The sequence below is a fragment of the Kogia breviceps genome, chromosome 12, assembly GCF_026419965.1.
Source record: "Kogia breviceps isolate mKogBre1 chromosome 12, mKogBre1 haplotype 1, whole genome shotgun sequence".
NCBI classification, from domain to species: Eukaryota; Metazoa; Chordata; class Mammalia; order Artiodactyla; family Physeteridae; genus Kogia; species Kogia breviceps.
Window position 1 is genome coordinate 82,728,930 of NC_081321.1, and position 72,089 is coordinate 82,801,018.

The 72,089-nt window shown below is 40.9% G+C and overlaps 1 protein-coding gene across 2 annotated transcripts; it reads left to right on the forward strand.

The window, feature by feature from the left end:
* Window positions 1-9,461: 9,461 nt before the first annotated feature.
* On the forward strand, window positions 9,462-57,553 carry SLC17A8 (solute carrier family 17 member 8). Of its 2 annotated transcripts, XM_059081964.2 has the most exons (12): window positions 9,462-9,562; window positions 27,370-27,622; window positions 34,960-35,078; window positions 36,878-36,992; window positions 38,523-38,610; window positions 43,494-43,580; window positions 43,936-44,075; window positions 44,204-44,353; window positions 45,332-45,464; window positions 52,371-52,481; window positions 55,706-55,833; window positions 57,209-57,553. In XM_059081964.2, exons 1-12 carry the CDS (start codon window positions 9,462-9,464, stop codon window positions 57,551-57,553), a joined length of 1,770 nt encoding a protein of 589 aa, XP_058937947.1. The 2 variants fall into 2 exon arrangements, with proteins under 2 accessions (XP_058937947.1, XP_058937948.1); XM_059081965.2 differs by lacking the exon at window positions 44,204-44,353.
* The last annotated feature ends 14,536 nt before the right edge of the window (window positions 57,554-72,089 follow it).

Here is a 72,089-nt window from a genome sequence, read left to right on the forward strand (position 1 = left end):
AGTTTAATAAACCTACTTTAAAACAGTGGCTGGGGGATTCCCTGGCAGTCCAGTGGTTAGGACTCCGTGCTTTCACTGCCAGGGTTCGGGTTCAATCCATGGTCAGGGAACAAAGATCCCGAAAAATAAAATAAAAACATAAAACAGTGCATGGCTTCTGGGGGGAAAGATGTCTGGCATAAATAAATTTAGTCTATAAACCACCAGAAGATGTCACTATCTCCCAAGTAATAGTCCATTACATTAGCTTCTTTTCATGTACATTTTTGAACACTGACAGACTGTGACAGATTGATGTCTGGCTTGTAATATTGAGTCTATGAGAAGGATAGGACCTCACAGAAAATACTTGTCGAAGGTGTGTAGGTTTGTTCCATCTTGATTCTTGATGCCCTAGATATGTGAACCCTGTTCTCTACTTCATGTGTTGAAATTATCTGGACACTCTGGATTTCATTTGTGCTTTCAAGAAAAATTAAGGTGGTGAAAAATCCTCCAAAATATGCTCTCTGATCTTGACTTTCTCTCACATTTTCAGGTTTCTTTATTATCATCCAACTGCATTTATTAAATGATCAGATTTTCTGTGTTCTATCTTGGATACAATCTAAGATATCCTTGAGTCTTTTCATTTTTAAGTCAACTTTCATGGTGTGTAAAGCAAAACTGGAACATGTTTCCACACGTAATAATACTGGATGAAATGAGCCAGTAGTTCCCCAGTTACTCAGAAGTAAGGATTTCAGACTGTCTGAGCCAATATATAACAGGAAGTAACACGTTAAAGAAAAATAAATTATCTTTATAGCAAGAAAACAGGCTCAAAAATTGATCATCAAGTGTCTTGTGCTAGGGGCTGTGGGAGTGGGACTCTCCAAGATAAAAGGTTAATAATTTGTTAAAGGCAGCCAGTAACAGCCAGCAGATGAGTAGATGGGTATGATTTCTGCTTCGGTTCTGCCCCAAACCTCAAAAGAACTAAATACATCACTTGTCTTCTCCATGCCTGTTGGTTTCAACAATAAAGTGGAATAGTCTGCCCAACCTCGTTCTCTAGGTAGTCATAACCTCAAAGGAGCAGTGAAGAATGAAGTTAAAGTGTTTCATAAATATAAGGAATTCATGTAAATTCTTCTATGAAAAATACAAAATACTCAAATTATTCCATGCTGTGTAAAGACATCCTATATTTCCACATTTTGATTGTTTGACTTTATTTAAAGTTTTCATTAATAAGGAAAATTTGGGAAATGTTTTTCATTGGGAAAAATTTTAATTTTCATTAATTGGGAAAAATATTTAAGCAGTTACATTGATGAACTGAAAATAGAACTTAATATGTTTCTAGGATGTCCACGTAGGCAGCCTTATGTTTGCAAAGAATTATAGAGACATTTATTTAATAATGGTATAAAATTATGTTCCTAAAACTTAGGAACATAGAGCCAAATTAATTGAATTCCAGTACCCAGCTCACAGTGAGCTGAAATGTAATGGGACTAACAATGCTTTATTGTGGGCTGGAAACAGTGCTGTATAATGAAGTGAGCATTTGTAATTAATTGGTTTAAATCCTGGCTCCACCAAAAAACTAGTAACTTTGTAACTATGTAACCAAAAACTATGTGACTATATAACTTTTTGAGTTTGAACCTCAGTTTCCTAATATGTAAAATGGAGATAATATCTGTTTGGTCATTCTACTTTGTCATTTCTAGTTTTTCATTCTCCTTTGTGAGTATGAAATGAGATCAGGAAACTCAAGTCAGCAAGACAGATAAGGAAGCAATGACTGCAGAATGGGATAAATGTTCCCATTACCCTCCCCTTAGAAGGGTGGTCTTATAAGCCTTGGGTGGATGGTGGCAATTTTAATCCAGGGGCTGATACGTCAGTGTTATATGTTAAATTCTCTTTATTTTGCTATTGGTTTGCCCTATTTTTTGGTGGAACTTTTTAGTGAAAGCAAACAGATTAGTATGTAATCTCAAAAACCAGCACCCTGTTTTATTTCTAAAAATGTCACTCTTACTATCACAAGCTTACCTATACAGTCACACCTCTATATCTTTGGGGGGGGTGTTCTAGCCAGCCCCCCACCGGTACTCCCCCACAGGATGCCAAACTCTGGGATGCTCAAGTCCCTTATCGGCTGTCTGTGTCCACAGATGCAGAACCCATAGATATGGAGGGCCGACAGTAATTAGGTGCTCAGTGATGTTTTTAAAGACACAAGGATTCTGAGTACATCTTTCCTGACTTTTTATGTTAAAGGCAGTCTTTAGTACCCACAGTGGGACTTATAGGATCACAATGTACTGTGTATTGTGGTGACACAAGCTCAGGAAATGGGCTTAAGGACCTAGTCCCCAATCTCCAAATTCTACTGGCCAGGCTACCTTGGGCAAAATTAAGTCTTGGTTTCTCTACCTGCTTATTTGTTACACAGGTGGTTGGGAGAATCAAATGAGATACTTAAACGTGATTTGTACGCACATTTGACTATTAATAAAAGAATGTCAAAAATAGAAGTTCAGTGAAAAAAATCAAGTTTTATGTATATTCACATTAGTACTAATGAGAGTTATCAGCAATATACAAATTTTAAAGGATTGGGAGAAATACTGGATAAAATAGAAAGTTTTATGTTGGTATTAGTATGTTATGGGGACAGGGGGAGAGGAGTATAGAATTGGGGTGTAGAATAGGGCCTAGAAAAGCTGCCACAGAATTCAGGAGAGAAGGAGCCTCAGGAAGATTAATTTTCTTCATTACCTGTTTCCTTATGAAGTTTCTTATCCTAAAAGGTGAATAGTTAGGTCATTAGCTTTGAGCCTATTTAAAATTCTCCACCTAACACTTTGATCGGGCTTGATGAAACTATTTTCTTGAATAAATTATATATATATGTTTATATACACACACACACACACACACATATATATATATATATATATTTATTTAGTTTTTTGTCTAGGTAGATTAGAATGACTTGGCTAACAACCAACGTATGAGATCCACTTTTTTCACTGTTGGGAGACAGGAGTCCTACCTAAAATTGAACTGGATGGTCAGGCTTGCCCTCATGGTGTTAGGTACAGGTAGTATTGGCATTTCAGTATTTCAGGACTAAATATCAAATAAATGTTTTTATTTTACTTTAAATTTTGATTAGTATTTTCACTGGGTATATAATTTTAGGTTGACAATTTTTTCCCTAGTTTTTAAAGAGATTATTCCATTGTCTTCTGACTTTCAATATTTCTGATAAGAGGTAAACTGTCATTCTTATCTTTATTTCTTATCTAATAGATCCAGAGCAAAAACCTTTGGGTTTTTTATCTCTTGGGTTTTAAATCATTGATAAAGTCAAGATTCTTTATCAGTGAGGAGCAGGAACTATCTTAGCTAGAGTAAACTAAAAGATTGTCAATTTGTTATAAGGATTGGGTATTTCATGAAACCCAAGGGTGGGACAGCTGGGTCTAGACAAACAGGAATTGGAAGGCCATTAGAAACAGACACCCTCAGCCTGCTAAAGTTTCATTGTGTTTCATTCCTCTTACTCTTTTCCAGACCAGTGTTCTCTCCAACTCCAGTCCATAACGTGAATGTAACCCCCACCCCCACCCAGTTACAGTTCCACGGTTCTGCAAGATTAACTAGCAGTCTTTCAATTCTAAAGTTAAATTACAGGAAAATTTGGCATCTGACTGGCTCAGCACAGTGCAGGTGCCCATCCCTGGTCCATCCAGCAGTGGTCAGAGGAGATGGGAAACATTATAGTATATACAGGACTTTGGGGGGCCTGTCTCCATAAAAGAGGAGGGGGGTGGTAGTGGGAGGGAAGTTCTCTGAGAATGAGGAATTGCTATGTTCTGGGCAATCACCTCTAAAGATGTCCTAGTCAATCTTATTTTCTCTAGGGAAGAGGCTCTTTCTGTACAGGATGATGGGAAGTCATCGAGTACATGCAATGGCTGGATTTTTTTCCTAATGCATATTCAGTCTGCATATCCTAAGCATAGACCAAAGCTTTAGTTTCATGGCCCTCAGGGGTTTCTGTTCTACACATCATTTCATCTATCTTTGCTGTATTTGTTATTTTGAGATGGGGAGCACATATTTTAATGCTCTTCTGTAACCACTAAAGTATATAAAGCTCATGATCATTGTTCCAGTCTTGTGTTCTACCACATGGTAAACTCGCCCAATACTCTGAAACTATGCAGATTTCCCCCAGGCTCCATGCTCTCTCATGCACGTCTTCGCTACCACATTTTTTTTCTTTCATTTGCCTCACTCTTTCATCCCTGAAAGCTTATACTATCATCCCCTCTTCTAGGAAACCCTCTCCCACTCCCTTAGTAAGCTACTTTAGGTGTCCTTATCTGTGCTCCCATTACCACATGTATCACTCACCACACCATATGGACTCATTCATTTTCTGGTTTGTTTCTTTAAGGGAAATATCACAGTTCAGCCTATATCACCAGTGTCTCAAAACAGCCTGCCACATAGTAGGCCCTCATGAGAAGGAACAAATGAATAAAACAAGCCTCGGTTCTGGAAAGTCTGGCTTTATATTTTCTTATCTCTATTATCAACGGGCTCTAGTGTAGAAGTTAGGAGTTCAGGCTCTGATGCCAGACTTCCTGGGTCTGTATCCCTTCTCTGCCTAGTTTCCTAGTTGTGCGAACTTAGGTAAGTTGACTTAAAATCTCTGTGCCTCAGTTTCCTCATCTGTAGATGGTATAAAAACAGTACCTACCTGAGAGAGTCATTGTGGGGATTAAATGAGTTAAGTGCATAAAGCCTGGCACCTAGAGGGTGCTCCATAAGTGTTAGTTATTATTATCATCAAACATCTAAATCACTGCCAAAAAAACCTTTGCAGATTCAGGTGTGTGTCATGAGCAATACATTCTGCAGAAAAGGTTTGTGCTCTTAGCTGTCATTGACCCTTAAAAGAGATTCATGTGGTCTTTGCCTAGTGGTGCTTCCATTATGTGCTCTAAGAGATTAGTAACCTGAAGTTATCTGGGGATTGAGGAATGGGTTAGAAGCTTCACCAGGGGATGTTTTCTATAGCAAGAGAGTGTGTTTATCATATTTTATCTTGATTGTATTTTTTTTTTTTTTTTTTTTTTTTTTTTTTTGTGGTATGCGGGCCTCACTGTTGTGGCCTCTCCCTTGCGGAGCACAGGCTCCGGACGCGCAGGCTCAGCGGCCATGGCTCACGGGCCCAGCCGCTCCGCGGCATGTGGGATCTTCCCAGACCGGGGCACGAACCCGTGTCCCCTGCATCGGCAGGCGGATTCTCAACCACTGCGCCACCAGGGAAGCCCTGTATTTGTTTTTGATGAATGAGTGAGCTTTTTGGAGACAGGTGAAGACATTTTGGTGGAGTGATTAGATATGTGATTTCCTGGAGTCTTAGCATTCTCAGCCTTGAGGAGTTGTGGGTGACAAGGTTGGTGGCCTGAAAATATCCTTTTAAGAGCACAAGGCTGAATAGGAATTTTTTGCAGAAACTGATAAACTGCCTCTGAAATTTGTATGGAAATACAAAAGACTTAGAATAGCCAAAACAATTTTAATAAAAGAACAAAGTTGGAGGACTTTCATTTCCCAATTTCAAAACTTACTCTATAAAGCTACAGTCAACAGAGTGTGATATTGGTAGAAGGATAGACATAAAGATCAATGGAACAGAATTGAGAGTCCAGAAATAAGTTTTTATATTTATGTTCCATTGATTTTCGACAAGGGTGCTAAGGCAATTCATTGGAGAAAGGATAGCTTTTCTAACAAATGGTGCTGGCACAACTGGATATCCACATGGAAAAAAGATGAACTTAGGGCTTCCCTAGTGGCACAGTGGTTAAGAATCCACCTGCCAGGCTTCCCTGGTGGCGCAGTGGTTGAGAGTCTGCCTGCCGATGCAGGGGATACAGGTTCGTGTCCCGGTCCGGGAAGATCCCACATGCCGCGGAGCGGCTGGGCCCGTGAGCCATGGCCGCTGAGCCTGCGCGTCCGGAGCCTGTGCTGCTCTGCAACGGGAGAGGCCACAACAGTAAGAGGCCCACATACTGCAAAAAAAAAAAAGAATCCACCTGCCAATGCAGGGGACACAGGTTCAATCCCTGATCCAGGAAGATCCTACATGCTGCAGAGCAGCTAAGCCCGTGTGCCACAACTACTGAAGCCCACGTGCTCTAGGACCCGAGTGCTGCAACTACTGAAGCCCGTGTGCCTAGAGCCTGTGCTCCACAACAAGAGAAGCCACCACAATGAGAAGCTCATGCAATGCAATGAAGAGTAGCCCCCACTCACCACAACTAGTAAAAGCCTGTGTGCAACAACGAAGATCCAATGCAGCCAAAAAATAAATAAATAAACTTAGACGTTTACCTTATACCATACATAAAAATGGACTCAAAATGGATCATAGACTTAAATGTCAGAGCTAAAACAATTAAACTTTTAGAAAACAAAAAAATTAGAGAAAATCTTCAAGACCTCAGGTTAGGCAAAGATTTCTTACAAGACACAGTCTATGTAAGAACAAAAACTGATACATTGGACCTCACCTCATCAAAATTTAAAATGTTTGCACTTAAAAATATAGCATAAAGAAAATGAAAAGACAAGCAGTAGACTGAGAGACAATATTTGCAAATTGTATTATCTGATAAAGAATTTGTATTGAGAATATACACTCATACACCTCAATAATAAGGCAAAAACCTCATTTTAAAAATGGGCAAAATATTTGAATATAAATATTACCAAAAAAGATACGCCAGTGACAAATAAGCACATGACAACATGGCCAATGCCATTAGTCATCAGAGAAATGCAAATTAAAACCACAATGAGATACCATTTTATACCCACTTGAATGGTTATACAAAAAAAAAAAAAAAAAACAGACAACAAATATTGGTGAGGATGTCAGAAATGGGAGTCCTCATATATGCTACTGGGAATGTAAAATAGTGCTGCCACTTTGGAAAATAATTTGGCCGTTTCTTAAAAGTTTAAACATATACTTGCCATACAATCCACCAATTCCACTCCTAGGTATTTCTCCTAGAGAAATGAAAAGATTTGTCCACAGAAAGATTTGCACACAAATGTTCTTAACAATTTTATTCATAATAGCCAGAGATTGGAAGCAACCTAAATGTCCATCAATGGATAGACACAATGTGGTATGTCCATACAATAAAATATACCACAGAAAGCAGAAAAGGAGGCACAAACTACTGACACGAGTTGTGACATGGACAAACTGAAAATCATCATATTAAATGGAAGAAGCTAGACACAAGAGACAATATATTGAAAGGTATATAGTGTGTTGATTCCATTTATATGAAATGTCTAGTAAAGGCGAATCTATAGAGAGAGAAAGATTGATGGTTGCCTTGGGGCAGTGTGGGGTATGGGAGATGGGGACTAACAGTGAATATGAGGGATATTTTTGGGATGACAGAAATGTTCCACCTGCTTTGTGCTTTATGGTGATGCTTCCACAACATGGTAAATTTACTAAAAATCATTGATTGTCCACTTGAAATGGGTGAAGTGTATGATATGCCAAATATACCTCAGTAAAGTCAGAGGACATAGTATGGGGGGGTGGAAGAAAGGAGGAGGAGAGAGAGAGAGAGACAGAGACAAAGACAGAGACAGAGAATGAGAAGAGGACCGCATGGAGCCAGGCTGTTTGGATCTGAAACCTAGCAAGTCTAACCTCTCTTTGCCTCAGTTTCCTGTCAGTGAAGTTGGGGAAAATAACAATGAACTCTCCACAAAGTAATGTTGGAAAGATTGTGATAACATGTAAACAATGCTTAACACAAAGTTTGGACCATGAAGAGAGCTCTACAAATATTAGCCGTAATAATAATAATTATTATTATTGGTGGTAGTATTTAACCTACTGAGGCTCCAGCTCTGATTTATATCAACTAAATTCAAATCCTGGAGAAGAATTTGGACTACAACTGCAGAGGGCAGTGACTCCTCTTGTGGAAATGACTCTGGGGGAATCTGAGAGTCTAAAGCACAGGATTTGTCAGTCAACTGCAGGCTGGGGGTTGGAGCACTGGAGCCTCACAGATGAAGGCTGTTTCTTCATGGCAGCATCGTTTACGGAGGGGTCATCCTGCCGCCCATTAATGTGGGAGCAACATGTGCTATTTCTACTCCAGCCCAACAATGATTTATGTTATACCACTACATGCCAGATCCTATTGGCTTGGGGGACAGGTGATTTGGGGGCACAAAGGAGGGATACCTAACCTTGTGTATGAGGGTTTCTAGAGGAAGTGATATCCCTGTGAGACTTAAGAATCCCTTGACATTTCCCAGATGAAGGGTGAGGGGAGTTATCCAGACAGAGGCTACAGTCTGAGTAGACCTCAGAGATGATAGGGAGATTGCTGAATTCAGTGAAAAGCTGACATAAAGAGTAGAGTGACAGGAAACAAGGCTGGAGTCCCACAGAGGGCCTTGTGGGCCATGATAAAGAATTTAGACTTATCCTGAGGATAGAGAGCACTAAGCAGGTTCTAGGACCTGCTCAGTCATCTTCAGTTCAGTGGCCCCAGTGGCACTTACACACCACACCTTGAGTGATCCTGCTCTGTTGATCAGGAGCAGATAAATGCCCTCCTAGAGGTTTGTGGCCTGGGTTTTGCATTTAGCCTCCTCAAGTGCAAGTGTTCCTCCAAGGACCACATCCATACTGGTGTCTCACAGAAAAAGTGTTTCACGGCTCCCTCGAGAGGCATAAGAGGCCATAATGTGGTCGCTGAGAGCCTGTCTTAGGGGCCAGACCTCAGAAAAGCAGAGGACTTGTGAATGTTTCACACACTTCGCCCTGAGTGCCTGCTCTGGCTGAGAGCGCATTAAAAGCCCCAGCGACCAAGGGGCAGGTATTGTCCTGGTTACTATGGAATCACCTTGGAAAGGCTCGCTCAGGGAAAGCCACAGCTGAGCCAAGTGAGCCAGGAGGGTAATGTGGTCTGAAGCAGCAGGAGGGGCTGGAGGTAGGCTGCAGATGCTGTCGCTGGTCTCGGGACACCTTGTGGGCTGGAGCCCACTTTAGCTTCTCCAGCTGCAGCCCAGGGCAGGAGCCGGGCTGCGCTCAGCCTGAGAGCGGCTGCCTGAGACAGCACCACAGGCTGCTGCTGAGCTGGGAGCTGAGAGGGGCCGAATTCCCAGTCACACACCACTTGGCCTCTCCTTTTTTTGGCAGGGGGTGTTGTCTCATCTTGAAAGATCTGGGCTGGGTTTCATCTTCTTTTTGATTTTAAGTAGTCACCTGTATGAGAACTGACTTCCAGGTGTTCGTCGAGGAAAGCAGAGTGGTCCCCACGCTGGAAATGAGAAAGGATGACAATTTCCGAGACTGACTGTTGACGGCTTGGAGATACCCCCTTTTCAAAATGCCTTTTAAAGCATTTGATACCTTCAAAGAAAAAATTCTGAAACCTGGAAAGGAAGGAGTGAAAAATGCTGTGGGGGATTCGCTGGGGATTTTACAAAGGTAAAGTCTGAATGCAAACTTTAGGTTTCTTTCTGAGTAGCTTCACATTGCTGGTGTTTGAAAGAGTTTGCCTCATGTTTTTAAAGCCACATTTAAAAAAGGAGCGAGTGGGTCAGATTAAAGGGCTTCTGGAGCCCCTTCTCTCTCCAAAGGACTATGTGCCTAGAGGAAAAGATGCATCAAAACGATAAGGTTGAATTAGGAAAACATCAAGACAAACATTCTGCTTATACAGTAGGATTAGCACTTATTGGAGATGGTAATATTGCATTATTGTGTGTTTGGCATTGAATTAGAAAAGATTTAGGGAGATAATATTTCATGTTAATTCAATACTAATAACAAAATCAGGAACTACTTTATATTGTTATGCTCTGAGCTGAAATAATTTTTAAGAATTTTTCACTTCATTTTTCACTATAAATGAAAATTAGGTATTTGCAAATTGTGTAGCTTGTAATATAAACTATATAAAGTGGTTCTTGATTGGGTAGTTTTCAAAGAGAAAGATAATTACACAATGGTGTGAAAAAGTAACTTTAAAAATTAGTATTTAAAGCAGAAAATCTTACATGATTAAGTGGGAACGTGTTAAGTACTATCATTGAATTGAAAGTTTTTGTCCAAACCAAAAAATAAATCTTTTTTTAAAAAGTAAAATATATTACCATTGGAAGAGAGTTTGCCATAAATGAATGAAATGATGTGATATTTTAATTTGTGATTTTTAAAAGTAGACATAGTAAATGCCTTCCTAGGTCTTATAGATGAATTAATAAGCAGTCCTTATGTGCAAGGTAAAATGACTCCTTTAATCCCTCTGACATAAATAAATGTGAAAATATTCTTGATAAGTTTTTTATAATTATTTCTAATCCTGGTGAGTGAAAAATGCCACCTAGCATCTCCTTTTAACTTTTCTATCTATGTTTTCTCTTAAATTTAAAAACTAGCATTTGAAGGACTATTTCTAGGCACACTGAGATTCATTCCATTTCTTGTATTTTATAACACAGGGGCTCCTGTCAGTGTTAAATTTTCCATTGTATCACTCTTGATGAGCTTAGCAGGAGAACTGGGTTGGGCACCTTATTATTTTGGTAATTAAAAACAAAAAACTTTCCATCAGAACTACACTGAATTATCATGTATAGATGAAAACCTACCTCAGTGACAGCAGGATAAACCAGCCAAACACAGGAAATGATTACAATAACCTATTCTTTTAAGAGTGTTTTATCCTTCCATTGAGCATTCCCAGGTAACATCTTATGGTGGTGTTCATTTGATTAAAAATGCTAAAGGAAGGCACAGTGGCTTAATTGGCATATTCAAGTGATGACAGAGGAATCCGACAAAGTCAGGAATAAAAACCACGACTTTGGACTAGTCACCATTACAATCACCAAACTCTGTGCCTTAGTTTATAAAATACTCAACCAAAAGTACTTAGGAGTGTTGTTTTCCAACTTTGTTTTTTAAAATTTAATCACTTTTTTCAGTAAGGGACTTATCCTAAATGCTGGTTTTACTGTGTTTGATTGTATGATCCAAACTTGAAGATCCTTTTGTTTGCCAGATTGGTTTACTTAGGGATATAACAAAATTAGTAATTTCCAAGTTGTGTGACCTCAACCCCAAGTTAAGTTATGTGTCTAGGACTCGAGTTTCCTCTGAACTGCATCATGGAACAATAAAAAAGCAGCTAACACAGTTCTGGAGATAGAGAATACACTATATGAATGCTAGACACTATCATTGTTGTCATAATTGTAGAATGAATGTTTTTAGAATAAAGCCAAACTTGCACCTCTTCTTTCACTGATCCCTAGAGAGACACGATTGGCAAAGGAAGGGGAAAAAAAGGCATTAATTGACTGTCAGTCTAAGTTGACGGATCCTCAGCTCTAGTGGTCTTTGAGCAGCACTCCAGAATTAGGGCTCCTCCAGCAAAAACAGCTCTGCCATGCACTTGGTGTTAACCTCAAGTCTATAAGATAATTATATATAAAGTGCCTTGCCCAGAGCCTGGCATGTAATGGACATTCCCTCCCCTCATTGATTTTTACATAAAACCAGTTGACAGAATCCAATGTGAAAAAAAAAAAAAAAGACCTTAAAGAACTGTTTTCTGTTTTGTAAGGGGCAGGAAAATTGGGAAGTTAGAAATCCCGACTTTCTAACTTAGCAATCAGTACAAATCATAAATGTCTAATAATGTTTAAGGCTGAGATCATCATCTAGATGGAATTTTTAGATGTTTTTTAATCACGGAGTGTTCCTCTTGGTCAGGGGAGTGGCAAATGCACAGGAAAGCATCTGAAGTTTGCACACGGGGCTGATTAGAGCCAGGCATTATTAATCTTTCTGGAGAACAGTCATTGATAAGAAGCAGCTGAACAATTCATCAGCTAAAGGTACAATAATATTTTTCAAATGTAGGAAGAAAGATGATGCATTCACTTATCGTCCAGTATTGGAACAGATAGACAGCATTACATTTGGAAATTAATGTCCAAAAACTGATATACAGATTTTTTTCAACTTTGATGATGAGTACCCTCTAATTGCTTATGTGTAATAAATGATACTAATAAACACTTAGTATGTTCCAGGTACCATAAAATGATTTAATTCTATTAACAATCCTGTGAGGTAGGGCCAATTATAATCATGGTTTTACAGATGAGAAAACTGAGGCACAGAGAGGTTAAGTAAATTGCCCACAGCTTATAAGTGGCAGAGCTGGGTTTCAGACCAGACATTTCTGCCCACCATTCTTAATCACTACACTGTGCTGCACTCTAATTAACTGTCCACTCTTCCCACGTGATGTCTTGAAATGTAACCACTCACTTAGGCTTAGGGACTTACTTGGGCTGCAAAATAGCCAGCAACCTCTGGATCTTCAGGCAAGCATGGGCTTTTATCCTAATTAGTTATAGTATAGAAGGCTTTCCCCAAGGGAGACTGAGCGAGAGTCTGGTCTCCTTTTAGGTGTTCATATCTCCCCTTTAAAGTGATGGTACCAATCCCTGTATTGTGTTCATCTTCAGCATTCAGCGGTTGTGTACTGAATGTATGTACCAGCCGCGCACTGTCTGCTCCATAGACAAAGGCTAGTCTGTGAGACCAGGCTCTGAGATCAGGTGATCCTGGATTCCAATTGCCGTGGCATCATTTACTTTCTGCCTGCACAACCTCAGGCAACTTGCTCCCATGGTTGCAGTCAGGGTGATTCTATTAAAACAGAATCTCTCCCCTGCTAACCACTAATGCCTCCCCCCCCCACCCAGTTTCCCACCTCACTCAGAGTGAAAGCCAGTGTCCTTTCAATGGCCTTCAAGGTCCTACATGATCTGTAGGACTTTGAGAAATCTGACTTCATCTCTGACCTTCACTGCCTGCCTCACCCCACTCCAGCCACACTCTGCACTCTTACTGGAGCTCCCTGGACCCGTTCCTGTGCCAGCTTTTGTTTTTTCTTTTGAATTAATTTTTACGGGAGTATAGTTGCTTTACAATGTTGTGTTAGTTTATACTATACAGTGAAGTGAATCAGCTATATGTATATATATATATCCCCTCTTTTTTGGATTTCCTTCCCATTTAGGTCACCACATAGCATAGAGTAGAATTCCCTGTGCTTTACAGTAGGTTTTCACTAGTTATCTATTTTATACATAGCATCAATAATGTGTATATGTCAATCCCAATTCATGCCACCTCCCCCTTCCCCCTTGGTATCCATACATTTGTTCTCTACATCTGTGTCTCTATTTCTGCTTTGCAAATAAGATCATCTAGATTGTACATGTATGTGTTAATATACGATATTTGTTTTTCTCCCTATGACTTACTTCACTCGGTATGACAGTCTCTAGGCCCATCCACGTCTCTACAAATGACCCACTTTCGTTCCTTTTCATGGCTGAGTAATATTCCATTGTATATATGTATCACATCTTCTTTATCCATTCCTCTGTTGATGGACATTTAGGTTGCTTCCATGACCTGGCTATTGTAAATAGTGCTGCAGTGAACATCGTGGTGCGTGTGTCTGGATGTGATTTATTGAGGGAGAGCTCTTCCTGGAAAAATTGGAAGAGAGGGAGTAAAGCAGGATAGGAAAGGAGAAAATGAAGCAAAGATGTGATCTCAGGTAACGCACAGGGGCCAGGTCACAGTGGAAAGCTCTGGGGTATAACTGGCACTGGGTTGTCCCTTTGAGCAAAGGGACCAATCTTTTATGTCTCTGCATCAGTCAGTCATTGACTGTGGGTACCCTGGCAGGGATGGAGGTTTATAATGGAGGCCATGTAATGGTGGGCAGTTCTAAGAAGTGAGCAGTTGCAGGCGATTAGCAGCTGTAGAAGTGTGCTGGCTTGAGAAAAGAGACCTGGGCTGTGCACTCATTGCACCATACAGATCCACTTGCTTCTCACATTCAGTTCACTCCATCCAGGTACAGCTTCTCCAAGACCCTGTGAGTTATGGTTGCTGTATTTGAGTTACACTGGATAAGGCAGTATCAGGAGATGTCTTAGTGGATGCCCTGAATGCCAAACATATGTCTTCTTGCTCCTGTGATGAAGCAATGGTCCTAACAGGATCAATCTCCCTTGCTACAATGGTGACCGCGGCCTTCCCCTTTGCTCTTGGTGTGAGGACCCCACCATGACTGGGCAGCAGTCATAGCCATATACTTAATGGGATTTTCATTGTATTCCCAAGCGGAAGAATTCTTCTTCGGGATTAGCACTTCTGGATCCACAGAGCCTAAAGTTGAAGAGATGAGGTAGTCCTCAATTGGGTTACCGGGAATGATGGTGAGTGGGGCCACCCCTGCTTCTAACCCCTTGTTTCTCAGACCCATGTATTCTACCTATTGGGGGCAGAGTGCCATACAATAATTGTTGGTTTATGGAATATACTGCATCCAGAAGGGTAGCACCCTATCCTCCCAGAGATTTATCTCTAAGCTGATGCCTCACCTGCTTCTTTAAGAGGCTTCCTCAGCTCTGGCAGGTGGCCAGCTCCTGGAAGGTGCGGGGTAGGTGGTAGAGCCAGTGGATCCCATTGTCATGTACCTCTGCTATACCTCCTTTGCCATAAATTGGCTTCCTTCCTTCCTTCCTTCTTATTCACAGGGGGAATTCACTCATGGTCAAACCGAAAGGAGGAAGTCACTGATAGTCAAATCTGCTTCAAAGATGTGCTCTGCTCAATTACTGAACCACAAGAAGCTCTCAAGTTATTTAAAAAATCATAGCAGCCCTAATCTCTGACCACAATGCACTGATTACTAGAAATTAATGCACAATTATATTTTTAAAGTCATCAACCTCCTCTTGGCATCTCTACTTGGTCTAAGTTTCTGAGAGCCACACTAAGAGCTCATTAGAATCATTTTCTTGGCCTTTGCCAGTATGTTAAATCCTGTGTCACGGGGGAATGCCCCCTGCATGTTTCCTAGGGCTGCTGTAACAAAACACCACAAACTTGGTGGCTTCAAGTTATTCTCTCACAGTTCTGGAAGCCCAGACTCAAGCTGTCAGCAGGGCCACGCTCTCTCTGAAGCTCTGAAGGAGGATTCATCTTTGCCTCTTCCTCACTTCTGGTGGTTGCTGGTGAATCCTTGGCCTTCCTCGGCGTGTAGACACAACACTCCAGTCTCTGCCTCTGTGGTCAAATGGCCTTCTCCCCCTGGGTTTCTCTGTCTATGTGTTCAAAGCTCCCTCTTTTTATAGGGACACCAGTCATTGGATTAGGGTCTACAGTAATCCAGTGTGACCTTGTCTTAACTTGATTACATCTTCAAAGAACCCATTTCCAAGTAAGGTCAGGATCACAGGTATCAGAAGTTAGGACTTGAACTTATCCTTTGAGGGCAGCAGAATTCAACCTAACCTTCATATTGACAAACTCTCCCTTATCCAATTTTATTATCCCTACATCTCCCTCAGAGCCAGCACGTTCAGAATCCATTCCCAGGCATACTTTCCTGCTTCCTGCTGGTAAATGTTAGTCAGATCCTGCTTGTTTGTTGGTGTATAACCCCTTCCTCCATTGGCAGGCACACCCAATATTTGCCTAATCTTTCCCAGCCTGGGACTCAGTGCTAATTATCAGTCTGGTGGTCAGAAAGGGAGGTGGGAGAAGATCTTGAAGAGCATCAGAGTCATCTCATAAATCACCTGCTCCGTTTGAGGCTAGTTTTCAAGTAAAAGGAGGAGGGATATCTGTCTTCCAAAAAGAAGCATGGCTGCGTCTGCAGGTCCAGAGGGGTCAGAGGAATCTAGGGCTTTAGATGTTCAAGTGCATCTACCCTTTAACCCAGCACTCAGGTATCCTAGCATCCCAAGTTCTTAGGGTCCCATTTCTTATCAGGATCTCAGCTTGGGTGTAAGAGACCTCCCCAGCCTCAGAATTCTACCTTCTCTGGAGTTCTGCTATTTTTTTAAAAACTAAGCTTTTGTTTTAGAATAATTTTAGATTCACAGAAAAGTTGCAAATATAGTACAGAGATTTTCTATTACGCCTTACTTGGTTTCCTCTAATATTAACATCTTACATTATTATGGAACGGTTGTCAAAACTAAGACACCAACATTGGTACATTACTAATTCAACTCCAACACTTCATTAAAATTTCATAAGTTTTTCCATTAATGTCTTTTTTCCTGTTCCAGGATCCAATCCAAGGTACCACATTGCTCTTAGTCATCATGTCTCCTCTGATCTGTGACTCTTTCTCAGCCTTTTCTTGTTTTTCGTGATTTGAATGGTTTTGAGGAATACTGGTTGGGCATTTTGTTGAATGTTCCCCATTTTGAGTTGTCTGATATTTCTCTCATGATTAGACTAGGATTGTGAGTTTTTAGGAAGAACACTACAAAGGTGAAATGCTCTTCTCATCACATCATATGGGGGAGGGGTACGTTGTATCAACATAACTTATCACTAGTGATGCTAACCTTGACTGCTTGGTTAAGGACGTGTTTGCCAGGTTTCTTCTCTTTCCATACTCTATTCTTTGGAAGCAAGTCACTAAGTCCAGCCCACACCCAGAGGGGATTCTGCCATTTTTACAAACGAAGTCTTGTGCCTGATCTTCAGTTATGTCTGCCCTCCAACTGCAGGAGATGAGGGTCTCTTTAAAGGCTGACAAGGAAGTGACAGATGCTCACTTTTTCTTTTAAATTGGTAATTGATTGCCCTAATCCTGTTATTTTCTTTCTTCAGAGCATCAGTGGCATTTAACAATAGCCACTCAACTCTGTGGAGAAATTGCTATTTCTCCTATACCCCCAAAGTAGCAGAGATATTGCATGAACCACTGCATCTCCTTCTACTTGTATCCCAGCCCAGTTCACCACAGCTGAAAGTCTTAGCATTTGCACTGGTACCACATACTGGGAACTATCAACACTCACCTACCATCAGTGTTGGGGTCTTCACTCCCAACCAGTTAGTGAGTTATCAAACTCTAAGATCTTATTCTTAGGGTTTGCTTCCTAGAACGACATTCTCTTAAGGACTCCGCACCTCAGGGGTCTTTCCAAGCAGCAGGGCAGAGGACCCTTCAGCTTTGAGACCCTTCACCTCTGTCTTCTAACCATCTCTTATCTTCTCCTAGTCTGGCAGTAGATTTCCTTATCTAGGGCTTATTTTCTCTTTCCCCAATTTCCCACAAATATCTTTACAATAACCAAGTCCTCTAAGTGCTTCTTCAAGGTTAGTGCTAGGACCATAGACTCAATACCTATAGAGTGAAGCAGGCCACATTGTATTTTATGACAAAGACACATTTTAGATGTCAACACACAGAAATAGTCTCTACTTCCACAAAGAACTATGCAGTATCATTCAAAGTTCTTAGCTGCAGTCAAGAGAATCCACTCTAGCTAAGGTGGAATTTAGTAAAGGAAATTTAGTAAAGCATATTAGTAAGCTTTCAGATTCCTTGGGAGGACCAGATCTGGACACTCTACCTGCAGTAAAAAGGCAACAGAGAACATATTATATCATATCACTAGTATGTTCTAAATAAAATAAAGCCACTACCAATGCTTGTCTCTAGGTACTAATTATTTTCCAGAATTCTGCCCCAGAGTCACAGAGGAACCAGCTAGCTGCCTCCACCATTGCATGTGTCACCATTTGCATTGCCATTTCCCCTGCATACTGCATCCTCCTCTTGCTACTTCCTTTGGCACCTAAATCTCACACACACACTTCTGATTTGGCAGAGTCCATGTCATAGCTAACATCATAGCTACAAGAGAGCATAGGAAAAGTAGTTTTCTCTGCTGGTAAGGCAGAGCTCAAAACATCAAGTGGCAGTTAGACATTGGGTAACCATAAATGATGGTTGTCTACTTCTTATGATTGTTCGCAGTCTAGTTTTTATTTTTCTTCTTCTGATAGAGATATGAGTACAAAACATGTTTTCCTTTCCTCTTAACTTTAAGGAAAGCAACAGTGCTAGTGTAATGTTAAATGGCAACTGAGCTCAGTGTTGAGGTGACAATAGAGAGTGGTGGGGACTGTAGTTAAAAGGAGAGTCAATTATAGCCATGAGAGAATGTGGACCTAATAATTACAGACTTTCAGTTTTCAAAATAAGCCAGAAATCCAAGAGTTTTTGTTTGTTTGTTTTTGGAACAATCCCCTGACTTTTAAACTCTGGCAATTAATCCAAATTCTGGAAAAAAACCCCTAAAACTCTATACATGCATCATACCATACAAAAAACATGTCTATGGGCCAGATGTGGCCATTGGGCTGTTGCTTTATCACTGTAGCTTAGGCTTTAGGAATAAAGAAGCATAGAGTCTAAGTCTTTTTTTCCCTGCTGTCCATTTTCCCACCGGACCTTCAACCAACCAAGAAGACTTGTCTTCCCTGTGTTGGACTCCAGGCCTGGGGCACCCAATATGTTTGCCTGTGTGATCTCCCTTTTCCTCTGAGTCCCCTCCCTGGGTCACAGGTCTTGACTTGATCACTTGTCTTCCCTTCCTGCTCGATCCTATGTGGATCTTTCTTTCAGTCTTGGTTGTATAGGAGTCTTTCTGCCAGTTTCCAGTGAGAATTGTTCCACATATAGATGTATTTTTGATGTGTTCATGGGATAGGGTGGGGGCAGGGGGCGAGTTCCACATCCTCCTGCTCCGCCATCTTTATCCCCTTCTTATCATTCCCTGATTGGATAAGGAGCACTGACTCTCTGCTTTTATGAGGGGACAGGAAAGGGTAAAATTCCAGGAGGAAAACAAAAACAGCGGAGGCTAACACCTCAAAATCTGTGAAACTATGCTGGGTACTAAGGATACTTGGTTCCTGACTTTATGAGTTTATAGTCTACTGGAAGAGGCAAATAATATCTTAAAAAAATACACCAAAACAGGTACTGTGAGAGTATTGGCTGGGTGGGAGTTGACCAGGTGCATTTTCTTGAGATCCTTTGGAATCTGGAGCACTGAAAGCCACACTGATGAGATCCTATTTCAAATCCTAACCTAGCTCTGGGAGTCAGACTTTAAGTTCCTCTTCCTTCCTTTGGAAGTTTCCATTTATTGATTATTTATCAAGTACTTTAAACTTTATCTTATTTAGTGCTCACAAGAGTTCTATCCTCCATTTATGGAACTGAGGCTCAGTTAGGTTAAGTAACTTGCTCAAGGTTACACAGCTAATAAATACCAGACTCAGCATTGGACCAGGACTGCCTGACTACAGAGCATGTTCTGTCTCTTTTTTTTAATTGATTTTTTTAAATTAAATGAAAGATTCTTTAAATTCTACGGTGCTTTATAATTTTCAAAAGTTTCACACACATGATTTCATATAATCCCATAATATCCCTTCTTTCTCTCTAACCCTATATTTCCCCTCCCCCTTTCCCTCTCCCCACTGGAACTACTAGTTCGTTCTCTATATCCACGAGTCTGCTTCTTTTTTGTTTTATTCACTAGTTTGTTGTATTTTTTAGATTCCACATGTAAGTGATATCATACAGTATTTCTCTTAATCCTTCTTCAGTATTGCTTCTCTAGAAAGAACCTTTAAAAAATATCTATTTAGGTGAGGCACTTAATATTTTTAAGGTGATTTCTGATTAGTTCCTATGTAGGAGCAGGCTTGATATCAAATCTGGATTATGTTTTCACCTCACCCACTGCAAGTCGGTGACTCCTGGGCAAGGTTTTTTGTTTGTTTTTTGAGTTTTGGTCTTCTGAGCTGTAAGATGCGGATAAATCCTAGTTCTCAAGATTGTTTTGAAGATCTCTCCCTCTCTCTCTCTTATAGGGTGCCTGCAGTGTAGAAGGTAGTCAATATCCTTCAACTTCCTTCCTTCTTCCAGTAGAGTAGCGACTCGATGATTATGTGAAAAACAATCTGATGTAAATGTGAGCGTTGGAAGGCAAATTAGAATACTGTTTTAGTCTGCTCTGGTTGCCAAAACAAAGTACCACAGACTGGGTAGAAACTTATTTTCTCACAGTTTTGGAAGCTGGAACTCCAAAATCAAGATGTTAGCAGGCTTGGTTTCCTCTGAGGCCTCTCCTCTTGGCTTGTAGATGGCTGCCTTCTTTCTGTGTCCTCACAGGACCTTTACTCTGGTGATGTGCTCTCCTGGTGTCTCTTTGTGTGTCCAGGTTTCCTCCTCTTGTAATGACACAAGTCATACTGGATTAGGGCCCACCCATATGGGCCCTTAGTTAATGTTAATTACCTCTTTGAAGGCCCTTTCTCCAAATACAGTCACATTCTGAGGTGCTGGGGGTTAGGATTTAAGTAAATAAAGGGACTTCCCTAGTGGTCCAGTGGTTGAGACTTCACCTTCCAAGGCAGGGGGTCAGGGTTTGATTCCTTGTCAGGGAGCTAATATCCCACATGCCTTGTGGCCAAAAAACCAAAACATAAAACAGAAGCAATATTGTAACAAATGTAATAAAGACTTTAAAAATGGTTCACATCAAAAAAAAAATCTTAAAAAAAAAGAGTAAGTAAATAAACTTTTTAAAGCCATAAAATGATCTTTAGTTCTACTCAATTTGTGCTCCATATATAGAACTCATTACCTGCAAAACAAAACCAAAGCTCCATGATTACTGGAATATTTGAATTGGAAGTATAGTTCTGCAGGTACTTAAAGGCCAGTTAGCATATCTTAAGCAATTATAATCCTGGGGTTTGATTGTTTACTGGACAGTTGTTTTTGTGAATCGTGGGCCTATACTTGTCTAATATATAAAGAGCTAGCAGTCCAGCCCACAGACTGCAGCTATCTGTATTTGGATAAACAGCAACGATGAATGTCACCCTAGAAAGAATGAAGGTTCTCTGATCTAAAGGACCAGCTGCAGGCAAACATCAATAGAAAACCAAATATGATAAGCAGCACTTATGGGTGATTGAAGTCCTCTACTTCATAAGAAGGGAGTTCCTTTTTCTCATTTATTCTTTTAACCCCAAACCCCTTAAAAAAAAAATAACTTGTCACTGGGCAGGGATGAATAGATGCTTACCTCTGTCTGTAAAAGCTGTATGTCAGGAGTGATGCCCAAAATTGACCCCTCAGTTCCATTCAGTTGACTAGGGATTCATGAGTCCAGGCACCATGATGAGCCCTAGGAATAAAGGTGAGGAAGAAATGGCTCCTGCCCTCAACAGGCTCACAATCTATTGGAGAGAACTTCATTCATTCATGTTCTCAAATCAACACATATTTACTCCACACCTACTGTGCTGATGACAAGAAATAACTAACTCCATGTGATAAGCGCACTAATAGAGGAAAGTATAAAACACTTAGGCAGGATCAGGGATGGTACAGTCCCTAACACTGAAGCAATACCTACTCGTTTACTGGTGGTAATATTTTCCTCTTGGTAGTGTCGGCTCATTTAATCTTCACAACAGCTCTGTGAGATAAACATTATATTCCTTTTACAGATGAGGAAATGTGAGATTCAGAAAGGCCAAGCTACTTGCCCGAAGTCACACAGCTAGCATATATGTGGCAGAGCTGGCGATCAACCCTGGGTTAGCTGACTGCCACAAAGCCTGGTTTGTTCTAGTAAGCAGGGTGAGGTAGTTCGGAATCTTCCTCCCTGAGCAACTTGGCTGTACCAAGCAATGTCTCACCATTTTTCTGTTTTTAAAACAAATCAAATCTAACCCTGGTGGAAGTGAAGTTTCAGCTGATATAGGGGTGCCGCTCCTGCCACACCCAGGATGTGCAAAGGAGTCACAAACAACTCTGGAACTTCCTCTAGTTGTTGACCCATGCTCACGCCTCGTCCCATGGTCACCTGAAGCCTGGTGACTCAGCTGCCACTTCAGGCAAGAGAAACTGAAACTGAAGGAAATCTACTCCCATGCTGTTGTGTCCTCCCTCTGGAAGCTCTTAGGACATCCCAGGTGGCACCATGCCCTCAGAGGGTGTTTGTGTTGGTTCAGGTCCTCTAAGAGGCAGATGCTGAAACTGGAATAGATGCACAAGAGATTGATTGAGGGAAAAGGGGAAGGAGCTATGGGAGCCTGGGAGAGCATTCGGACCACCATGCTATCCGCATAAGAGAGAGGGAAAGAAGAGAGTTTAGGTGGGAAGGGTCTCAGACTCCACCATGGTACTAGCAAGTTTTGGCAAGGCCACTGGGGAGTCCTGCCTCTTGCAGGAAAGGGTGTGCCTTAAATCACTGCTGTGCTCCGTGCTTGCTGGAGAGCGGCCCGTGACAGTGTGGTCCTCGAGCCAAAGCCCTGCTGCACTCAGGGCACAGCAGCTGGGTCTGTCTTCAATTAAGCTCCTCAAGACCCCACAGTGCCTGAGAATGTTAGTCTGTATTACTTTTCATCCAAAGCATCTGCATGGGGCTTCCCTGGTGGCGCAGTGGTTGAGAATCCGCCTGCCGATGCAGGGGACACGGATTCGGGCCCTGGTCTGGGAAGATCCCACATGCCACGGAGCGGCTGGGCCCGTGAGCCATGGCCGCTGAGCCTGCGCGTCCGGAGCCTGTGCTCCGCAACGGGAGAGGCCACAGCAGTGAGAGGCCCGCGTACCGCAAAAAAAAAAAAAAAAAAAAAAAAAAAAAAAAAAAAAAAAGCATCTGCATGTATATAGAGAGATGCTAAGCTTGTGAATGGTAACAATTTTGTTAATAGCAATAATAATACTACTCACCATGTATTAATAGAAAGCTCTTTTATGTACCAGGCACTGCACTAAATAATTTACATGCATCATATCATTTAATCATTAAAACAACCTTATGAGATAGCTATGATCATTAGCCCATTTTAGAGATGGCGATTATTATGAACTGAATTGTGTCCCCCCCACATTTGTATGTTGAAGTCCTAATTCCTGGTACATTTTGTGTGTGTGTGTGTGTTGGAAAACAGTTTATTTTTAATAAAGATAGGAAGGAATTACACTGAAGTATTGATACTTATCTCCATGTTATGCAATTATAGGCAGTTTTTCTGCTTCTTACTTTCAGAGAAAACACAAAAGTATAAACTTATTTTTATAACCTGATAATTATTATTATTTTTTTAAAAAATTTTTTGCGGAACGCGGGCCACTCACTGTTGTGGCCTTTCCCATTGCAGGGCACAGGCTCCGGACGCGCAGGCTCAGCGGCCATGGCTCACGGGCCCAGCCGCTCCGCGGCATGTGGGTCTTCCCGGACCGGGGCACCAACCCGTGTCCCCCGCATCGGCAGGCAGACTCTCAACCACTGTGCCACCAGGGAAGCCCAACCTGATAATTATTATAAAAAAGGAAAAAGTGAACACGTTGAATAGTCAGCTTCTAAAGGAGGAACTAGCTCATAAAACTTAAATGTTTAAACACACTACACAGTAAATAAGTTCTTACCATATATATAAAAACATCAGCAGATGAAATCTGTAGTATCCCAATAATTGCAGCACCCAGCCTTCATCTAATCCCTGGTGAGGAATATGTATTTGGAGATAAGGTCTTTAAAGAGGCAATTACATTAAAATGAGATAATTAGTTTGGACCTTAATCCATGTGACTGGTGTCCTTATAAGAAGAGGAAATTTGGACACAGAGGGACACAGATATACACAGAGGGAAGAAGATGTGAAGATACAAGGAGAAGACAGACATCTACAAGCCAAGGAATGGAGCTTCAGAAGGAAGCTTGGCAATACCTTAATGTTGGACTTCTGGCCTCCAGAACAGTGAGAAAATAAAGTTTTGTTGTTTAAACCACTCAGTCTGTGGTACTTTGATATGGCAGCTCTGGCAAACTAATACCAGAATATTGTGGCTTCAAGTGGTCAAGTAACTTAGAGCCAAAGTCACAAAACTGGCACATGGGTGAAATAGCATTCAGCTTCTCTCATTCCAGAGCCCTTTCTCTTAAATATTCTCCTCTACTGGGTCATCCATGGTGACTGGGCTACAAAGTAAGAGATGACAAGGTGACTCAGGAAGATCACTGAGACAGAACACAGCCTGGTGAGCTGAAAGGGAACTTGGCTGGACGGGCCGGAGAAAGGCTTCACATCTTGCCCCTACGCTTTACTGGCTCTGTGGTCTTGGCCAATCCACTCTTGCTTTCTGAACTACAGTTATAATTTGTGTCAAATGGAAGCATTAGATTTCCTGTCTCACTGAGCTGTTCTAACCATAGAATAAGATCATTATATGAAAGTGTAGGGAGAGAAAAGGGCAAAGGGAAAGAACTGAATTTGCGTCATACAAATATTAGTGTAGTTGTTATATATTATCCATGTCTTAGTGAATATTAATATTATTATAATAATGTATCAACATTAGATCATCAGTTTTCCATACTATTCAAATTATATATGTTCTGATGCCAGAAATTCATGATGACCCCTGGGGCTGCACATTATAAGCAGTTTTATGATCCAAATAACTCTTAGACATCAATATAAATGGCATTAATGCTCAGCCCAGCAGAATGGACTCATTGAATGGTTATGAGGATTAATGTAATAAAAATAGCTGGCATATATTGAGTTTTCACATGTGTCAAGTTCTGTTCTAGATGATCAAATATAATAATTCACATATGGCAATCCTAAGAACAATCCCATGAAGAAGAAACTATTATTATAATTCTCGGGTTACAGATGAGAAAACTGAAGCCCAGAGAGGTTAACTAGGCCAAAGTCACACAGCTAAGTAAAAAGAAGAGTAAAAATTAAAACTAAGGGACACTGGTTCCTAGACTGGACGTAGATTGGAGAAGAAATGCATCCAGGATGTCACCAAGTTTTTTGCCTCAGCAACCAAAGGAACAAACTTGTCTTTACTTGGGATGGGAAAGACTTCAGGAATTATTTTCTTTTAGGGGAACTCAGTTTGGATATGTTAAGTTTGAGATGCTGATCATGTGTCCAAGAAGATGTCAAATAAGTCTAGATATGAAAATTGGGATCTGTCAGCATATGCATGGTATCTGTAGCCCAGAGGCAGAGTGAGGTCACCCAGAAAGTATGGATAGAAAACAAAAGAGAAGTGTCCATCAACAGATGAATGGATAAAGAAGATGTGGCACATATATACAATGGAATATTACTCCGCCATAAAAAGAAATGAAACTGAGTTATTTGTAATGAGGTGGATAGACCTGGAGTCTGTCATACAGAGTGAAGTAAGTCAGAAGGAGAAAAACAAATACCATATGCTAACACATATATATGGACTCTGAGAAAAAAAAATGTCATGAAGAGATTAGTGGTAGGACTGGAATAAAACACAGACCTACTAGAACATGGACTTGAGGATATGGGGAGGGGAAGGGTAAGCTGTGATGAAGTGAGAGAGTGGCAGGGACATATATACACTACCAAATGTAAATTAGATAGCTAGTGGGAAGCTGCCGCATAGCACAGGGAGATCACCTCTGTGCTTTGTGACCACCTAGAGGGGTGGGATAGGGAGGGTGGGAGGGAGGTAGATGGAAGAGGGGAGAGATATGGGAACATATGTATAACTGATTCACTTTGTTGTAGAGGAGAAACTAACACATTATTGTAAAACAGTTATACTCCAATAAAGATGTTTAAAAAAAAAAAGAAAAAGAAAACAAAGAGATCTATGAAGTGAGTCCTGGGTATCCAAGTGTTTACAGGTTGAGGAAGTAGGGAATCAGCTTAAGGGATAAAACAGAAGGAGTGGTCAGGGAATTAGGAGAGGAACACCAAGTGAGTGTGGTTTCTGTGAAGGAAACAAAGTAGTCAAGGAAGAAAGAGTAATCAGTAGTGTCAAGTGATGCTGATAGGTTGAATAGATGAGGACTGAAAATAGCCTTTGGGTTGAGCCACGTAGAGGGCATTGATGACCTTAAGAAGAACAGTTTTGGTGGACAGGTTGGGGGATACCTGGTTGGAGTGGGTTCCCTAACACTCAGCACAGTGCCTGACACACAGTAGGCACTCAATAAATATTTGATGAACTGAATTAAATCCAGTACATTTGCTTCTCTCTACATGTGCTTTAACTTTATTTGCTTGAGTCATAAAAAACTACCAAGATTATCTCTTCTGTGAATTGGTGGGCAAATTATTTGTGTTTCAGTCTGGTCTGTATTAGCTATTAGTGAATATGATACTCAGGAAAACGTATAAGCTTTGCTTACTTTTACAGAGACTTAGAACTTAATTGGGCATCCTCAGGAGGGTTACAATATGTGAGAGGATGCATACAGCTCCTTTTATAATTGACAGATTGTGTTCAGTTTGCCCAATTAATTACTCTTTTCTTTAAAGAAGAGAGTAAATTTACTGTAATAGACATACCATAATCTGAATTTATAGAACTCAGTGAGAAATCCTACCATCTGGTTAAAAATTGTCAGAGAATCACCTCCTTAGAAGAACCACCTAAGGAAGAAAGGATACACAACCAGTTGGTTGTGTGCTGTGATAGAAAATGTGTCTCCCTACCTCCATCTAGTATTTTATTAAAACTTAGAAAAAGAGGAAGAAAGAAAAACATCTGCATTAATTTTCTACTGTATATCTTTTTAGCAAGCTTCAAGTGACATTAAAATTAGGTCAAACATAATAGTTAGCTGGGTCATGCAATGTGGATAAAGTCTATGGATACTCTTTCAGCAGGAAGTTCAGTAAAGCATATATATTTTTAAAAATAAATTTTATTTATTTATTTTTGGCTGGGTTGGGTCTTCGTTGCTGTGCATGGGCTTTCTCTAGTTGTGGTGAGGGTTACTCTTCACTGTGGTGCGCGGGCTTCTCAATGTGTTGGCTTCTCTTTGTTGACAAGCACAGGCTCTAGGTGCACAGGTTTCTGTAGTTGTGGCATGCAGGCCCAGTAGTTGTGGCACATGGGCTTAGTTGCTCTGAGGCATGTGGGATCTTCCCTGTCCAGGGCTCGAACCCATGTCTACTGAATTGGCAGATCACTGCGTCACCAGGGAAGTCCCAAGCATATTGTTGAGGACACAAACTCTGGACTTGGGCTTGCATCCCACCATAGATGACTTAGCTTCCTCATGTATAAAAGGACAAGATAACACGATCTACCTCATGTGCTTGTTATGAGATTAAAACAACTTAATGCCTATAAGGGTGCAATATGATATCCAGAATATCAGTAATTTTAGCCATTATAATTTATTTTAGTAATGATGATGGTGTTAAAAAATGCAGGCTGCATCCTACTCTGGGTTTCCTTTTTTCTTTCTTGGTACACTTTTTCTTTTTTTGTAGTACACTTTGATTTTTTCTGTAATCCTGGTCTTTTTTCTCTGCCCATTCTTTTTCCACTGTAGGAAAATCGATGGGACCAGTGAGGAAGAAGGTAACATTGAGCTGAATGAAGAAGGAAGGCCAGTGCAGACGTCCAGGCAGAGCCCCCCACTCTGTGACTGCCACTGCTGTGGCCTCCCCAAGCGCTACATCATTGCCATCATGAGTGGGCTGGGATTCTGCATTTCCTTTGGGATTCGGTGCAACCTTGGAGTTGCCATTGTGGAAATGGTCAACAACAACACTATATATGTTGATGGAAAACCGGAAATTCAGGTCAGTGTCTGTCTATGGTGGGAGTTCTTTCAGCCATGGCTGTATTAATGTTTTAAATTCTTAAAATAATACACATAGGATTATAAAGGAAACCCATCATTTTAAAATACAGATATCGGTCTTCCCTGGTGGCCCAGTGGTTAAGAATCTGCCTGCCAATGCAGGGGACATGGGTTCGAGCCCTGGTCCGGGAAGATCCCACATGCCATGGAGCAACTAAGCCAGTGAGCCACAACTACTGAGCCCGCATGTCGCAACTACTGAAGCCCGTTCACCTAGAGCCCGTGCTGTGCAACAAGAGAAGCCACCACAATGAGAAGCCCGCACACCACAATGAAGAGTAGCCCACACTCGCCACAACTAGAGAAAAGCCTGCACGCAGCAACGAAGAACCAATGCAGCCAAAAATAAAATAAATAAATAAATAAAAATAAAGCAAAAAAATAAAATACAGATACAAAAATATTTAAAAACTGAATTTGTGATATAGAAACTTATGGGCTTCTTTATGAACATGTCAGATGACAAACTCTAGCAATGGGTCTAATAATTACTGTAATTTTGAAGTCTGAAGGAGAAGCAATAGTTTGAGATAGCGGCAACAACCATCATGTGATATGAACAGATTTATAATTTCCACTAGTAACAGCGTCACAGGTACTGGTCAATGACTGGGGTTTGTTTCCTACACTCGTAAGTACAGGAAATGCTAGTTTAGTTAGTGGAAGTAAAGATGCTGATTTTTCCCCATCCAAGTTCATAGATCCACATGGTTCCATCCACGGACTCCAGGTTAAGAAACGACGGTAAAAGGGTAAAGCATGGGATGAGCATCAAGAGAAGGAGGCAGCAAGTAAAGTGGGCTTAGGTCTTGCAGAGCCGGGTAAGCCATGAGGGGAGATAGGGGTGGGCTTTAAGCAAAGAGGTGGTCTGGGCAGATCCATGCTCCAGGATGATCACTGTCCAGCCAGTCACCTCCCAGTGGATTGGGACTGGAGTGAGTGAAAGCAGAAGGCCCAGGTCAAAGGCTGGTGTAGTCATAAGCACTTAAATGTCACTTAAATAGCATTGTTTTTATGAATCACTGGAAAGATAAAATCTGGTTTGTCTTTTAAATGGTAGGCCTAGAGAAGTATTGAAATTATGGGAGAATAAAACGAAAATGTATGCCCAGTGATGCCCAACATATACGTGTTTCATTGTATTGAACACACACACGGGAGTGAAGCATGTGGAAATCCATCTGTTTGCAGAGAGACATCTAATAGTTCTCTGGTCCCTGTCCATATTTGGGGAAACATTTATTTGTTTATTTATTCTTAAAATTTATTTATTTTTGGCTGTGTTGGGTCTTCGTTGCTGCGTGCGGGCTTTCTCGAGTTGCGGCGAGCGGGGGCTACTCTTCGTTGCGGTGTGCAGGCTTCTCATTGCAGTGGCTTCTCTTGTTGCGGAGCACGGTCTCTAGGCGCATGGGCTTCAGTAGTTGTGGCTCACAGGCTCTAGAGCACACGCTCAGTAGTTGCAGTGCACGCATTTAGCTGCTCCGCAGCATGTGGGATCTTCCCGGACCAGGGCTCGAATCCGTGTCCCCTGCATTGGTAGGCGGATTCTTAACCACTGCCCCACCAGGGGAGCCCTGGGGAAACATTTAGATCAGAATTTTCCAAACTGATGTCTGGAAATAATTGTTCTGTAGGCTGTGCTGTGAAGAAGGTGTCTTATGAACTGGGAGCCTTTACTGTGTTGTGTCCTATGAGAATCTCCAAGAGGGAGCTGTGGTGTGCGTTGTCTCCTGGACTTGATTGCAGAATGCTTTCTCTCATGCCACATCTGTTTCTTGACAGAAACTGTTCCAGCATTACGTGGAACAGTTTCTGTCAAGCGCTGGTTTGGGAAAATTTGATTTCAATTCATTAAAAAGAAGTCTTTAGTTGGCCGGCAGGTTTTTTTTTTTGTTTTCTTTCCCTTTTCTGTTTGCTAAGAGATTATTCTGCCAGAAGAAAAGGGTGCCATGGAGATTCTTCTAACCATTCTCTTTTTGATGCCACAACTGAATCTGTTTTAAAAGGATATCCTGGCTGTTTATTTTGAGGCGGGGAGGGAGGGCAGTAGAGGTGTGAGGGGGCATGTAATGCATTTTAAAAATAAAGAATGATGTATATTAGTGAGGTTTCAGATGTGTATCACATGCATTCTGGCAGCCTTTTGTGAGCAAGGGCAGCTAATTAAACTCGTCTGCTGAGGCCCAGATCAAAATGATATGCTGGTTTGCAGTTGTTTGTTGCCTGAAAAGATAGGCGTAGGTCAACAGAATTTGCTTGGGGGTATATGGAAAAGACATTTTGATAAATTTAAGGAGCAATGCTGTGCGTGCTCTCTAGTTTCTATGGTTTTTCCCTCTGGAGTCTTAGAGAAACTGATTAAGGTCTAAAATATGCTTTACATCATTTTCCTTATAAGTAGGAGTTTAGTAGCATTTCAGAAGTTCCAATTGATAGCAGGCCATTTCTCTCTTATCCAAATAGAACAAAGCTTAGATATCATCTGAGCATGTTCAACCCGATGACAAAGATTTCACTAAGTGTATTACAAAAGGCTCTCAATGGCTGGTATATTTGTTTGGTTGGTTTTATGGGAGAAAAACTAGATATTTTGCACTGAGATGTTTTAAAATCTTCATTTTCAGCAGAGGGAGAGAAGTAAGCAGTGTGAATTGGTAGGTCTTGCAAATAAATGGCATATGTTCTATTAGTGGTATAAAGGGTAGTTTTAGTTGATGTGTGAGTAATCATTTTTAGTTTAATAATTATGAGTTTTAAAACACGTGAATCACTCAGAACGGTGTCTGGCATGTGGTGAGCAATAAATGACTAAAGTTTGAGCAACCTTGAGATTGGTTCCCATTACCCTCAGGAAAAACCCAAACTCCTTCTCATGAATCATGATGCCTGTAGGGTTAAGAAGAATTGGGCTCTGGAATTGGCCAGACATGGTTTCAGACTTGACTCTGTTGTTTATTAGCTCTGGGATCTTGAGCAAGTTGCCCTTCTGTCTTGGTCAGGGATTGCTGGTTGCAAAGAATAGAATTGCAGGGAAACAAACCAGCTGAAGTTAAGAAGGAAATTACTGTGGGGCTCTAGGGGATCTCACGAAAGTGAAGAGCAGAAAGAAAATCTGCTGTGTATGTTTGTGCAGTCTGCACCCTGGACAGGGGAGCCCAGCCTGAGGTGGGACTAAAATCCAGGCTGTACCCTGCTGTGGGGAGGAAAGGGAGCCAGGAAGGACAGAGTCGAGCTGGACCTCATGGGAACTAGGAAATCCTTAGCTTAGTCTCCAACTTGCTTGCTGTGCAGTGTCTTGCATCTGCTTCTCTCTGAGTCTGCTCCATTCTCCCAGGTCTCTCCATGAACTGTTGTTTTTGTTTTTTCCTTTTCTTTTTTTAAAAAATATTTATTTATTTATTTTTGGCTGCGTCGGGTCTTAGTTGCTGCACACAGGCTCTTTGTTGCGGTGCACAGGCTTCTCTCTAGTTGTGCCACGCGCGTTACCGAGCACGTGGGCTCAGTAGTTGTGTTGCAGGGACTTAGTTACCCCACAGAGTGTGGGATCTCAGTTCCCTGACCAGGGATCGAACCAGTGTCCCCTGCATTGGAAGGCGGATTCTTAACCACTGGACCAACAGGGGAGTTCTTTTTTTTTTTTTTTCCATGGCTTCTCACTGCCCTCCAAAGCTGAAGTTCTTTGAGCTGTTGCCTTGCTGGGGAGCTGACTTACTTGGCCCTGACTCCAGTGGGACTTGTTTCAATTCAAGTGTTCAGTATTGTCTAACCAGAATCTCTGGGTTCAGATTAGAGAGAGAGAGAGAGAGAGACAGGTGGGCTGAGTCCAACCCATGCCTTGGCTCCCTCTACTCAGGTGTCCAGTCACAGGGGAGAGGCCCATGGCTCTGGGGGAGGAAGAGAATCCTCTTAGAAGGAAACGTGTGTAGGGAGCCAGGAACTGGCATTTCTAGCAATTCTTTGCTAATCCTCATTGCCTTATTGTGAAATGGGAATAAAAGGCCTGCTTTACAGATCAAATGAGATAATCTGGCAGCAATATATTAAATACCTATATTACTTTCCTAAGGCTGCTGTAACAAATTACCACAAACATGGTGGCTTAAAACAATAGGAACTTAATCTCTCATATCCGGGGAGACCAGAAGTCCGTATCAAAGTGTCAGCAGGTTCACACTTCCTCCAAAGGCTCTAGGGGAGGGTCCTTCCTTGCTTCTTCCAGCTTCTGGTGGCTCCAGGCATTCCTTGGCTTGTGGCAGCATCACTCCAATCTCTGCTCCCGTCTTCACATGGCCTTCTTTCTGTGTACCTTCTCTTATGTCTCAAATCTCCCCCTGCCTTTCTCTTACAAGGACACGTCATTGGATTTAGGGCCCAGCTAGATGATCCAGGAAAACTCATCTCAAGATCCTTGACTTTATCACATCAGCAAAACCCTTTTCTCGAATAAGGTAGCATTCATAGATTCTGGGGATTTTGTGTATATATCGTTTGGGGCCCTTTTTTCAGCCTAACACAGTACCTGACACAGTGCTTGGCTTATAATAATACTTCAGACATGAGGCCATTATGATTGTAATGGGCTCAAGAGATAATGAAATTCAGTTCTCGGCAGGCACAAGTGCTCTTCTTCAGGTATCATTTCTCAAATGGACAGAAGCACCATCTCATCAGAGAGAAAGACATGAGCAAGGGACAAGGTGATTGACAATTAGCTGCTGGTTGAAGTGGATCCCTCTGTCTTGGATCCTTGGATTCTTGGGGCATTCTGTGACTCAAGGCAAAGAAGTCCAGTCTCTACTTCTCAGTGAGAAAGTCAAGTCTCCGCAGCAATGGAAAGAATATAGTTTTTTGGGGTCAAGTTGGTAAGAGGGCTTGGTCTTGGCTCTCTTTATAACTGGTTGTATGACCTTGGGCAAGTAAATTAATCTCTCTAAGCCTCAATTTCCTCTTCTATAAAAAATGAGATAATAATAGTTACCTCTACGTGTTGTAAGGATTAGAAGAGGAAACACATGGAAAGTGACTTAAAATCATGTCCCTCTTCACTCAGTGCTTCCCTCTGTCTTTGAGTAAAAGCCGAGGTCCTTATGATGAGTTAAAGGGCCCTTCATCATTTGAACCTCTCTTATTTTAATGCCTATTATCCTCTTCCTCACGTTTACCCTCTAGCTCTACTGACATCTTGCCATTCCTCTTACACACAAGACGCATCCTTACCTCAGGGCCTTTGCACTTGCTATTTTTCTGCCTGGAAAGCTTTCTTTTCAGATAATGAACAGCATGACTTGCTCCCTTTCTTCCTTTAGGACTTTACTCAACAATCATCTCCTCACTGAAGCCTTTCCTGGCCACTCTATCTAAAATTTCACCCTACTTCATTCCTACACAACATTTCTGTCCCCTTCTCTGCTTTATTTTTTTTCTTCTTAACACGGATCACCATCTAACACAGTATGCACTTGTATACTTTCTGCCATCCCCACTGGCATCTTTGTGAAAGTAGCAATTACTGTCATTGTTCACTGCTGTATCCCCAGTGCCTAGAACAATGTCTGGCATGAAGTAGCATGAAATAAAGATTTGGTAAGCTGGTTTGAATGAATGATTGTTAGTCCCATTTTACTCTTGAGCTTCAACTTCCTAATCTGCAAAGTGGGAACCACAGTACAGAGCACAGGCCAATGTCACCTGGACTGTGATCTCCTCAAGGCAAAGGCAATACTTGTTTGAGTTTGTATTTATACTGTCTATCACCTGACCTGGCACACAGGAAGCATGAGGTGCATGTTAAATAAATGAGCAAATTATTATATAACAATTTGTGGGAAAATAAACTGTGATGGATATCTATGAGACATTGGGGATATCCCTGGTGGCCCAGTGGTTAAGACTCTGCACTCCCAATGCAGGGGGCCTGGGTTCGATCCCCGGTCGGGGAACTAGATCCCGCATGTATGCCGCAACTAAGTGTTTGCCTGCTGCAACTAAGAAGTCCGCACACTGCAACTAAGAGGCCTGCAGGCTGCACCTAAGATCCTGCATGCTGTAACAAAGACCCGGTGCAGCCTAAATAAATAAATATTTTTTTTAAAAAAAGAAAATTTATGAGTTGTAGTATGTTGATAATTAAGAACCCTTACTCCATAATAGGAACACCTTGCATTTTGATATCAATGCTTTACAAAGCCATTCGTTTATTCATTCATTTGGCAGATCTTTACTTGGCCCTTCTACATTACAGGCATTTGTTTCAGGTGCTAAGGCTATAAAGTCAAAAGGACATGGCTGACACCTTAGAGTTACTCACCACCCCATGTGGGAAGTGGACACGTGAATGGCAAGTTTGAGAACGGTGTGAATGCCATGGCTGCAAGAACAGAGGTCTGTGGACCAAGCCTAGGAAAATGACCACTTCAGTTCAGGGCAGTTGAGGAGCTTCCTCAGAGGAGGGATATTTGCAGGGAGTCTGAAAAGGATGAGTTACTATGCCTGGGGAAGGAAGTGAGGAAAGGCTCTCTAACCCTCAAGAATCACATTTTCAATGACCTAAGAGTTGTGGAAGGGTATTTTGTTGTTATCATCATCATCATCATAACAACAATAATGGCTGCTAACATTTATTGAGACTACACTATGTTCCAGGCATTATCCTAATGTGTTAAATGCAAAATCTCTAAGCAGAGGGATAACCTACTAGAAATATTTATGGTGTTTATCCCCACACAGACTATAGGGAGGTAGAATAGGTTTTATTATCTTCATTATGAAACGAGAGACTTAAGACTCTCATTCCCTTTGTGCTGTCACTAAACTGGTATCTGAATAACCTAGTAAATAACATAATAAACCTAGAATTTATTTTTTGTTTTCTTTGCAAGTTGTTTTTTTTTCTTCCTAGCACTCATCATTATTCTGTGTGTGTGTATATATATATATATATATATATACACACACACACATATACATATATATACACACACATACATGTATATATAGGTACACACATATATATGCCCATATGCATGTATATCTATTTTTTTCTTTTTAAAAATTTGTACATAATCTCTCCTTTCTATCACTAGAATTTGAGGTCAGTGACAGCCAGAACTTTGTTTTGTCCTATATCCCAAGCACACAAGAGGCCCTCCAAAAAATATTCTTTGAATAAAGGAGGGAAGGAAAGACCTTATGGGGTTATTGTGTAGGATGATCAGTGAATAGTTATGGTCAAGTGTTTTCTTCCAAACACAACTGTATCTGATTTCTCATTTTCAGACAGCACAATTTAACTGGGATCCAGAGACGGTGGGCCTTATCCATGGATCTTTTTTCTGGGGTTATATTGTGACACAAATTCCAGGTGGTTTCATTTCAAATAAGTTTGCTGCTAACAGGTAAGATAAATTAATATAACATGAGTGCTGCACAGATCATAATATGGCTTTGTACTCTTATAAAATCTGCATAACTGGCTCTCAATTTAGGGGTATAGAATGAAAGATAGAAGTCGTTCCTAAAGATGTGATTCACAGACATTGATCTTAGATGATCCTGTTCTTAAGAGTCTCTTTTTGTTTACTTTTTTGTCTAATCTAATCTATCTTGCAATTCTTTAAATGATTATGTAATAAAAAGATCAATTGCATCTGAGTCAGGAGAAACAGTTCCTGGACCCTAAGTAACTCACTTGGTGACCTCTACTGGGTTCCTTTTTTCTCTGGGCCTCAGTTTCTTCATCTGTGAAGTGAAACGGATTAGATTGTGTTTGAGTTGCTTTTGACCAATGACATTCTGTGATGCTCTGTACTATGTAAAAATTGTCCTGTTCCATACAGGTTTTGTCATGTGAGTAGGAGGGGCTAGTCTCTAGATTGCAAGATGACTTTAATGCCCTTAAGATTCTATGGTAGGTGTTTCAGCAATTAAAAGTGGGTCCAAGACAAAATGAGCTGCTTCAAGGAGTAGTAAGTTCTCTGTCACTAAAGGTATTCAAGCAGAAATTATGGCCACATGGGGGAGATGTAGTATGTATATGTACCAGAAAAGGAGTGTACTAATTATTTCCAAGTCTCTTCTAATGGTAATTGACTTTACATATGTGGATTTTGTGAGGTGTATACTTTATAAAGCAGTGTTTTTCAAACTCTAAAACAGAACTCATTAGATGGTAATAAAATCAATAGTGATTTACCAGTGACCATTTTCTAAAAAAAAGAGGGAGAAATAGAAAAAAAGGTAATCAAATAGAATAAAATAGAATAGAAAATATCTTAGCTCATTGCATATTTAAGTATTGGTTTTTGAAACTTGTTTCGGTTACATTTGTGTGTATCAGTGTGTTGAGTTGCAATATAAAATATATTTTGTTTTATGGGTCAAGGACAAAAAAGTTTGAAAGTCATCTTGTATAAGCATGCCTCGTATTTACTTATGTTCTTGTGTAGTTTGTGTCCTTTATTGTCACTTACCTGTTGTATTCTTCTTAAAAAGTGATAAAATATTAGTTCTTATGGTCTCTGGGGTTACTACTTACACTTCTGCCCTAAGAAGAAATAACATATAATATGATTTCACAGCATGTAAAAAGGGCTGAAGCATCACTAACATGTGTGAGAAAGGAAGAAAATGCTGCCGGCTCTCTTTTCCCAGGACACTCCTGTCCAGGCAGGGAGGAGAAGGCACACGGTACTTGGCAGAGAGTTGGGGGTTAAGACAGGTACACAGCCTGTCTTGTGCTTGGCTGGTCCCAGGACACAGCATGCTTCTCAGGTAGTCAGTATCCCCATGTGGTAAAGTGAGAGCAGAATTGGGAAGCGGAAGACACAACCCAAATGTGCAGAAGTCATGAGGTAATGGTCAGAATGGATCAGTTGGGTAGAAGCAAGAAGAATGGTGGGTCTCCAGCAAGCTTACCTCATGCTGGTCAATCTCCAGCTTCAGGATCTCATCTAGGCAGGACATCCCTGTGCTGCCCAAAACCTTCCCATGATTGGTCCAGGAACTGGAGCTTGGGAATCAAAGCAACCCAACAGTCTAGCTTGGAACACACCAGATCCTAACACAACATCTATTTCTCTTTCCATTAATTTCTATAGTGATCTTCCATAAACTGTTAGGTTTGTTCCTGATGTTTAACTAACATGCCACATCCATCAGTGGGCCTGCCCAATAACACAGTGTTTTGGTCCCTCAGGGTCTTTGGAGCCGCCATCTTCTTAACATCAGCCTTGAACATGTTCATTCCTTCTGCAGCCAGAGTACATTACGGATGTGTCATGTGTGTCAGAATTTTGCAAGGTCTAGTGGAGGTAGGAGATTCTTAACAAATTTTGATATTGCTGGAGATGACACGGTCCTTTAGAAATTTCAGCTTTTGAAGAAAACCTCCTTTACTCAGTTTTCCTATCTTCCACCTTATCCTGCTATCTGAATTCTCTGGTTATGATTACAATTATGAATACTTTAATTAAAATGCCTTGTACGATTCCAAATTTATACCCAATAAAGGATCATTTCATAGAGGGAAGAATTTCAGATGAGCCAGGAGTGATCTTAGAGATAATCCAACCCCTTTCATTTAATAAAATTTGAAATTGAAAGACCCAAACCTACAGTTCACATAACAAGGGCTCTTTCCACTAAAACAGTTTAAATGGACTTATTAATAAACCTGTAAACTTCCAAGGGTGTAGTCTTACACAGAGATTTAACTTGATGAAGGAGGTAGAATAATATAGAGCCAGAAAGTAAATATTTTGCACATTGCTGGACATATTATGGTCTGTTGCAATGACTCAACTCTGCCATTGTAATGCAAAAGTAGCCAGAGACAATATGTAAACATGTGGGCATGGCTACTTTCCAGTAAAACTTTTTGGACACTGATATTTGCATTTCATATGATTATCACATGCCAGGAAATATTATTCTTCTTTCAATTTTTTTTTCTGCCCACTTAAAAATGTAAAAGCCATCTTTACTTGAAGGCTGAACAAAAATAGATGGTGGGGCCATATCAGGCTATATTTTGCCAATACCTGATGTAGAGAAATGTTTCCCGAATTCAGTCATTCACCTCTAACCTTTGTCACTTTTGTCACATCCACACTATGATTTATACTATTATTTGCCTATAGTTTTTCCCTAGATCAATTCACTTCAAAACAAAACAAAACAAAATAAAAGAACCTATCATAAGCAACGATATCTTTGATATCATGGGCTTGATGTACTAGTTATATTCTATTTCTTTATATATTTATACATTTTTATATATTTAAAATATTTTTTATATATTTACATATTTAAATATATATTTATATATTTTATTTATTTATATTTTTTACATTTTAAAGCATGTTATAATATATATGTAACAATTATAATAAAAAATATAGGTTGTTGTAGCACCTTAAATCCAACTTTAATCCCACTAGAGGGGCGTATACCACACTTCAGAAAATACTGACATGGTAGAAAGAACATGTTATTAGCAGCCATAAAGACTAGAATCTAGTCACTTAATGGCTCTGAGCCTCAAGTTCTGTATCTTGAAATGACAGGATGGACCGGCTGGTTGTGGAAATCCCTTTCTACACTGATATTCTATAATAATATGAAATATAAACACCCCTTCCCTATTCCCCACCATGCTTACATTTGAACTAGTATTTGAATTTCAGCATTGAATTTGCCATGAGCCAAAATAGCTGACACATGTTATTTAGTATCTGTAAATTAGGCTTTGAATTGTAGTGGTAAAGAAGCAAAATCTGTGTTTTAAACACAAAAAGAAACTGGAGTCGAATCAAATAATCTATTTTCAACTGTTTTGCCAGGGTGTGACCTACCCAGCCTGCCATGGGATGTGGAGTAAGTGGGCACCGCCTTTGGAGAGAAGCCGACTGGCCACAACTTCTTTTTGTGGTAAGTGTATTAGAACCATAACAAGTTTCATTTAGGAATGCTTTTGGCTTCAAGTGAAGACCCTACTAAATAGAATTTATGTTTTTCACATAACAGAAGTCCAAAAGTAAATCGTTGCTAGTATTGATCCTGCTGCTCCGTGATCTGTCCAGGGACTATGCACATTCGGACTTTTTACACCACTATCCTCAGAGTGATAACTTTTTACATTCATGCGTGTTCCTCATGTTCACAAAATGGCTGTCACAGCTCCAGATATCAAGTCCACATTAAAGGCAGAAAGAAGTGGGGTTAGTTGTCCTAACCATGTCTGTTCCTTTCACTAGGAAAGCAAAAGCTTTCCCAAACTCCCTAGCAGGCTTCCATTTATATTTCCTTGGTTCTAATTGTGTCATATACTTTACTAACTGCAGAGGAGGCTAGGAAAGCAAGTGCCTAGTTTTTCTAGCATCTTTAATAGACAAAGGTAAGAAAGAAGGGGTTGGAGGTGGTTGTAGATTAGCCAACAAATGATATTTTCCAAAGTTGAAGACAGAAGATATGTCAATAGAATCATCAAGGCCCCCACTCCTTTTCACAAATGAAGAAATTAAAACTAAAGTTTAAAGTTTAGTTTCATTGAACTGAAACGAAAGTCCAACAACTTGCCCAAGGTCACACAGCTACTAAGTTAAGGAGCTGGACCTAGACCAGCTGGTTCTTGATTCAGAACTTTCCTCACTACACACTACTATGTACACATTGTCATAGAAGCTGTTTAATCAATTTTCGCCAAAACAAAGTGGACACCATCCATCTTACCCGAAAGTAAATAAATGGCTCTTAAGTAGTGATGTGACTTAAATTCCTGGCTCTCCAAACTTCACCTTGCTAAGCTTGCCTCATTTGAAGCCATGTCTTTGGGAGTGGCCCCTCTATGAAGCTCTGAGGGTAATCAGTGTTCAGAAGAGTCTACTAGGTATTGTTTAACATTTGAACAAGAACAGCACATGCTGCCACCAATATTTTCAAATACTTTTTATGGGAGAAGGGGCCAAGAAAGACAAAAGTGCCTTAGGCCATGAAATTCACAACAGGCCCACCTAGAATTAGGATCAGAATTTTGTTCTGCTTAGTTTTTCAGGCTAGTGTGTCTTTCCTAACAGTAGCTAACCTGTATTTCTTAGCTAAAGAGGAAGCTTTATTTCTCTGAATATCTTTATTTATTTCTCCCTCTGTCTCTCTCTCTTTACCTCCTTAAGTAGTAGTAGTAATAAAGGATCCCAGGGAATCTGGTGTGAAATATCCGCCCAGAGTGTCTATTTTGTGCCTAGTTTGGAAATTCATGCACAGCAGAGATGTCTTTACTTCTTTAGCCTCCCTTGTCCTTAGAAACTATTTCTGTCCTCTTGTTTGAAGTTCAAGATCATCTCTACCTCCACTACTGATCTTATACCACCTCTAGAAGAATATAACATTCTCCCCAGCTGACCTTGACCTGCTGATATTGTCCTTTAAAATTTATTTATTTATTTATTTTTATTTTTATTTTTGGCTTTGGGTCTTCATTGCTGCGCACGGGCTTTCTCTAGTTGCAGTGAGCTGGGGCCACTTTTCTCTGTGGTGCGCGGGCTTCTCATTGCAGTGGCTTCTCTTGTTGCGGAGTATGGGCTCTAGGTGCACAGGCTTCCGTAGTTGTGGCACGCAGGCTTCAGTGGTTGTGGCTCGTGGGCTCTAGAGCGCAGGCTCAGTAGTTGTGGCACACGGGATTCGTTGCTCCGCGGCATGTGGGATCTTCCCAGACCAGGGTTCAAACCCGTGTCCCCTGCATTGGCAGGCTGATTCTTAACTACTGTGCCACCTGGGAAGTCCCCTGATATTGTCTTTGGATGATTTATTTGTAAGTCTTTTCATTTTGATTTGCCGGCAAAACAAGAATAACTAGCAGCTACTGCCCATTCTTAGTGCCTTTATAGCCCTAAAAGGGCTATTTAAGAAATGATTTGACTCTCAAGGAAAGTTACCTGATCAAGGTCACAGGCTTTATTACATTTCCCAGCTAAGGTGTGGCCTTGGTTTCAAAGAACAGCCAAGTGAAAATGTCATTAGAAGTAAACCCAGGCTTAGGGATAAATGATTCTTACACTTCAAAAATATTGGAGTTGGAAGGGTCTCTAGAAAACATCTAGTCACATCCATTGTTTAATATTTTTAATTAATTTTAATTTTTTTAAGAAGTAAAACTGGCTTTATTCAAAGACATAGAGTTTTGTTTTTGCTTTCCCCCCCCTACTTTTATTGAGTGTAAGAGACATGCAGACTATATAATTTTAAGGTGTTCAACATAATGATTCAACTTACATACATCATGAAATGTTTGCCCCCATAGGTTTAGTGAATGTCCATCCTCTCACACAGATACAACATCAAAGAAATAGGAAAAATTTTTTTTTTCCTTGTGATGAGAACCCAGGATTTACTCTCTTAACTTTCATTGACAACATACAGCAGTGTCAATTATCTTTATCACGTTGTATGTTACATCCCTAGTACTTATTTATCTTATACCTGGACATTTGTACCTTTTGACTGCCTTCATCTAATTTCCCCTCTCTGCATCCCTGCCTCTGAGAGCCACAAATCTGATTTCTTTTTCGACTTCCATTATTTTATAGTGGAGGCTCAGGGAGGGAAAACAAAGATATAAATTCCCATGGAGAGTGAGGACAGAACTAGGGACTCTCCCATCCCCCATTTAGCCACTCCCCTCTCGCCACGCCAAGCAACAAGTGTCAGAGGGCCTCCTCTGTCCTCCCTGGTGACCACACAGAGGCATCAAGGTGCAGTGAGGGCAATGTGAGAGCCCCGTTGGGGTTTGCTCAGGGTGTGATAGGAGATTACATTCAGCCATATCTGGAAGGATGAGGAAGAGTTCATCTAAAAGACAGGGAAGGGCAATTTCAGGTTGTAAAATTTCCTCAGTGAATGAATGTTTCTTACCGTGAGGAATTACTGGGTATTGTTGAGCGGAAGAAGCAGGACTGAATTATTAAGTAGTTAAGGTTAAAGTCTTTGGATTCCTGCAGACCTGGGGTCCTATCACTCACACCTATGTGACCTCAGGAAATTTACCTCCCCTCCCCTCCCCTTCTTGTAAAATTGGGATGACACCAGTACCAATGTTACCAGGTTGAAAAAAGGGTTAAATAAAATCAGGGGTCCAGAATACTCAGCACAGTACTAGAGAGCACACAGAAAGCACCCAATGGATCTTATAGACTGTTATCCCCTGACCCTCCCAGTTTGCATCATCTAAACTGGAGGCCCCACAGCCCCACTCCCAGGGTATTTGGTCCAGGAAAGAAGACCACCCCACACCCACAGAGGAATTAGACCTGCAGCTCTTCTTTCTAATGATACGTCCTGGAATGCTTGCCTTATTGGTTTGAGGAAGTCTGAGGTTAAAAAAAAAAGTGCTCCGTCATTCTGTACATGACAGTAGCAGTAATAGTTGGTGTTTATGCAGCACTAATTAGAGCATCTTCAGCTAATAATTTATTTGCTCCTCAAAACAACCCTGTGAGATAGAGATTTCACTTCCATCTTCTACCTAATGAAAATGATTTGGAGAGACTGAGAGACTTCTTCAGGCGTTCTGATGTTCAGATTTGGGATTCCAGGTCAGGCCTTTCATAACCAGTTGGGCCCAGCTCGGAAAGATGGGATCTAATCTCTTTCTCTGGAAGATCTCCAAGCTCCCATTTCCTGAAGGCCTTTCTTAGCAGTGTATTCTGGGATACAGAATTTCCTTTTGCGGCTCACGTTTTCTGAAGCAAGAATTTTTTTTCATTCATACCCAGAGGGAATTTCAGATAGTAAGTTTTTTGATTTAGTTAATATTTATTGGGAGTTTGCAGGGCTCACGTTTCTCCAGCAGGTATCATGGAACTGCAGGAGATAGTGGAGGTGAGGTCACTGCCTCTAGCCCTCACTATCTTGTCTAGACAAGATAAACATCCACATATAGGTAAGTATTTACAAGGTTAGGTATTTACAAAGTAAGAAATAAACTAAAAAATGTACATATTTAGGAGGTGGATGGAGACAGAAGCCATCTGGTCATATCCTGCCATCCTGAAATTTAACTGTTTCCTGGTATTAAAAAAAAAAAAAAATCGAGACTCTAAAAGTATGATCCTTTCATAGTTTGAAGTCCCTCATTTAAAGACCTAGGTGAATAATATCTCAATAAAGCTGGAAGAAAAAAAATTTTTAATAAATAAAGAGCACGGTGATGATCTTTCTGCTCTGTGAACCCTGAGCGGTAGATGCATATGTTCCTTCACCTTCCGTCTTCTGCACCCAATACTGTGCCTGGTTGAAGTTTTCAGAATTCTCTTAGATTTTTCTCATCTTTTCATTCCATTCTCTTGTAATTCCAAGTCACGGTGCCTGAGCCATCTTTGTCTGATCCCTCCATGGTGTCTGGAGGAAGTTAAAGGGCATCCTGGTGAACTTTCTCTCCTGGAAGCCCTGTTTTTGGGCACAGTGGGAGTTTGCCTGCTCCTCTTCGTGATTCCTGCTCCTTTATTTTTATTTTTTTTTTGCGGTACGCGGGCCTCTCACTGTTGTGGCCTCTCCCATTGCGGAGCACAGGCTCCGGACGCCCAGGCTCAGCGGCCGTGGCTCATGGGCCCAGCCGCTCCGCGGCATGTGGGATCTTCCCGGACCGGAGCACGAACCCGTGTCCCCTGCATCGGCAGGCGGACTCTCAACCACTGCGCCACCAGGGAAGCCCTCCTGCTCAGTTTGATTCATCCTCAGTTCGACCACATGAACTCTAAATGGTTTGAAAGGGCTTGCATGACGACTGGTAAGTTTCCCTCAACCTTTTCTCGTTCTAGGTTCCTATGCGGGGGCAGTGATTGCCATGCCGCTGGCCGGCGTGTTGGTACAGTACATAGGATGGGCCTCTGTCTTTTATATTTATGGTGAGTGATTTGATTTCATGAGTTCCCTTGGGTGACTCATAGAGGTGGTATTTTACTGTCTAATGGGGTTGGCTAAGAGTTTTCTGTATGAAAATAGAGATTACTAAGACAAGTTTATCATATAAATGGAATACTTGTCTAGCGATGATTCATTTAATGTTTATATGAAAGTTGAATTTAATGAGAACATTATCTTTCTTTAAATACCAGTTGATAATAACAACAACGGAAAAATAAACCAAACACTTTCTCCTAGCTGAATATGGTGCCGTTTGAGAATACTTTGAAATTTGACAAATTTAGAGATGGAAGAAAATGAGACCATATCATCAAGCCTTTTGTTTTTCAACTGCAGGTATGTTTGGGATTATTTGGTACATGTTTTGGCTGTTGCTGGCCTATGAGTGTCCAGCAGTTCACCCAACAATATCCCATGAGGAAAAGACCTATATAGAGACAAGTATAGGAGAAGGAGCCAACTTGGTTAGTCTCAGTGTAAGTAGAGACGGATGGAGACTTACCTCTTTTTTATGAGTATTTCTCTCAGTGATTGTGTTATCCTCCTAAGAAAAATAATCCGTCAGTATATTCACTAAAAATCCCACGGTATTTTTACTCCCTAGAAATTTAATACACCATGGAAAAGATTTTTTACATCGTTGCCGGTTTACGCAATCATTGTGGCAAATTTTTGCAGAAGCTGGACCTTTTACTTGCTGTTGATAAGTCAGCCTGCTTATTTTGAAGAGGTCTTTGGATTTGCAATAAGTAAGGTAAACACACAGATGCTTCAAATGTTCTTGAACTTTAAATCTCTTGCTTCTACTGAGAAAATCTTTGCATGATAAAATAAGTAAATTGCTGATCAAAATTCATAACGGTTCTGTGACACCTAATACCCTGGAGGTCAGACAAGTTATACATTCTATGCACAGTATACATAGCTATTTAATTTCTTCTTAGTAAGGATCAGAGCTGTATTAAGCTGCTTTTAAAGATTTGTATTATACCTGATCTCAAAGTGTTTTTGAAGCCGACTCAAGGACTGCATATTAGGCAAGGATCAAAAGATTTAAGGGTGAGAGGTTTTTTTGGTTTTGTTTTGTTTTTTGTTTTTCCTATAAATTATTCAGTGAGGAGCGGTAAGAACCTTAAAGCTCATTTTGCAGATCACAGTCATAGCGATAACGGCCAGAGCTTTGTATGGTTTAGAAAGAACTTTTTCAAAGTCCCCACCCATTGCCATTAGGTTGTCTGTGTTTCAGGGAGGAAGAGTGTGAATGGGAAAACATAAACTGTCATCATAAAAGATTTAAGCCTCCTTCCCACAAGGGAAAGAACAGCAGCCTAGTAGAGGTAGATGTCTGCATGGCTACGGGTACTGTCAGAAGTGACCGTGGAAGAGCTAGCACAGCCCATAGAAGCTGCCGTCGGAGAACACTCCGTCTGTGCCAAGTGTTCAACTACCATGTGCCGGGCACTCTGCTGCGTGCTGGGGCCTGTGACAAACAAACGTCACCTCTGCCCTCAAGGAGCTTCCGATCTGATGGAGGAGACATTTGGTCTATCCTTAAAACCATTCATTCATTCATTGTTTATTTATTACAGAATTCAGGCCTACCTTGGTCCCATATAATTAGATGATTAAATCTGATGGTGAGGGGTGTGGTGGAGAGGGCGAGGGCAGGGAGGTAGGGAAGTACCTCTCTCAGAAGTAGCTAAAAATAGCTCATTGCTTCTTTTCGTTCCAGGTGGGTCTCTTGTCAGCACTCCCACACATGGTTATGACAATCATTGTGCCTATTGGAGGACAATTGGCTGATTATTTAAGAAGCAGAAAAATTTTGACCACAACTGCTGTCAGAAAAATCATGAACTGTGGAGGTACTGTGGATTTCATAGGTGGCTTAAGCAGCTTTTATAGAATGAGATGAAACGGAATTGCGGACCATATTTTGGGGTTTATGTCTAATCACTGAGCAGGATCTTAAAGGCTCCTAAGTCCATCCCCCAGTTGAGTGTCCATCACACCCCTGCCTAGTGGTCATTCAGCCTGTACTTGTGCAACCTGAGATTCGACAACTTGGGAATTCCCTGGCGGTTAGGACTCCGCGCTCTCACCGCCAAGGGCCCGGGTTCAATCCCTGGTTGGGGAACTAAGATCCCACAAGCCAGGTGGCCAAAAAAGAAGAAGAAAAAGGAAAGAAATATCTTAAAAAAGAGAGAGATATGACAACTTATTTGATACATCAGTATACACTGGCAACTGCAGAAATGCTTCTTTCATCTACTCTTAAGCCAAAGCAACATGATTTCCTGGTATCCATCTGTTTATCTTTCCCATATATCCTTCCACATATATAATCCTTTGCTTTTATAGTTTATTCCCTTATCTCCCTCTTCCCTTTCTACATATATACATGTTTTGGTAAGAAACATAAGAAAAGTATTTTCTCTGAATAGTTTTCTTTCTTCCCAACGTATGCTTGTGCATGGGGTGTACACACACACACACACACACACACACACACACACCATCCTCTTCCTTGTGTTATTTAGTTCCTGTTTCATGTTTTGATTTTGCAAAGATAAAGTAGAAGTTGGGCGATTTTCCAAAAGAGGTAGGTAAAAGTAACACGAACCCTTACAATGCTTATGACAGCTCACCTTTTTAAAACCCTCCACTTTCTCCTTATCTTTTTTGTTTTGCTTTTAAAATTAGCATTGAATGAACACTTCCTGTGCCAGCCACTAAGCTAAATTCTTTACACATATTATTTTATTTCATCCTCATAACCACCCTGTGAAGCAACTGCTGTTATGTATTAAACCCAATTTACAGTGAGGCAACTGGGGTATAATAAAGTGACTTGCTCGAGTGACAGATCCTGTGCTAGATCCCAGGTCTGTCTGAGCTCATGGCTCATTACCGTCACTACTGCTGTCTCTCCGGGGGACTGGGGGGTCAGGGTGGGCAGGTGGGAGGTAGAGGACAGCGCCATCTATGGGCGAAAGTTCATAACTGGGATATTAAGTTGAAAAGGAGGGAATGGGGGCACTTTGACTAGATTACATGGGTCAGGGCCCTTTAGAAGTGAAGATCCTTTGGAGGGATGCAAGAGCCAGCAGGCATGATCTCATCGCACAGCATCTCAGGAATAAAGTCTGATCAGGGAGATTGGGAATAACCTGTCAGCATCTGGGCTCCCAGCAGTTTGACTGCTGGCCCCAAGCAGGGATTTGGGGGCCTACCCTTGACTTGAACTTAAAGGTTGGCAGGTATGGGCTTGCCCTCTGATGGGCAGGAGGGGAAGCTCTGGGGCACTGCATTCTCGATCCTCCCCAAGGCGGCTGAAATAGGCAGAATAATTTCCTCATCAGAGATGTCTATGTCCTAATTCCCAGAACTAGAGAATGTGTTTCCCTATACAGCAAAAGGAATTCTGCAGATGTGATTAAATTCAGGATCTTGAGATGGAGAGGTTATTTTGGATTATCTGTGTGTGCTCAACATAATTACGAGGGTCCTTATAAGAGGAGGCATGAGGGTCAGAGTCAGAGATGGAGATGTGACAGTAGAGGCAAAGGTCAGAATGATGTAGCCACAAGCCAAGGAATGCAAGCAGACTCTAGAAGCTCAGAAAGTAAGAAGAGAGTTTCCCCAGAGCCTCCAAAAGGAATGCAACTCGCTGACACCCCGATTTTAGCTCTGTAGGACCCATTTCAGACTTCTGACCTCTAGCACTGTACAATAAAAAAGTTGTGCTGTTTTAAGTCACTAAGGTTGTGGTAATTTGTTAAAGTAGCAATCAGAAACTTATATAGTAGTCAAAGTACCACTCCTCTAGTGATCAGATCCTGTTCTAGCTGAATAGCCCTCCATACAAGGCCCTGAATATATCTTGCTGTCTCGGACTTTGCTCACGCCCTTTCCCTTCACTGTGAGCTCTGCTCACCTTCACCAATCAACCCAGTCCTCCCCACACAGCCTACTACATCAGCTCAAGTTTTTTCACTTGTGTTTTCTTAAGGCTACGTCAGCCTCCAGTGAATGTTCCTCCTATCTATACACTTGGTTGACAACTCATCATGTACTTCCTTATTACAGCTCTTGCAGGAAAGTATTTTAGACAGAGGGAGTAGCATGTGCAACAGCCCTGAGGCAGCCATGACTGTGACATGTTAGAGAACAGAAGGAAGGAAAGTCAGAATGGTCGGTGCTTGATGAGTGAGGTGGAGAGTGACATTGAGGGGATCAGAGTGCACAGCTGGGGCCAGATCACGGGAGGCCTTGCAGACAGACCTACGTGGAGCTTGGGTTTTACCTGAGGTGCATTGGGAAGCAAATGGAGGGTTTAAAGGAGGGAAAGGGACATGATCGGATTTATGCTTTCAAATAGAAATAACAGAACTTAGAGTAAAAGAAGGGAAACCAGCTAAGAGGCTATTTCAGTCATTCCATGAAAAGAAGATGGTGGCTTGATCTAAAATAGTGTCAGTGGAGGTAGACACTGAAGTGGATGGATTTCTAACTTCCATGAGCCTTACTTTCTTCTTCTTTAATATCTGAATAATAGCATTTACCTCAGATGATCGTTATGATTGTAAATGAGACAACGTATATATGCACCCAGCATGAGTTCAGCAAACAATGTTCTTCACATATTTTAGTGCCTTTTTCTTCTCCTGTGTTCAAGACATTGACAAAACAGAAGTTTTCCAAAGGAAGCATTCAATAAGTATATGCTATTCAATCATATTTCCCATGGCCAAAAACATGCAACTTCTAAACCTAGAACTTGAAAGAAAATTCTGTTTAAACTCTACCTGTACAACCTCTTCTAAAGACAGATGCCTTGAAGACCTAACAACATTTTCATAGGAATGTCTTGTTCATATTTAATTTTTCCTCAATCACCTTTGCCATTGTTTCTTCATAATTAGTAGTTTAGGTGTTGGTGACAACTCTCAAATATTTTAAATCCTTGAGAATAAATCCCTTTTTTTTTTTTTTGGCAGAAACTAGAATGTATTCATAGAATCTCCCCAGCCTCTATCCCATCTTAAAAAGAAAAAAAAAATCTCTTCACATGTCTATTCATGTCATTTTATATTTTGACATAGCAGAACCAGTGGGATATACATAGAAAAAATTTTTTAAAAGACTATGCTTATCCCACCTTGCTTAAACACAGAGATGCTGCATTAGAGATAAAGACAGAGTTTTGTGCCATCACTGAATAAGTCAGATTGATTTGGAATACAATGAAGCACTTACATGATCTTCTAGAGAATTTTAGTTGGTTTCATATTTTCTAAGCCAAAATACAGAGGATGTTTCTCATCTGAGAAAGATCACACATTTCATGGAGTCTGCCACCTCCTTCTTTTCTTTCCATAGGCAAGAGATATTTGCTGCTAGAATCATTTAAAGCAAACAGATCACCTTAAGACATGATGCTCTATTCTAGTTCATTCTGAATCAGGGCACATTTCCAAGATTCTCAAAGACAGATGTCAAATCCTTATACCTCCCTCTGTATTACATGGAAAGTGTGAGTGAGGTCAAAAATTCTAGTCTGGCTGAATCAGTTGGCTGTGTGAACTTCAGGTGAGATGAAAAAATTTCTCAGGCCTTTTAATCCTTGTTCTATTTTTCTTGTCAGCTCTGAATAGGTTCACTTTCCAGGATCTCTTGATTACCCATGAAGTTCAAATTTTATCCTTCAGCTCCTGAAACGTACAGTTCTATCTTTAGCATTTTCACTGTAGATAGGAACCATTTAGGCTCTTAAATGGTTTTTCTTTCTTTGAGAGTCTACTATTTGGCAAAGATCTTTTTTTCCCTTAGAGATGAATCAGTGTATCATTTGTAGGTTTTCTTCTTCACGTGTCTTTATTCGAATTCTTTGGGAGAATTAACTTTCTGGTACCACTTTGTTGAAAGTGTTAAAGGAAGTTTCAGCCATGTGCCTTGTTGCTTAAGACAGGCCACTTCTAAAACACAAACAGTATACAAAACACTAGCAGGTTTTCCTTATGTATAATTTAAACTGTTGAAACAAAATTAATAACAAGTAGTAATGGTATAAAGTCCACAGTTTTTTTAAAATTTTTATTTATTTATTAAAAATTAAAAAATGTTTCCATACAATTTTTAAAGGTTACTTTCCATTTATAGTTGTTACAAAATATTGACTACTTTCCCCTTGTTGTATAATACATCCTTGAACCTATCTTACACCCAATAGTTTGTACCTTCCACTCCCCCATCCCTACATTTCCCCTCCCCGCCCACCCACTGGTAACCACTAGTTTGTTCTTTATATGAGTGAGTCTGTAAAGCCCACAGTTTAAAAAGCACCTCTGCACCCATAATTGCATTGATCCTCTTTAGATGACCAAGTAAAACAACTATTGAGGCTTGCCCTATTTCTATGATAGTTTTGAAGAAATGGACTTAGACAGGTAAGCAACTTACCAAGGTTTACAAAAAGTGCTTTAGCTTGTGTTTTAACTTGTCTTGGTTTCCCTTTCTTTCCTTCACATTAATTCATCAAGCATTATTTATTGAGTTCTCACTACATACTCACCAGGCTCTGTGCTATATATATGGTACCTTCCCTGGATAATATCACAGTTTTGTCAGGGAGGCAGAAATACAAATGAAAAACTACAAGGCAATGTTGAAAAGCTCTATAAAATGAGTGAGAGTGAGATGTCAGCTTTACTGGTGGGTAAGGGGCAGGGTTAGCAGGAAAGCTTCCTAAAGGAAGCAATATTTGAGGTGGACTTTAAAGAGTAGTAAGATTTCTCCAGAAAAGAGAAGTGGTGGGAGGAGAGTACTGCAGGTGAAGGAACAGTCTGTGGAAATACATTATGGGCACAAAACAGTGCTGTGATCAGGAAACAGCGGATAGATCTGTGTGACAACAGGGGGCTTTCCACGGGCTACAGGTGGTGAGCAAGGAGGTAAGGGTGGCTGAAGATGAAGCTGGAGCCGCAGGAGGGATTTATTATACAGCATTGTACTCATAATATGTAACGATTGACAAGGGTTTTTGTTTTGTTTTGTTTTGTTGCGTTACGTGGGTCTCTCACTGTTGTGGCCTCTCCCTTTGCGGAGCACAGGCTCCGGACGCGCAGGCTCAGCGGCCGTGGCTCACGGGCCCAGCCGCTCCGCGGCACGTGGGATCTTCCCGGACCGGGGCACAAACCCCTGTCCCCTGCATCGGCAGGCAGACTCTCAACCACTGCGCCACCAGGGAAGCCCGACAAGGGTTTTAAGCAAAGGGGTAACTGATCAGATTTGTGGTTTAGAAAGATAATGATCTAGAGAAAGGATCAGAGGAAGAAGAGATGGAAAGACCAATACAGTAAAGAGGTTATTGAAGTTGTCCAGGTGAGAGATAGTGGCGCCCAGAACTAAGACAATGGCAGAGGAGGGGAAAGCAGAGGTCGGATTTGACAGATATTTCTGAGGCCAAACCCGTGGATTCTTATGTGAAAGCTGAGGAAGAGCAAGAAGTCCAAGATGATTCTGAGATTTCTGCATTGGACTTTTGGTTACCGTTTGTTGAGCTGTGCCCATGGCCGACGATCATGCTCAACACCTTACATACCCAATTTCATTTAACCTTCCAATGTCCCAAGGTTGTATTATGAGCTCCATTTGGCGCCGGGGGGCGGGGGGGATGAGGAATCTAAGAGGTGAGGTGACTTGTCCAAGATCACACAATTTGTGATTTTGAGATGGAATCTGAACCCAGGCCCGTCTGACAAAGTCTGGGTTCTAAACACAGGTGGATAGAAGTTTAATTTAGAGAAAAAGAAAGAGTGTGGTGGTGGTGGTTTGCTTTGTTTGTTTCAGAGTGAAAATAGGGGAACAGAGACTTGATTTGGGCCTGTTGTCTTTGAGGTACCTCAAAGGACAAATGTGTGGTGATGTCTGGAATCAGCCTACGGTTCCCAGTAGGAAGCATCATTTCATTGTCTTCTACTTCCCAGGGTACTTCATGTCCCTGGAAATGGTATTTATATCATCTTTCTGTCTGCTATCGGCTGGGTGTGTGTGTGTGTGTGTGTGTGTGTGTGTGTGTGTGTGTCTGTGTGTGTGTCTGTGTGTGTGTTGATAAGGACCATCTTCATAATTTCCTTACTCTTTTTTATTGTGCTGGATTCACTTATTCTGAATGAAAGGAACAGAAAGTGCTTTTGTCCTGCTGTATTTTCTGTGCGAATATCTCGTGGCTTTATATAGAGGCCTGAGAGCTTGGCAGACTTCTGAAAGGGAAGATGCTGCCTTATGCTTTACAAGTGGTGAGGCTCTGCTTTTTGTTTCAGATATTCACTACAGCTTTCTAGTCACCTTTGGCAATAATAATATTTTATTTTTTAATTTTATTTCATTTTTCTGTGAGAGACCATCACTTGTATAATCAAAGGAGAGTCATTGATGGTTTTAGTATTTAGAAATGGCAGGGGGAACTACCCATGAACAACTGATAATATACATCCCTCATCCCACGGGCATCATTGTACCTCCTGGGACCATTCAGTGTTCAAAGTACACCAGGAAAATGTTGGAAGGCTCACAGAACACCCGGGTAATATTAGCATTGTCATGTAGTCAAGAAACACCCCAATAAGACTGTAAGTATTGTGCCAGAATGTATGTACTAAAAACTTGGGTCCATGGAAATAAAAACAGATTCTTATCTGAAAAATTCATGAACTTGGGCTGATTGACATGAAAATGACATTTTCCCTCCCTGCTGTTTCCATTTGCAGGTTTTGGCATGGAGGCAACCTTACTCCTTGTGGTTGGCTTTTCCCATACCAAAGGGGTGGCTATCTCCTTTCTGGTGCTTGCCGTAGGATTTAGTGGTTTTGCTATTTCAGGTAAAGTGTCCTTTGGGTTTCCAAATCTTTTCCATAGATCCAGCAAGACTTGGGAGGAAGGAAGGAAAAGATATTGTAGCATCTTCCTTTGGTAGCCAAGCCATTCCCAAGGAGCAGGGCCACTGGCTAGAGACTTTCATCTAGTGGGGATGATTTTGTCAGATCACTGAGAACCAGGTTCAGGAGCCCAGTCAAGCTGGAATTGTTGATACTTTCTCCATCTTGGAAACAATCAACGTGCAGGCGCTGCCTCTGGGGCATGGGCAGCGCGTGTGTTGTTGGACGAAGTGACACCTTCATACTTCAGAACCAGGTCACCCTAACTAACGGAGGCTCTCGTGGCCTTTTCAATCCTCACCTCCTATTGGAGAGCTGCTAATATTAACTCAAAAGTCAAACGATGTCGTCATTTGACATATAGTCATGGAATCAGAAGTTTTTAAGGGTGGAACTCTTCTTTAGATTTTTGTCTACTCCGAGGCTTTCATTTTCCAAACAAGGAAATTCAGGTCCAGAGAGGTGATGTGACTTTCTAAACAGGCTAGAGCAGGAAGTAAAAATAATAATGGTGATGATGAGAGCTAACATTGATCAGGCACAAACTCTGTGCCGGGGACTGTTCAAAGCCCACTCTGTGTATTAACCCCTGTAATTCTCATAGCTACCCTAAGGGCTATCAGTCTCCCATTTTACCGGAGCAGAAACCAGCCTACTGTGTGAGAGGTCACAGTGCTAGCATATCATGTCTTACAGACTTCAGAAGCTCCCTATGCAAAACTGGGTGAAAAAGTAAAACTCAGTTTTTTTTTCTAACTTTAAAAACATATTGTAGGACTAAAAAGTGTCATTTACAGAACACTTCACATATATTGCATCTATCTGACAAAATTATGAAGCAAATGATATTACCATTATTTTACTGAGGAGTAAATTAAAGCTCAGGAAAACTGGGGACTTTCCTATTGTCACACAATTTGTAGCAAAGGAAGAACTAAGGTGTAGTCCTACCAGGCTTCGTGTCTGTACTCTTTCCACAATTCTGGGCTGTCTTAAAGATCAAACACGGTGGTAACATCCCAGAACAGAAACACATGGAACCTGTGGTCTAAACTAACATAAAACAGGGGCTTGATCTTATCAAAATACAGTTGACCCTTGAACGATGTGGGGGTTAGGGGTGTTGGCCCCCAGCACAGTCAAAAATCCGCCTACACACTGTAGTCGGCCCTCTGTATAAGATGTTCCTCCGCATCCTGGGTTTTGCTGTATCCTCAATTTCTCATCTGAGGATTCAATCAACCACAGATCCCGTAGTCCTGTAGTATATACTACTGAAAAACAAATCCACCTGTAAGTGGACCCGTGCAGCTCAAACCTGCTTTGTTCAAGGATCAACTGTAAATAGAGCTGATAAATAGTTAAATTAGGAAAAAATGTCTGCATTAAAAGTAGCTTGCAGCTAACAACGGGTTTGGGGATGCAGAGACCTGGGTTTAAGGGCCCTAGAAATCTAAATGGCTTTTCTGACATTGTTTTTAGCTGAACGCAAATGCCTAGCTTTGTATCAGAATATAATACTCGCCAATCATATTAATTGCTTCTTATCTCTGAGTTCTTTTCAAATAAAGTGTTTACCGCATTCAAATCAACAGTAAGATTAATTAATCTTGCAGCTGTTTTATATTCTGATTTTCTGCCACTTTGACCTGAAAGAGAAGGTATGTTTATTCCAGAAAGGTTTTCTCAAAATTCTCTCTGAATGGAGGTAGGAAAAAAAAACAACCAGCCAATGTGCCAGATTAGGAAAAATATATTTTTAAAAAATTCTGTTTTCAAGTTCTTTGCACAAAATAGAGAATTAAAAATCAAGACCAAGGAAAATAAAAATATGCATAAACAAAACCTACAGCCCCCTGCTGTAATTTCAGAGCTCAAATTGGTAATTAATTAAACAACTATTTATTGAATGCCTACTATGTGCCAGACACTTTGCCAGCTCAGGGAAGATAGTGGTAAACAAGGCAGATGGATAACCAGCCGTAAAGAACCTATATGTTGGCTTTCACCTCTACGTATCTATGTAATTAACATATATGATTTAATCTAATTCTTACAACAATTCTATAAGACTGATTATCCCAGTTTATAGGTGAAGAAGCTGAGGTTCAGAACGTTGAAATCCTTTGTCCAGGTTTGCATCTCAGTTAAGCTGCCAGGTCCGAGGTCTGTCTGACTCTAAAATGCACCCCTGGGCTATACTGGTAGAACTGGTTCCCAGTGCCTGATGCCTCCTCTTTCAAAGCCTTATTCCTCCTCTGCCTTCCCCCTCCTTCTTCCCACTCATTCTTGTGTCCTGATAAGCAGATTAATAGCGAGGTGTTGGTGATTTATTATTTTACCACTCCTAGCAGAGTTATCTACAGATAGAAGACCTCAAAGAGAGGGGCGTGCTTAGAAGTGGCGGCAACAGCAGAAGTAGGACTGGTATTGGTAATCATGATAGTAACCAGAGCCTAGCTGTTTGCTAAGAGCTCTCGCATACATATTTCCCCTGAGTCTCATCTCACAGAATCCTTATGAGTTAGGTAGTAACATTACCCCCAAATTAGAGATGAGGAAACAAAGTCCTAAAACATGACTTGTTTAAGAGGTAGGAATAAGATTCGAATCCAGATTTACAGACTCCAAATCCAGTATGTATGTAAAAGTGTTTTGAAACTTGCAGAGGATTCTGCCAATGTTTGCGTAAATCTTTCTTATCAAAGAAGAGCCCTTTCCATTATGCCATGTGGCTACTAAGGCAGACCTACATATGGTGGCCTTTTGGGAGAGAGTTGAGAGCTAGGAGGGAGGATATGATGAGGCACAGTTTGCTGCTAAGCACACTCTATGTGATCATGTGACTGTTTACTCTGAAGAAATGTGATCCAGGCTTCGGGCTTTTCAGGATTGCCCCAAACACCATTATTTTGGGCTTCTAAGCCTCGAAGGCACAGGGGCCATAATCCTCCCCATGGTAGTCATTGCTAATCAATCCTAGCATGTTTTTCTGTTATGTGCAGACACAGCCTGACAATCCTGAACCCAGTCCTTCCAGTAAAGGTATCCATTGGTTACATGTAGAGGAAATAGATGGATGAGAGTTGGGGAAAGCTAGTATTTTCCAAAATGTGTTTGGAATTCTGTTCTTGAGTCTGACTGTGGGGTGTTTGGCTTCACTGTAGGTTTTAACGTCAACCACTTGGACATTGCGCCCCGCTATGCCAGCATACTCATGGGGGTCTCAAACGGAGTGGGAACCCTCTCTGGAATGGTCTGTCCCCTCATTGTGGGCGCGATGACCAAGCACAAGGTAATGCTTTCCTCTGGGGCTGTGGGTTACAGTATCAGGGGACTGAAGGGCTGCACAAACTCTCAAGGCCCTACCCCAGTCTGTGTAAACGTTTATATCCTTCACTTGGCTGAGTCACTTGAACTTTTTTTTTAAAAAAATTTCTTCTTCTTCTTTTAAAAAATTATTGTTTATTGATGGCAACAGGGCTGACTGATGTTTGGGTCTATGTTTCTTAAATTGAGAAATAAAAGGGGTGTGTGTGGAGGGGAGGTGTTAATACCATAGACTGCTTAGAGATACAAAGAAGAAACTGAGGTAATTAACTTAGGGTAAATAAATTACCTGATTGCTTTATAATCATAAGTAATTAAACCTTACAGCCCCTTTCCATTTAGCATGTTCCAGCATGAAAATATTAGTGCAGTTATACTTCTTTATTATGGAGAAAATAAACAAGACATTAATGACCCTTCCTAAGAACCTAAGCGGGTGTGGCACAAAGTCGTTACTGAATATTTGTGTATTTAGACTAGGGTGGGTGGCACAGGAAGATCCCAGATCCATCCAGAGTTCAGCCACAGGCCACATGGTTTCTTAATCTCTGTCTTTGAAAGGGTTTTAGATGCTGCTTTCTGCAAATAAACATTTTTTGATACTATGGAGTTTTTCCCCAACTATTTTTTGTTGTTGCATTGCCTATGGCAAATATGACTTCAGAAATTCTCCCGGCTTCTTGGAGAGGAAAGTGTGGGATAACTTTTCTTATCTTTTGATAGAAAAGGACGGTGGTCTTTGGGGATTTTATAGGCAGAGGATCCATGCTTTGTCTGTTCATGAGATGAAAGGATTGGTAATATGATCATTAAATCTCAGATACTATCTGCCCCTAACTTTAAACACAAATTCCCGTTATTTTTGATACAGTATATTTTCATAGAAAATATGATTATAATTAAGCTATTGACAGTCTAATACTGAGCATTTTCATGGCTCAAATTGTCATGTATCCAAAGCAAGCAAGAGGGAGACCTCTGATATTTACAATGGTGGGTTCCTGACGCACGTTTAATTTAACCTATTATGTGAGTGGAAACCTCACTTGTATATTTAGAAGAGCTGTGAAGTGGTGCAGCAAGGAATTTACAGGATGTTTATTTTGTTAATATTTTTCTAAATTAAAAAATGCATATTCATTGTAGTCTTAACTTTCATTTTGTAAACACTTCAATTCCATTTGGGTCCTGGGCATGCTTCTGCCACGTGTCTTCCTGAGAAGCACAGCATTTGCCTTTGGGGTGACCAAGTGCTTTTGTCCCAGTGGAGGCCTCCAGAAGATACTGTTAATCTCTGTTTTTGGTTAAAATATTAATTGGTACCGTGTTTCCTTGTTTAGACCCGTGAGGAATGGCAGAATGTGTTTCTCATAGCTGCCCTGGTGCACTACAGTGGCGTGATCTTCTATGGGGTCTTTGCTTCTGGGGAGAAACAGGAGTGGGCTGACCCCGAGAACCTTTCTGAGGAGAAGTGTGGAATCATTGACAGAGATGAATTAGCCGAGGAGATAGAACTCAACCCTGAGAGCTTCACAAGTCCCCAAAAGAAGATGTCATATGGAGCCACCGCCCAGAATTGTGAAGTCCAAAGGAAGGAATGGAGAGGACAGAGAGAAGTGACTCTTGATGAGGAAGAGCTGACATCCTACCAGAATGAAGAGGGAAACTTCTCAGATACATCCTAATGTCTGAGGGGGCACTTCTGGTTCCTCCTCACTTTAGAACAAGAAAGTATCCATACGTATTGCTTTCTATTGCCAGAGGGTCAACTCTAGGGACACTGGATGTGGGAGAACGGGGAGAGGAGGTTTACTTAGCAATAGGGGAAAGATAGATATTATCTTGCAATGACAACCTGCTCTACGTTGATAAAATGGGTGGCTATAATTTTTTTGATTGGCAGTTGACCCTCCTCTCTAAGAACTAAACGTATTCAGGAAAGAATGACTAGAAAAATAAGAAAGACAATACCATGGTTTTCAAAGAAAAATGGAAGGAAATGGGGATATTTGGCCTGGAGGAGAGAAAACAATAGTTGCTACTACATTTCTGAGAGCAGCCACGCAGAGGAGGGTTTCCTATTCCTAATAAAGGCCACGGCTTACAAAGGCCCTGTATTGTGCCAGGTACTTTATAACATTCTCATTTAATCTCCACACCCCTATGACATACATTTTTTATCCCCATTTTACAACTAAGGCAACGAAAGCAACAGGAGAATGACTTGCCCAAGGTCATCCTGCCAGGGACAGTGCTGAGATTGGTGGAGTCCAAAATAGGTGGCAGTTTTGGAGAAGAAGGTTTCACTTCAGATTAGAGAAGCCATTTTTAATAATGAAAACTGAAAATGGAGTGGGTTGTCATGTGGATAATTCCCTATTTTGGCAGGCATGGGGGAGAGAAAACATTTGGGTTGATGTGGCAGAGAGCATTCAAATATTGTGTGAGAGACTGGATTCAAAGACGTTTAGGGTCCTAGGTGGTCTGAAGAGCCAAATGATTCTGTGAATCCATAGTTTTTCTAAATAATAAGGGTCACAAACTGTATGAGAGATTCAAATAGGTTAAACAAAGAAAAATAAAAAGCTAAGCAACACAGCAAATTTCCAGGAATCTGATGGTCAGAATGGCTGAGAAGAACGAAATTTCAACCCTTCATAATATCAAGAATGTGGTTAAATAATGTCCCAAATTACTTGTAAATCTTTAAGACGTTTACTAATTTAAGAAGTTGGTTCATGCATTTTATTAGATAAAATTCTCTTAGAAGAGCCCTCTGTTTTAAAAAATGTATGTCTTTAGCCATTTCTGCTGGTGATATTAAGAAATTTGATCAAATTATACAAAATTATGATTGAAGTATTCCTAATGACTCAACTTGGAATGACATTCAGTGAAACCACAATAATACAGCATTTGTTAAATGATGAAATACTAGAATGTAAACATCTGGGACAACTAGACCCATAGTGTTGAAAAATTAATCTTTGCATAAGGCAATAACATGGATACTCTCTAAATATATTTTAAAAGTTAATGATATTTTAAAACTTAATGTTGGCATGTAAAAGGTTGTTTGCAAATAAAATTATTATTATTATTATTTTTGCGGTACGCGGGCCTCTCACTGTTGTGGCCTCTCCTGTTGCAGAGCACAGGCTCTGGACGCGCAGGCTCAGCGGCCATGGCTCATGGGCCCAGCCGCTCCACGGCCTGTGGGGTCCTCCCGGACCGGGGCACGAACCCATGTCCCCTGCATCGGCAGGTGGACTCTCAACAACTGCGCCACCAGGGAAGCCCTGTTCATTGTTTTTGAAAATTTTATTTCTACTTCAGAGGAAAAATATAATATTGCAGGAAAAATTATAGATTTACTTGTAGTTTGTTATTGTAAAGTGATTTTTTTCTCCTAATTTCTCTCATATATATATATATATATATATATATATATATATCAGCAGAATTGTAGTGTATTTTCTAAAAAGAATAATTTTGAAAAAAAAGCCTGATTTTCCATTAAATAGTATTATTTATGTCATCAGTATATCATTTATGTTATATATCTTTAAATCTCTTTAATGAGTGAATCCATGTAAGTTCCTTTGAACAGTTCCTGTCATGTAGAAAATGCTCAATAAACATTAGTTATCATCATCATTATTATCTTTTAACCTTTTTGGGAACTTTGCAGTTGAAAAGAAAGCATGCCATGTCATTTTCACCCATTAGTCACAGGATTTATCGTGAAAGTTGTGCTGTTTTCTAAGTAAAAAAAAAAAAAAATTGAGAAATTTATGGTAGTCAGTGTTTTGTTTTTTCTTCTGTTAATGAAGTCAAATAACTATTTTAAAAACTCATGGTAGTCCTTAAGGTAATGTTGTAGATTGTGACACAAAGTTGTATTTATTCCATATTTGACGTCAGGGTCATATGTAGAAATTCCACATTTCAATAAATCAAAGCACTTTTGACAGGGTGCCTTTCACTTGCCCTTATAGTATTAAAAAAATGGGGTCCATGGTGTTAAAGACTAGAAAACACATTATTTTGTTGTGATGGGTTTCGTGAAGGTTGCAATGAACAGATAATTACATTTGAACATCAGGCAGATGTACTTTGCAAGTTATTGTACATTTGGCTGCAAATATCCATTCGTACATCAGCTCTTGGAGGCAAACCATGGATTCTAGCAAGAAGGGAAGGAAGCCTGAGGATGCTGGATTCTTGAGTCAAGAAAGTTTCATCCTTTTCAAAGAATAAAAAAAAAAGGAACGGGAACATGTTTTGGAACATGAACATAACAAGAAAAATAGTAATTATTCAAGAAATAATGATACGTTTTTTACCCCTGCCTGGATGTTAAATTCAACAGGTAAAAATTGGAATCTACTATTTCTAATTCACACTGACTCCTTCTGAGCCCAACAAACCTAGCCTTCCTTCTCTGTTTCTTATCTCAGTTAATCACATCACCCTTTTGCTGGAGCTAGAAATCTTGGAGTCACCTCTGACTTTAAAAAGTCGTCCTTTCTCTTCCCTGCCAAGTCCGTTTAATTTTATTTTCAGTCTGGGGCTCAATGTCTTACACCAGTTTTGGAAATTCTTCAGCCATTCTCTCTTATTATACTGCTTTTCTCCCTTCTATCTCTATGCTTTTCCTGAGCGTCCAGTTAAATGGACGCTGGACTGTGGGTAGGACTTTGACCATCTCCTCTGTATTTTCCAGCCTTTTGCCTCTGCCTTTGTTATTCTGCAGATCTTCTGACTCACTTTTTAAGTTCTTTATTTCTCTCTTTAGCAAGGTTTAGTCTGGTAAAAATCCATCCATTGTTTGCTTAATTTCAGTGATTGTAGTTTTAGTTCTAGGACTTTTAGTGGTTCTTTTTCAATTCTGCTATGTCTTTAAAAAAATATTTCCAGTTCTCTGCTGAGATTTTCAATCCTGTGTTTTATTTCCTGGAACGCAAGAAGGTAATTTAAAGTCTGATCAGTGTCAATATCTGGAGACCATATAATTCCGTATCTATTTCCTACTGGTTTTTCTGATTCTTATTCACATTATCTCAGTCTGTGCCTGGCTTTCTTTGATTGTATCCAAAATCATATTTGAAGATTTGTTTGTAGAAATGATTTTAGGCTTAAAAAATGTGGTTTTTTTTCCTCTCCAGAAATGATTTTTGTTTGATTTTTCCAGGAACCTGAAGGCATTAGCATTCTGGGATCTCTTTAATCCAATTGAAAGGGCTGAGATATTCTGGGCCACCCAGATATCTGGGAGATCTGAACTAAGTTGTAGGGAGCCAGTCATGTATGGAAGGGATATTTGGAACCCTTCCAGGAGAAACCACGAAGATATATATCTTTATTAGAATTGATAGTCATTAGAATACAATAGATTCTGGCCTGATTCAAACTTGGCATTAATAGCCACATGGACCAATCTGAAGGGCTAGGGAAGCTGAACTTTTCTTTGCATTTCATTTATTACTGGGTCCTGGGCCTTATGCTAAGTCCTGTCCATGCATATCTCATTTAATTTTCATGGGAACTCAATGAGGAAAGTTAAACTATTTATTCCCAAGTATTTATTAATAAATAAATGGTGTTTAAGAGCAGAAGTTAAACTCAAGACTCTAATGGCTGTATTTTAATCTTAATTCTTTTTAAAAAATTGAAGTATATTAATTTACAATATTATATTAATCAACTCAATTAAATATTAATCTTAATTCTTTTAAATCTGTTCTCCACCTCTTTTCCTGGCTGCAGTAAATTCCAGACAATGGTAATTCTCAAAGTCAGGAGAATGTCCCAGGAATTTCAGTAAGGTGTGAGCGAACTGATGGCAGAGGTCTGGCAGTTTAGTTCAGACCCCAGTACAGGGAGAGGTGAAAAACCCGATGAACAGCTGAGATCCCTCTTTTCTCCAACGGCTGGCCTGGAGTAAGATGTAAGAACCAGGGGCCTCTATATTTTCCCTGGCTACCCAGATAGTAAGATAGGAAGGCTGAACCCAGTGCTTATTGTGTATGTGTGTGTTGGGGAGTTACAGGGGTGTTGCCAGAGGACTGAATCTCTCCGAGGCATCCCAGGGATGGAAACACAAACACTGTCCAGAATCTCAGTATATGCCCTGCACAGAATAGATGCTCAATGGATATATTCTTCAAAATCTGATGTGTTTCAGGAAGATTACGCTGGAGGTGATGCTCAGGCTGGCTGATTAAACATGGCAGATTAATGTAGGTAGTTACCTACTTTCTAAGATAATAATAAAGGAATGAAAGAGCCCATAAACTCTCCAGTACAAAGAGAAAGGAGGAGAAAATCACATTTAGGAAGCTGAATGAGGATACCTGAGCCTTAACTGACTTCAGCAGAACCAAGTGAAAAAAGAAGGAAGGTGTTTTGTGTTACTATCCCTGGGGAAGCTGCAAAATTGAAGGCACCAGGGCCAGGTACCTCTGGAGGACAGAGTGAGTGGATAGAATGACATTTGAGGAGGGGGTGGCTGAAAACACAAGGACTGGCTGAAAGTTAAAATTGCCTGATTTAGCAACCCTACTGAAAGTGCATGCAAGGAGCAGTTAAAACTCCAGAGCTCAACCAAGAAACTGCCCCTCCCCACACCTAGTGGAAAACAGGAGCTATATTTTCTGGACAGGGCATCTCTGGAGTCAAGAACACCTGTCATAGCTGAATATAAGCTCCAAAAAGTAGAGATTTTAGTCTGTTTTTTTCACTGATGAATCTCAAGTATCTAGAACAGTGTCTGGTACTTAATAGTCACCTGGTAAATATTTGTCAAATGAATGAATGAATGAACCTCATTAAACAAAGAGAAATTCATTAAAAGTTTGCATACTGCACACTGAAAACATTCAGCCACCTTCATGGGCCAAGCTTCCACAATGCTGGAAGTCAAGCTCTTATCGTCTAGGCAGGAGACTGAAGGATTCATAGGATGAGGGATGGGAACTCACTTTCTAAGAGAAAGGCTTACAGCCATTGACATGTAGGGGTTTCCCCATCAAAATAATTAGATCCCTGCCCAATCACTTCCTGTGGAGGCCACCCACCAAGCCATACCAATGGGAATAAAAATTCCATCATTCATTCATTCATTCAGCCATTCTACAATTATTTAGCATCTATGATGAGCACTTCAATTATTGAGCACCTATAATGGTCCAGGCACCAGGGATAGAAAATAAATGAACAAAATAAGTCTCTGCTCTCATAGAGCTTACAATCCAGAGGACAGACACAGAAAATAAGCAGGTTGATGAGTAAGTTCAGTATATAGTATGTCGGAGGGTGTTAAGTGCTAAAGACAAGCATAGAACAGGGTAAGGGGATAGGAAGTGTGGGGCTTGAGGTGTTATATTGAGTGTTCAGGGATGCAGTGGGCTTTGAGCAGAGATGTCAAGGCAGTGAGGGAGCAAGTCAGGAGCCTATTTGGGCAAAGTGTTCCAGGAATTTAAAAAAAGCAAGTACAAAGTCCATGAAGTGGGAACACACTTGGCATATTTAAAGAACACAAGTCTTGGGCTTCCCTGGTGGTGCAGTGGTTGAGAGTCCGCCTGCCAATGCAGGGGATACGGGTTTGTGCCCCGGTCCGGGAAGATCCCACATGCCGCGGAGTGGCTGGGCCCGTGAGCCATGGCCGCTGAGCCTGTGCGTCCGGAGCCTGTGCTCCGCAACGGGAGAGGCCGCAACAGTGAGAGGCCCGCGTACCACAAAAAAAAAAAAAAAAAAAAAAGAACACAAGTCTTTTAGAAGTGGTCAGGTTCTGGACATATTTTGAAGAAAGATGGAACATTTGCTGAGAGGCAGAAGACTACGGAGGATCAGGATTGGTGGGGGAAGGAATCAAGAACCAGCAAGTTTGGACATGTTTGATTTTGGAATTTTATTTGCCTATTGATAGCTAAGTGACGATATCAGGTGGACACTGGAATGCAGTCTGGGATTCGGGGCAGAAGTCAGAGCTGGAGCTGTTCATTTGTGAGTCATCGTCTCATTACACGGATGGTAGTTAAAGCCACGAGACTAGATGAGATCATCAAGATTTGAACATGATTGAGCCCTGGGAGCACTCCAGCACAGAGATATCAGGAAGATGAGAAGGAGTCAGCAGAAGAGATGGAAAAGTGAGGTGGCAGGGTAGGGAAAGGGGACCCATAGAGGATGGCATCCTGTGGCCAAGTGAAGAAAGAATGGCTCAGAGGAGGGGTGATCATTAGGTTAAGGTTAAGATATGATCAGTTGTGTCAAAGCGTCAGCTAGATCAAGTAAGATGAAGACTGAGAACGGACCATTGGATTTGGCAGCATGAGTAGACAGCCAGAGATTGCTGAGAGTTCAGGAAAGTTTCCAACACCAAAGACAGAGCTCATCACAGGCAGGGAGGAAGGTACTTGGAAGAAACCCAGTATCACAGGGAGGTGAACAAAACTTAATCTGAAAGAGAAGAAAAGATATTGCATGCATGACACAAAAATAGAATTCTATTTTTTTAAAAAGGAAGAAATAGGGCATTCCCTGGTGGTCCAGTGGTTAGGTCTCTGCACTTTCACTGTCATTGCCTGGGTTCAACCCCTGGTTGGGAACTAAGATCCCACAGGCCGTGCAGTGTGGCCAAAAAAATAAAAATGAAAAAAAATGAAAAAGGAAGAAACATCCAGAGAAGTAGACTGGGCTAGATAGAGAGAATCTTGAGTCTGGGAGGTCAGTTAGGAGACTATAATAAGTTAGAAATGAGGGCCAAGGACAGGATTGGAGCTCAAAATGGGGAAGAAAGGGTAATTAGAGAAAACTTTAAAAAATATTTTTTCTAAAAAATGTAGTATATGCTCCCTTGTAGAAAATTTCAAAATAGAGAAAAATTTATTTATGGGAATAAAAATTAATATTGCAGCACATTTAACTACTCAACATTTCAGCACATGTGCCTCCAGTCTTTCCACATATATATTTTTGAACAACATGGGATCATACTGTAATATGTAGTTTTACGTCCTTCTTTTTGCAGTTAACCTCATATAATAAATTCCTATGTTTTAAGTATTCTTTGGGAGCTTAATTTTAAAATAATTACTGAGATATAATTTACATAAAGTAAATTAAAAAGTAATTTAACTTAAAAGTAAAAGTAAAAAGCACAAATCTTAGGTTTATAAATCAATTGATTTTTGCTTGTGTGTGCATATAGTTGCATACCTCTCCCTAATGGTAACCAGTATTCTGATTTCTATTATGTGGATTAACTTGGCCCATTTTTGAGCTTCATACAAATGGAATCATACAGAACAAACACTTTTGAATCCTACTTCTTTCCCTGAGTATAATATTTTAAAAATTGGCCTTTGCTATTGTGTTTATCCCTAGTTCCTTTTTTTATTGGTATGTAATATTATGTTGTATGGCTGTATCAGAATGTGTTCTCCTATTTATGGCCATTGGATTGTTTCCAATTTGGGGGGGAGAGGACTATTGTGAATAAAGCTGCTGTAAACACTCTTGTCTTTTTGTGGACATATGTTTTTATTTCTCTAGAAGTAAGTTGCTGGGTCATAGGGAAGGTGTACATGTACCTTTTGTGAGAAGCTACCAAACACTTTTCCTTAGTGGTTCTACCATTTTACTCTCCCACTATCTATGAATATGAGTTCCCATTGCTCCACATTCAAACCAATGAGAATATGATTTTTTAAATGGCTGAATGGTATTATTTCATATTATGTGCCTAGACCAGTTGTTAGACGTTTTAGGCAGTTTTTAATTTTTCACTATTATAAACAGGAGTTCTTGATTATTAATCCTTGGCTTCATCTGTAAGAAATATTTTCAAGGGAAAATTCACCTGACTTACCATTTCTATATCATTTATCATTCAGTTAGTACCTGGTTAGCTAAATTCATTAGCAACAATAACAGAGCAGATAATGCAAGACTGTGGCCACATTTCAAGGTGTTTTTTTTTTGTGTGTGTGCTAGGCGGGCCTCTCACTGCTGTGGCCTTTCCCGTTGCGGAGCACAGGTTCCGGACGCGCAGGCTCAGTGGCCATGGCTCACGGGCCCAGCCGCTCCGCGGCATGTGGGATCTTCCTGGACCGGGGCACGAACCCGTGTCCCCTGCATCGGCAGGCGGACTCTCAACCACTGCGCCACCAGGGAAGCCCTTCAAGGTGGTTTTGAATTTTTTTTTTTTTTTTTTTTTTTTTGTGGTACGCGGGCCTCTCACCGTTGTGGCCTCTCCTGTTGCGGAGCGCAGGCTCCCGACGCGCAGGCTCAGCGGCCATGGCTCACGGGCCCAGCTGCTCCGCGGCATGTGGGATCCTCCCGGACCGGGTCACGAACCCTTGTCCCCTGCATCGGCAGGCGGACTCTCAACCACTGCGCCACCAGGAAAGCCCTTCAAGGTGGTTTTGAATTTTTTTTTTTGTGGTACGCGGGCCTCTCACTGTTGTGGCCTCTCCCGTTGCGGAGCACAGGCTCCGGACGCGCAGGCTCAGCGGCCATGGCTCACGGGCCCAGCCGCTCCGCGGCATGTGGGATCCTCCCAGACCGGGTCACGAACCCGTGTCCCCTGCATCGGCAGGCGGACTCTCAACCACTGCGCCACCAGGGAAGCCCTTCAAGGTGGTTTTGAATTTTTTTTTTTTTTTTTTTTTTTTTTTTGTGGTACGCGGGCCTCTCACTGTTGTGGCCTCTCCCGTTGCGGAGCACAGGCTCCGGACGCGCAGGCTCAGCGGCCATGGCTCACGGGCCCAGCTGCTCCGCGGCATGTGGGATCTTCCCGGACCGGGTCACGAACCCTTGTCCCCTGCATCGGCAGGCGGACTCTCAACCACTGCGCCACCAGGGAAGCCCTTCAAGGTGGTTTTGAAATGCATTTCTTTAAAAGTTACATTTGAAGTGGATAGGTGACTACAATTCCACAATTTGAAAGCGCTTCAAACACAGAACTAGCACAAAGTAATATTACCTCTTTCTTCTCTCTCTCCTTTTGTCCCTTCCCCTCTCCCCCTTCTCCCCCTCCCCACCCCCCATCCAATGACAAAACTAAAACAATTTAGTAACAACTTTGGTGTCCTTGATTCAAAGGAAAACAACCCATGGATTGCGGGGAAGTTCAATGCTCACTAGCAGCGAAGCAATCTTCCAAGGGATTTGGGGCAAGAGAGAATTTTACAGAATGTTAGAAGAGGCAACTGGGAAGCAGGTGAGCTTGGCTAGAAGGTCGGGGATTTCCTAATAAGCAGGTCCTATTTTCTAGAGTGAGGTGAGCTGCTAAAGCTGAGTTGGAGGATTGACTGGTGTTAGGTTTCTTTGACAGGTGTGTCCTGTTAAGTGCAGACTGACAGGTTTGGGTTTGTGGTATGGGTGGGGTCCCTGGGGTGGCCTCCATTTTGGGATCCTGATAAATGAATTAACTTTATCACTCCACATATACATATCTACTCATAATGTCTGGATTCTGAAATAAAGTTCAAGTGAATTCAAATAACTTAGATATACCATGGATGTGAGAGACCTTTAACCCTTCCAGCCATCTGTATAGTAACATTTGTAGAATCCGGGCAAACAAGCTGGAGTGTTGCTGCCAGGTGGGTCCACTTCCCTTTCCTCCTCAACTTTCTCGGGTGGGGGTGGATGGAGCCACCTTTCAGTCAGGCTTATGGCTGAGCAGAACTAAACCCCCTTATCAAAACTGGGAGAGGAGGCCGAGCCTTTGCTGGTGAAGCTCTAACTTTGCCACAGATGCCAGACGGAGAGAATATTACAGGAAAGGAGGAGCGATTAAAGTCAGATCCTGAAGCCGGTAAAGCCACTACTGTTTTGGATTGTGTTGGTGTGGTGTAGCTACCAGAGACCTGCAGACTTCTCAGCTTGGGGTCCACAAACACCCCCAGAAGATATGAACTAAATGGTAAGTTGTATATGTTCACTTTCATCTGGAGAGAAGACTTATCTATAATCTTCTATAACTGTTGTCATATTCTCAGAGGTGTCCATGATCCAAAGGAGGTGAAGATTTGCCAGAATGACCTACCGGTGCTAAATTGAAGGAAACCTAATAATTTGTAGTCACTGCCTGAGATGCCCTTTGTAGAAGCCTAATTCTCTAGCTCAAGCACCTGGCATTCTCATATTCCCTTTTTTCCCTCATCTAACTTCTTTTGTTTATTTTCTATCATATTTCCCATCTCTCCCATCTCCTTCCTTCCTTTGGATTCTTCTCTCTTCTTTCTGGTCCTTTTCCATACCCCCTTGCTTCTTCTTTATCTACTGTAATAGACCCACTGGGGAAGTTTGGCTTGGAGTGCTGGGGCAGTCATGTAGGCAGGAACTTCTCCAATTTATTTCTCTACCATCTTTTCCCACTGTTCCCAGTAGCGATTATAAGATACTGGCATTAAGTAGATGAACTCATTTTGAAAGTACTTGCTTAGTGTTCTTTCAAGCCATGTAACATTTGACCATGATATGTACTAAAGCATGATAATGAGCACCCCAGGAAGATAATGTTGACATCCTTGAGAAATTAATGGAAAATACTATGAGGTACTGTGAATAAATAGCCATAAAGGCTGGTTGAATATTATCACTTAAAGAACCATTAAAAATAATGCTCTTTATATAACCAAAGTGAATCCCATTTCTCTGCAGATCAAATAATTATGCACAGCAAGAGCAAGCATCTTGGCTTTCACTAATTACAGATTTATTTTTTCACAAATAGCTTTTTATATTTTGACAGTGCTGGTTGTTTTAAAGTTGTTCCCAAGAATGCATGTTCAAAAATCATCTTTCAGTCTTTCACATTTTTAAGAATGATGTAATGCTTCCTTGATTATTTCAACATAACATGGAATTGAAACTCCATGGTTTGGGGTTTGCAGATTCTTCCTTTTTAATCTTCTTTGGGAACACATTTCATAATGAGTTCTGGTCTAAAATGTGATCCTGGTTTTCATCAAAATTTCTCTCATTCTATTTCTGGCTGAAATGGGGTAAAGAATCAAATGACTTTTGGCTCTTTTTTGTCCAGTGTTTATGGTTTCACACGGTTTTAATATGCTTGAGGATAATATTTCATTTTGTAGAGAAGGGTTTAAGGCCCCAGTGGTCCAACATAGCCCTGTGAGCTGCACTCTCTCTCTAATGAAGGCCGTAATATTTTTATCTTCTTAGATTGAAGACCATAGCTTTTGTGGATGGATTCATCAATGTATTTGGGATGAAATTGGTCTTTAAAACATACTAATGTCATTTCACTCCTTATTTAAAACTCCAGAGATTTCTGCATTACTTGTCTATCAGTGCAGAACAAACCACCACTAAATTTTCATGACTTTGACACACAAAACTATGTACTGGCTCACAGCTCTAAGTGTCAGTGATTTTGGCTGGGCTCAGCTAGGCTGTTCTGTTGGTCTCCCCTGGGGTCACCCTTGTGACTACAGACATCTTGTGCTTGACTTGGTTTGGCTGACCTACGTGACCTTACTGGCCGTTGGCGCTAGCTGTTGCCTGTGGTGCCCAGGTTCTCCACCACATGGCCTCGCATCCTCCAGTTGGCTAGACCAGGCTTCTTTATACTGTGGAGGCAGGGCAGCATTGTAAAAAGGAGAGAATGGAAGCTAGGGGTCTCTTGAGGCCAAGTCTCAGATACCCCACAACGTCACTTCTTCCAGATTCTCTTGGTTCCAGAGCCAGTCCCAGTTCAAGGAGAGGGAAGATAGCCTTCATGTCTTGATGGGAGGAGCCTCAAAATCACCTTGCAAAGGGACATCCGTGAAGGGTTGCAAAGATTATAGTGATCATCTTTGCAGGCAACCTTCTTATCACAATTAAATAAAAACAAAATTTTCACTATGGCCCCCAAGTCCCTACATCATCTGACTTCCTTTTCAATCTTGTATTGTTCCTTTGTTCATTGCCCTCCTTTCTGTCACTCGAACAACCTCACCTTGTTCTCTCTGTCTCAAATGCTCCTTCTTCACATCTTGGCTCCTTCTTGGCACTCAGGTCTTAGTTGAATGTCATTAAGAATATATATTTTTAGAAAAATACTTTATTGAGGTATGATTGGCATATTACAAAGCTATACATATTTAATGTATACAGCTCTATGAGTCTGGGGAGAAGTACACACCCTTGAAACCATCACCAACATCAGTGTCACAGACACATCCATCACCTCCCAAAGTTTTCTCTCACCCCTATTATTATTATTAGTGTGTGGTGAGAACACTTAACATAAGATCTATACTTAGTAAATGTTGAGTATACAGTACAATATAGTTGGCTAGGCACTCTGCTGTATAGTAGATCTCCAGAATTTATCTTGCATAACTGAAATTTTGTATCCTTTAACCATCACCTGCTCATCCCCCACCACCCCCCGCAATCAGCCCCTGGTAACCACCATTCCACTCTGCTTCTACGAGTTTGACTATTTTATATTCTACATATGAGAACCCTCAGAATGTCTTAAGTTGCCTCTTCTACTTTCTTAGCAACTCTTTATTACTTATACGCTTTTATCTATTTTATTTATAACTCTCTGAAATTACCTTATTTTTTAAAACTATGCTTATTGCTTATTTTACCACTGGAGTATTAAGTTCTCCGCGAGCTAAGGCTTTGTCTGTCTTTATTCCTATATGTTCGGGGATGAGAATATGTCTACCATAATGGTCCTCAACCTTGGCAACACTTTAGAACCACCTGGTGGTTGTGGGGTGATGCCCAGGCTGCAGTCCAGACAACTGGAAAAGCCAAGGGATCCCAAAGAGCAGCCAAAGGGAAGGGCCACTGGCCTAGCCTGAAAACCTCAGAGAACAGCAGGAACCAGGGCTGGGTATTAAAGAGAAGGCAAGATTTAGAGATGTGGAGGAAAGAAGACGGCCTCCCTGTCAGAGTGGACCTAGGAGGAGCAAGAGGGAAAGGAAATGGGTGTTGCCAAATGAGTAATGCCAGGAATAGACTTGTAAACTTGATTCGATAAGTGGTTGGTACATCGACCATTCTTCCTCAATTTTCCAAACTAGCTGATTTGAAATACTGTATTCCATTTTCCATGTAAATCAGCAAGACATCTTCTAACATTTCAGCATCTAAAGTCCACCTTTAAGGCAGAAGTGACACAATACCATAGTAAAATGATGAATCTTTTTTTTTTCATCAGCAAATATATACTCTGATATGGGAAATCTTATCATTTAAGAAAGCAACTTTATATTCTTAAGTGGGGCACAGGAGTGATAAAAGTGATGTCTTAGGATTGTTCTGTAGGTGAAGTGGATAAGGGTCAAGGTGATGGGGACATAAAGTCAAGGGTAGATGTGAGAGGCATTTGGAAAAAAGAAGCAAGACACAACTCATGATGATGGGTCAATAGTGTCCCAGCTGGAAGAGAAGGGTGGCCTTACTCTCCTGGGTTAAATTATTCCGGCGAGCATTTATATTGACCAATTTCACAGAATTAAATTCACATAGTGCTGTGTGTTACCTGAGTGACAGGGCAAAGAGCAGAGAGAAAAAGACATTTACCTGGTACCAGTTTCCAAAAGCCTAAATCCTTTATTTTTAAAATTGAGATATAATTCATGTACTATAAAATTCACTCTTTTAATGTATACAATTTAGCGGCTTTTCATATATTCAAAAGGTTGCGCGACCAACATCACTGTCTAATCCAGAATATTTTTATCACTCCAAAACAAACCCTGTACCCTTTCAGTTACTCCTCATTCCCCCCTCCCCATCTCTTGGCAACCACTAATCTAGTTTCTGTCTCTACGGATTTGCCTATTGTGAACATTTCATATACATGGAGTCATATAATATATGGCTTTTGGTGATGGACCTCTTTCATTTCACATAATTTTTTCAAGGTTTATCCATGTCGTAGCATATATCAGTATGTTATTCGTTTTCATGGTTGAATAATATTATATGGATATACCACATTTTGTTTATCTATTCATCAGTTATTTGGATTATTTCTACTTTTTGCCTTTTATGAATAGTGCCTAAGCCCTGCAGTTTTGAGACTGCCTTTACTACGTTCATGAGCCATCTTCAATATTTCAAGGATACTACTGGAAACATCCCTTTGGCTCACACAAATGTTAGAATGATGCCATTAAAATGGAAGATCAGGCCATTCCTTTTCTCAAAATGCGCCAGTGGCTCCCTCCTCACTCA

Bases quoted from the DNA above. Each gene is read 5' to 3' on its own strand.
- SLC17A8 (XM_059081964.2), top strand. From the start codon at position 9,462: ATGCCTTTTAAAGCATTTGATACCTTCAAAGAAAAAATTCTGAAACCT. The intron at 9,563-27,369 runs GTAAAGTCTGAA...TTTCCACTGTAG, and splicing joins TCGCTGGGGATTTTACAAAG to GAAAATCGATGGGACCAGTG. The intron at 44,354-45,331 runs GTAAACACACAG...TTTTCGTTCCAG, and splicing joins TTGGATTTGCAATAAGTAAG to GTGGGTCTCTTGTCAGCACT.